Raw genomic sequence first — 72,089 nt, 5'->3', positions numbered from 1 at the left:
CTGGTATAGTAGACTTTTGCAGGTATGCTATGGGTATATATGACTTTCAGTTGACGAAGGACAAGCTAGGTGAGCTTGGGTGCACATGTGAGGAGGTTGAGGTTGTGCATAGATATTTGAAGACACAGTATCAATCTGATACATGGGTGGATGAGAGTCAGGGAGTAAACTTCCTAACCCTCCTTTCTCTATAGACAACCTTTGAGATGGGTTGGTGCAGGGACCTTGATAGGAAGGGGCTGCACCACCTTAGCAAGGGGCCTTGGAGGAGGCTTCTTTATGACAGATTTGCAGACTTGGATGCGAATGGTCAGATGTTGGGATGAGACCACTTGGTTGGGTATCATGGACAACTAGAGTCATGGACATCAGGTTGGAGACATGGAGCATGAGTATGCAGGGACATGATGCAAGAGCATGTATAGAGGTGTCACTCATGGACATTCTATGGGAGTGCCGAGGCAGAGATGTTGTGCAGATGTTGATGTGACATGGAGATGTTTGTATGATCCGATGGAGAGGTTGTACACTCCTTGTACAACAAGACCATGGACTAAACATGTTGCAGATGGGATGGAGTTTCCATGGACCTGAGCATGGGATTTTGAGCAGACTTGATGAGTCCGAGATGTAGCAGAAGTCAGGGAAAGACTGATGATGGCATAAGGATGTGCATTCTTGTGGTTTGGGCATATGGTTGGATTAGCTACCCAACTAGTTCGAGTCATGAGGGGTACCAGTGTACAGACAAGTGACAGGATCAGAGGAGTATCTTGACAGGCAGCCTACGAGGGACGACACATGATGGAGATGGTGGTTCTACATATGTTGCAGGGATGTTTGTAGTATATGGAGGAATTGGTACCATGCATAAGACTATTCGGATATGAAAATCTTGGTGACAAGTTGGTTACCTGGATGGTAGATATTGTCGAGGACGACAACAACTTCAGGTGGAGGAGGATGTAAGGACCTGTGGTTCTTAACATCACTGCAGTGTGAAGTGCGACTTGGTTAAGTGCATGAGCTAACGAAATGACCGAGTGGAGTGCTTGAGCGTGCATGCGAAAGTGATGAAAGCAGTCATGTATTTATATTGGACGAGCTGGGGGTTCGTTCAAACGAGCCGACGATGGAAGGATTGAAAATTCGAGCATTGGTCAATGGGCCGACCAAACGAATTAGCAAACCAAGGCATCGGATGGACATCAAAGTACAGGTCGGCCAAGGGTGGCACGATCACCATGAAACATATATATAACGAAGGCGTTGGAGCATTCGGAGCATTCATTCGAACGCATATCACTCAAACATCAAGTAGGAGGTGCAAAGAAGCATAAGAGGGTCGAGTGAAGGTGCAGGTTTATGTGCCCGCTCACGGGTAGCGTTACACGGCAGACACAAGAAAGACTTGGGTGTTGGTGAAGGCACGGGTGACTCGGGTGACTCTAGTAGGTCGCCTGCCTGTCATGCAAGAGGAAATGCGGTGGTGGTCTCAGGTGACTCGGGTAGGTCGCCCGCCCGTCGTGCAAGAGGAAACGCGGTGTTGACTCGGGTGACTTGGGTGAGGTCGCCCACCTGTTGTGCAAGGTGAAAGAAGTTCGGTTGAGGAGTGTGGTTGGAGGTCTGTGTGAGGTCGCGCCCGCCCAACTCCGGTAAGGAACTCGGTTGGCACACGAAGGTGTGACATGTTGTAAAATTGGCTAAGTATGAAACTTGGTGTTTCCCAAGTATACTTGTAAATATTGAAAAGTTGAATAATATATTGAATTCGGGCAGACTCATTGTTCAGGGAGTTGCCCCTCCCTTTATACTGTGTAATTGTCTTGTTAATTATAATTGTTGTGGATAATGAATGTGTATGGGTGTTCATTGGTATAAAGGACTAATAATAATACTTGGTTGAGAAAAACAAACTAAGTAGGACAAGTGGTTAGGCGTAGTCCATGAACATAAGTATTGGTGAAAAGAAAGTGTTCGGTGGTGCCGCACCTTGCTATAAGCAATTGAAAGACTACCGCAGGTGTAGGGGCGTGACAATCGGGGCCTAGAGGTGAGAGTATTTCCTCTGACAAATAACTGAAGTCGCATTAGAAGCTCGGGGGCAAGTGAGCTCCTACACATCGGTGTTTCGATGTTTTACCAATGGTTATCCCAATCTACGTGTGTGATTTTTGGATCAACAACATAACTACTTAATGTTATTACATGATCCCAGTAGCTCACAACTCTTAATAGCTCACAACTCTCCAGGCCTTGGGTCTAATGCCCTATGGCACCTCACTCCATGCTTTCAACACACGCTCGAAAACTTATCCCCCTAGCCTTGTATGAGGAGTGGAACTTATTAAAAAGGTGTAATGTATGTGTCTTTTTCTATATATTTTTCGTGCGAATGTGTATTTCTATCTATTATGTGCAAGTGTCTATATATATATATATATATATATATATGAATACAAATACCGTGTATTATTGTTTCTATTTATTTAGTTAATATGATTGTGTTGATTTAATCATAATTGGGAGTATAAGTCTCCAAACAGATTTTCCAAAGAGAATATTAAGACATAAAAAAACCAGAACCAATATTGATCAACATTTACTTCCATTGTTATTTTAGAGAGATTGTTGCTTATGGAATGTAGAGTTAATATAAGCTAATAGTAATATGTGTACTCTAGGACCACAAAAGTCAAAATACTAGTAGCAGAAAAAATATGACAGAGAGAGTGATCATTTGTTGTCATCTCGTTGCACTGAGAACCATCCAAAAACATTGAGAGGTAAAACCACCAGCGTTATCTCTTTGCATCAAAGAAACAACCAGATGTATCCGTCGAAGACCACTACATGTTGTAGGAAAAGTGGCAAAAAGATCTTTGCAGACAACACTACCACTGCTTGTGAAGTAGTGACACATAGATACCAATGTTGGCAACTCAATCTGAGATAATCACCAGAGGGAGGGGATATGTATTAGATGGTGGAGAAGTATTAGTTGGTTGAGCATTGATAATAGTAGGGGGCTCAATGAGGTCCTCCAAGTCATAATTAGAAATAACATATTTTTCAACCCTTTGCAAATGTGAAAGTATACCATCCAAGCATAAGTGAACATTCCCGAGAAGGAGCTTGATATCCTCTTAACCTGCAATTTTTTTGTAATTGTCTACCTGCTTATCTCTGAGAACCAGACGAAAGAGAGTGTCCAACTGTTGATGTACCGCTATAGAGTGTAGAAAATGTAGTCTCCTCCTTCTAAATTTCCTAGGCTTGGGAATCCATTTATGGTCTTCAGTGCCCACCTCCAAATCAAAGAAGTAAGGCCTGTCGCCAAACTCTCTTGATTCTAGATTTTGAATTTCATTTTTAATCTTTAGAGGAACCGAATCAAACAGGGTTGCAACCGAATTCCACCCAAATAACCATCTTCTTTGAGAAGTAGAAATATTGGCACCCCCTCGTCGACTCGACATTCTCTATCAAGGCGATATAGTCACAAAGAGGGGCGTATGAATCACACTGACCTGACTCACCCAAAGACAACGAACTTCACTAACACAAAGAGGATTTGGACAATACCGCAAGTGTTGAATCCTTGACCCAACAAATATTTTATCATCAGAGAAGCCCAATAATTGGATTTTGTGAACAACAGAGTACAAACTATAAACCCTAATGACCCTCGATAGAACACTATTAAAGCTATTAGAAACAAAACCCAAACAATAACAATACCCAAAATCTTGAAACCTTTGCCAGAACAAAGACTCCACAATTTTATAGAGAGGACAAGTTAAAACAGGGTGCTCTTGGATACTCCTCAGAAAAGACATAACATGTTTGTATGAAAGCTGCAAAGAATTATGGACTATAGACCAGGGTTGGTCACAACACACATACCTTGACCAATATAAATAAAGACCAAAACCATTAAACTACACAACTCTTATTTTCCCAATTAAATTGTGAGAGTAGTAGACATTGCTAAAACCATATGAAGAAGTTACCACGATACCATACCCCACAAACCAATATAGGACATGTTGTAGCGGCTGCAGCACCCTCCAAAATTTTGGCCTACACTTAAATTTTGGAGCCTACTATGGATACTATGATCGGTCATTCCTTAGTCACTTATTGGTCAGCTGATGATTTCAAGCTCCCTTCTTGGATCTCAAGTGTCATTCACACTTTTATCTTTATATAGCAAGTGTCGTCTTCGGGCATGGGAATTATCTCTTATCATGCAAAGGGGAGTTATAGTTTGCTTCAAGGGGAAATATTTGTGTAAATGAGTTTTTCTCATCATGTAGACATGTTTCACACTTATTTCCAAAGTTTCACACACTATTACACAAGTGTCCTCATTATCATCACAAAGTCTATCTTCCGTGTCGCACTTATCGTAAGTTGCCACACAGCTTGTTGCATTAAGGGAAGTATGTTTTCATATGTTCTGGATGATCTACATTTTATCACTAAGTGTCCAAGTCTGTGGTCACAGTCAATTTCTATCATTGTCCACATCAACCTAGAAACCTAGCCTCATCTAGTCTTCCTAAACTGCGCACTCCGCAGTCTCAACCCTCAAGCAACAATTTTGTTCCTTGGCACTGTGCAATGCTCAGTCTATGCCTCCCAAAACTACACATTTCACAACCTCAATGCTAGAGCCCAAGCCCTGACTCCCAGAACTATGCAATCCTTCTCCCAAGCCAGACAAAACTACGTAGTTACACAATCACTCAACCTCATTTGTCTTCTAGAACTACATAGTTGGCTGAATGAGTGCCTAATCTCTCAACTCAGCTCACTTAACCCCAAAACTGTGCAATCTTATCCCTCATTCTAAGCCAGTAACTCAAACTTCCCCCTTGAACTACTACCAGTTCTGGCTCAATCAATGTATTATCACGCAACATGTTAGACTAAGGGTTTATCAGACCAATGTCATCTTGTCATGAGTGGATTTCATATACAAGAATTATACCATGCTATGACAAGATGATGAAGAAGGAGATGAAGAAGGAGGAAATTCTAGATGACACTTAAGGAGATGAGGAGAAAAGATAATCATCAGATAAGAAGACCAAGGAACCTTGGGGTATCATAAAATATTAGAGCTCAGGACTCCATGATGACTCCATCTGATTCACAGCCCTTTGGAGGGTAGGTATGAAGAAAAAAGCACATCTTTCATGAAGTTGAAATGCACCTCTTAGTGTAGTATGAAGGACAACTTATCACTGTCATATCATTATGTCTTCAATGACATGTATGGTCGCAAACACTGAAAGTCATTCCATGTGTTTTCTCTAAGTGTTTTTCTCCCTTTCTTCGCATGATAGTTGTTGCATTTTATGCATAACCTCATTTTGGTGGTTTCAAGATCTCATATTTGTGTTTATGAGTTTTCCTAACCATACAAACACTTGTCGTTCGAATTCACAAAGTTTTGAGTGTTGTCACACAAGTGTCATCACGGTCATCATGAAGCATATCTTAGATTTCGTGCTTGTCGTAGCTAGTCATGGAGTGGTCACACGCATGCAATTGTATTGTTTACGTGTCATGGGTGATCTCAGTTCTTGAGTCGTCAAGTATTCTAAGTGTTATATCATTGTCAAAGCCTCATCACTTCACACATTAGTCCCATTGGTCAAACACTTAGTCATTTTCGAAGAGGCTCCCTGACCCTTCAACTTGACTTCACCTGACATGTATAGATTGTGCACTATAGAACCCTAGTCCTCTAGCAATGACCTTGGCCCTTGAATTTTTGCATTGTGTAGTTCTTGCCTCCCCGGGTTGCTGCACTACACAATTCCTAAGCCCAAACCCAACCTTCACCTCCCGAATTGTGCAAAGTTCTTAGACATCCTCGCTTAAACTGCACATTGTGCAAGCACATGCATAAAGATACCTTCTTGTGTTCCTGAAATACGCAATCTCGCAGAAGACTAACCTCACTTCACCTCTAGAACTATGCATAAGCTTCTCCCAGGGGTCATTCCCCTTAGCCTAACCCACTGTCTCTCAAAACTGCGCAGAGAGATTCACTCAGCCCAACCTGAACTTCACATTGTGTAGTTCCAGGCCTCAAGCCTAAACCCTAGCTTTTGGGACTTCATAATGTGCAATCACTAAGCCTCCCTCCCCAACTTGTAACTCAGTTTCAACTCAGTCCCTAGACCAGAATGCACCATCTTAGGCTACGAAGTTTTCAAGCTGATGTCGTCTCGTCATGAGTGAATTGCAGATATAGGAACCCGGTGGGATGATGAAGAAGGAGATGAAGGAGGAAGACATGCAAAAGACATACTTGTAGCTGAGCATGCAAGTTAATCTACCAAGGCAAAGCAAAGGGACACCAACTCGCAACCAAAACCCAAGACTTGAGATCATTGAATATTCTTGTCACTAAGAAATGAGGAGGTGGAAGACAAGAGTATTCCCAAGCAGACATCATTCACAACAACAACAATGTCTTGACATAGCCACATCACTCAAGTAATTCATATCAGCAGTTCCATGTCATGTCTTGTCATTAGTTGTCATATGACACGTCATCATTGCGAACCATGTATATTGTATTCATTATAAAGTGGAAGTCCAAAGGACACATACATAATATGGAGAGTCATGTAAGCTGAAAATTCATAGGAATTCAAACAATCATGAGGGTATTCAAAGAGTCACAAGGAGGGGAGGAATCACCCCTTTGGTTATATATACTCCCTCATTGTATGAGCAAGGTAATTTTCACCTTGGCTCCTCCTGCAAGGCATTAGATAGATCAACTAGTTCTTTGACGAGCAAGGAGTGGCTCCAATGTCCCACTATTGGGGCTAGTGATGTACATTGTAAACATGTGCCTTGGAATTTTTTCTTAATAACAAAATCCTTTTAAGGCCAACAAGTTTTTCACACATGGACTATGAATGTTTGTAAGACTATTCTGTGGACATTTGTATTTCATGTTTGCTTTCACATGTACTAGGATAATTGAACTATTTTGGTTATTTTAGTGCCTATCTTATTGAGAATTGTTGTAATGTTTGTTATTTTTATCCGATCCTTGTGGACTATTCCACGGGATACTAGACATATCTTTCCTTGTTTTCTGGTTGTAATGATCGTCGCACCCGTTGTGGACTATTTTGCTGGATGTTAGATGGATCCTTCTGGTTCATGTGTGTCTCTTCATGGGTGGTACTATTACCTCTGACTTAGAGGCTAAATTTTCTTCCCCTTTACAATAGAAGAACCTTGACAAAGTCGTAACTTCACACTCACCAGGAACACCTCCCTTGCTTTTCGAAGACACCATTCCATCCCTCTCTCATGTTGATAGCTAGAGCCAAGGGATATCTTTGAGATATATCACAACTAGGTTGATAATCATGATGCGGCTTCTACACGAAACAATGTGAGGTCTAATTGGGACTTCACATTGGGGAGACCCCCTTGCTTAATGAATTCCCAACATCGTCAACAAAATGGCGCAAGGAAGGCTAGATGACAATATGAGCCCATTGCGTTTGGTTTGAATCTCTCATCTAAAATTTCTCATACAAAAATCACATTCCCGGGGTGTTTCTCCAATTTTTCCCTTTATCAATTTTTAGTCCCCGGTGAGCCTCTCAATCACTTGTCCCAGTTAAAGTTTGATGTTAAGGATCGAACATCCATAACCGAGCACATTTCCGATTTTCTTAAATTTTGCGAATCTTACTAAATCAATGACAAAGAGTTGGCTTGTGCGCTTTTATTCTTCACCCTTGAAGGTAGTGCTAATTAATGGTGATATACCTTGCCACCCACTTTAATTCATTCCCTTTGTCACTTCCTTGGGGAGCTTCTTCAAGCCTTTAGTGGGTATAATTACCAAAATGTTTGTAAAAGAACCACACTGTTATGAATGGAGCCTAATGAATCTGTCGAGAATTTTTCTTATCGATTCCTTCACCTTTTCTATGAAATTCCAAAAGAAGATTTGAATTGGGAATTCTTGAAACAAGAATTTGAGCGCTTGGTTCTTATCATTGTTGGGTTGTGTTATATTATTTCCATGACTAGCCCACGTAGTTAACCGGGGGATTAGAAGGGGGCGGAGCCCCACCTTCGTTGCATCGATTGCGTAGTGGGGGGAGTCATAGGGGGTTTGAGGGGTGCAGGTAACCCCACTCTATGGGGTCTGGGGCAGCGCCTCGGAAAATTTTTGTTTTGGACCCTATGTTAGGTTGGGTGGACCCACCTATGGTTTTGTGCATGATTTTCGCACATGATTTTGGACGCGATGGTTTTCGGTCCATGGTTTTGAATACGATGGTTTTCGATCCATGGTATTGGATGCTTTAGCATGTATAAATATGTATTATAACATTGAAAGGAACATAATGAAAAATCAAGCTGGTAGTCCCAGTTTTGGGATCCAAGGGAAAATCTTTGTGTATATGTCTTTTATGTGTTATGTTCTCGCATTGTTTATTTTCTGTACGAGGTTAAAACCTACATTTGGTATCAGAGCTGTTTTGGCTTCAAGGGTATGCCTTTTTTGCTGAGGGGTTTCGCTCGGGCCTGTGGTAGACCTTGTTCAATGGGAGATCTGCGAGATCGATTCTGGTGGTGAAAGAAGATAGCGAGTAGTGGAAAGATAGAGATCGAGAAATTTAATGGTTAGAGTTTTGAGTTGTGGAAACTCAAGATGGAGGATCTGTTGGTGGATAAAGATCAGTGGATCGTAATAGATCTGGGTATTAAACCAACAGGAGTGTCTGATGAAGAATGGAAGAAGTTGGATCGGAAGGCAAAGAGCACAATACGATTGTGTCTCAGATTAACTTTTGCTGAATGTATCAGGGGAAGCTACGATGAAGGCTTTGTGGGATAAGTTAGGGACTTTGTACCAATCTAAGTCTTTGGTGAATAAACTGATCCTGCGGAAAAAGTTGTATAACATGAGGATGAGAGATGGAGACTCAGTGACAGAACATCTGAATGCATTTAATACTATGGTAAGTCAGTTAGCATCTGTTGATATTAAAATTTTAGATGAAGATAAGTGCATCAGTTTATTGTGTTCTCTACCAGATTCGTGGGATAGTCTGGTTATTGCAATAGGTAGCAATGCAACTGCCTTGCAGTTTGATGAAATAGTCTCATCCTTGCTGATGGAGGAGATGAGATGGAAAAATATGGAGAGCCAAAATGGTGATGCCTTGTCTGTACGAGGACAGTCTCATAACAGAAATAAAAATAAGTCATCGAGTTGGAGATCTAAATCTAGACGGGGATCTAAATCTCCAAAAAACCCTGTAAAGGTGGTGTGCTGGAAATGCGGAAAGGAAGGGCACTACAAAAGGGACTGTAAATCTAAAGCTCCTAATAAAGGAAAGGGATCTGATGATGCTCCTTCTGCAAAGACGAAAACCACCTCAGATGAAGGTGGGGGTGTGTACTTGGCTTCTTCAAGTACACATGTAGATCATGAGGCATGGTTGATTGACTCAGGTTCATCCTTTCACTTCACTCCCCATTGAGAGTGGTTCTGCAAGTATGAGAAATACGATGGTGGTGATGTCTTCTTAGGGGATGATAGGAAGGCTAGAATCGTTGGTCGTGGAAAAGTAAAGTTGAAGTTACAAGGTGGAAGGGTTAGGACACTTCCGGGTGTTTTGCATATTCCTGCATTAGCCAGAAATCTTATTTCTGTAAGAAAGTTGGATGATGCAGGTGTAAAAACAATGTTCAAGAAGGATACCTGCAAGATGGTTCAGGGAGCACTGTTGTACAAGTTGCGGGGAGTTCGGATTGGAACTTTGTACAAGCTACAAGGTAGCATTGTTGTTGATGGGTGCAACAGTTCTGTGGTTCCTGAAAGTGGAGCAGAAAATCTAGTGGTCTCTGGAGAGAAGACCATGATGTGGCATCAAAGGCTTGGACATATTGGAGAGAAGGGCCTTCGAATACTTCATGGTAAAGGTATGGTAGAAGGTATCAGTAATAGCTCTCTGGATTTTGATTTCTGTGAAAATTGTGTATATGGGAAGCAGAATCAGGTGAGTTTCCCCTCTAGTGGTAAGAGGATGAAACAGATATTAGAGCTTGTGTACAATGACTTGTTTGGACCTGTGAAGGTTCCATCACTGGGTAAGTCTGTGTAATATGTATCATTTATAGATGACTTCTCAAGGAATACATGGATATATTTCCTTAAGAAGAAATATGAAGTCTTTGACAGGTTTAAAGAATTAAAGGCTTTGGTGGAAAACCAGACAGAGAAGAAGATAAAGGTGCTAAGGACAGATAACGGTGGAGAGTTTTGCAGTAAGGAATTTGAAGAATTCTGTAAGAAGTGCAGTATAGCACAGAAAAAGACTACTCCATATACACCTCAGCAAAATGGAGTTGCAGAAAGAATGAACAAGACGTTGATGGAAAGGGAAAGAAGCATGCTTAGTGGTGTTGGGTTAGGACAGGAATTTTGGGCAGAGGCGGTGGAGACTGCATGTTACCTAGTCAACAGGTCACCTTCATCAGCATTGGAGGAGAAGACTCCACAAGAGGTATGGACTGGTAAGAAACCCTCTCTTTCACATCTGAGGGTATTTGGATGTGATGCATATGTACATCCAAATGAGAAAAGAACAAAGTTGGATAGTAAATCTAAAAAGTGCATCTTTATTGGGTATAAAGATGGTTTAAAGGGTTATAAGCTTTAGAACCTAGTAACAAGGTAGGTTGTGTATAGCTGAGATGTGGTGTTCAGAGAGGTGAAAGATGTTATTAAGCATGAAGTCCAACCAAAGGAACTTGAGAAGATAGAGTTTGAGCTAAAGGAGGAAGAATCAGACTCTACAACAGAGGAGGAATTAGAAGATGAAGAGCCACAAACTTTGGGTGTGAGAATATCAGTTCAAGAAAGAAGGCAGCCAAAAAGGTATAGTCCATCTGCTTTTTGTTCAAATTTTGCTTTATCTATTACTAATGATGATCCCAGAACTATGAAGGAAGCAGTGGATTAAAATGATGGAAAACTCTAGAAAGAGGCCATGGTTGATGAAATGGCATCTTTGCACAAAAATGAGGCTTGGGATCTGGTGGAGTTGTCGGCTAGAAGGAAACCCATTGGCAGCAAATGGGTGTTCCAGAAGAAGACAGAATCAGAAGGAAAGGTGGAGAAATACAAAGCTCGGTTAATAGCAAAAGGTTATTCCTAGGTGTCAGGAATTGATTTTGGTGATATTTTTTCTCCTGTTGCCAAGGTAACTTCTATTAGATTACCGTTATTTGTTGTTGTTGCTTTTGAGTTTGAGGTAGAACAGATGGATGTAAAGACAACATTTCTTCATGGGGATCTGGGAGATGAAATCTACATGAAGCAACCTTAAGGTTTTGCGATGAAGGGTAAGAAAGAACTGGTATGCAAGTTAAAGAAGTCTCTATATGGGTTAAAACAGTCACCAAGGATGTGGTATCTAAAATTTGATACATTTATATGGGGACTTAGCTTCACTAAAATCAAAGCAGATCATTGTGTGTATTTTAAATTAATTGGTGACCATGTTATTTATCTGGTCTTGTATGTTGATGATATGTTGCTGGTTGGAAATGACAAAGAAATTATCCAAGATTTGAAGACCCAATTGTCCTCCAAATTCGACATGAAAAATCTTGGTGTTGCAAACTATCTTTTGGGCATGGAAATTAAAAGAGACCGAGAAAAGAGGAAGCTCTAGTTAAACCAGAGGAAGTATGTCGAGACAATATTACAGAGGTTTAATATGTAGGATAGTAAACCGGTGAAGGTTCCTATTCCTGTAGGTGTAAAGTTATCCGCTGAACAGTGTCCCAAGACACAAGAAGAGGAAGAGGACATGTCCCGTGTTCCATATGCAAGTGTAGTCAGTAGCTTGATGTATGCAATGGTCTGTACTAGACTAGAAATTGCACATGCAGTGGGAGTATTGAGTAGGTTTATGTCAACACCAGGAAAGGAGCATTGGACAGCAGTGAAGCAAGTTTTCAGGTATTTGCGTGGCACTAGTGATTATGGTTTGTTATACCAAGGAAGACCAGGATTGGACAGAGTGTTGGATATTCGTGGCTTTGTTGATGCAGACTGGGCTAGAGATCTGGATCAAAGAAGATCTACAAGTGGGTATGTGTTTAACCTATTTGGAGGTGCAGTCAGTTGGATGGGTAAGAAACAATCTGTAGTGGCACTATCAACTATAGAGGCAGAATACATGGCAACCACGCATGCAAGCAAGGAAGCAGTTTGGTTGCAGATATTGTGTTCAAGTATGGGGTTAGTACAGGGAGCTATAAGGATAGACTGTGACAGCCAAAGTGCAATTTTCTTGGCAAAGAACCCTGCATATCATTCAAAGACAAAGCACATTGATGTTCAGTATCACTTTGTGAGGGATATGCTAGAAGACAAAAAGGTGTTGCTGGTAAAGGTGGACACTTTGAAGACTACTGCAGATGCATTGACAAAATCCATGAGCTCTGAGAATTTCTCTTGGTGTAGAGAAACAATGGGCGTTGCAGGGCTAGATAAATGACTAGGCTTTCTTGTGGCCCCTTGTGGAAAGAAAGCAACAAGTGGGAGAATGTCAGGTTGTGTTATATTCTTTCCACAACTAGCCCACATAGTTAATTGGGGGGTTAGAAGGGGGGTGGAGCCCCACCTTAGTTGCACTGATTGCGTAGTGGGGGGAGTCACAGGGGGTTTGAGGGGTTCAGGTAACCCCACTCTATGGGGTCTGGGGCAGCGCCCCAAAAATTTCTGGTTTTGGACCCTATGTTAGGTTGGGCGGACCCACCTATGGTTTTGTGAATGATTTTCACACATGGTTTTGGATGCGATGGCTTTTGGTCCATGGTTTTGGACGTGATGGTTTTTGGTCCATGGTATTGGATTCTTCGGCATGTATAAACATGTATTATAACATTGAAAGGAACATAATGAAAAATCAAGCTGGTAGTCCCGGTTTTTGGATCCAGGGTGTGTTTTAGAATTTGTATGCAGGTAATTTCTTTATGGGGTTAAAACCTACAATCGCTTCATGCGATGAACCCGAACCCTCTGATTTTTCTGCTTCCCCAACTCTTGCGAATCATAAGACACCTCTAATTCCAGAGGAGGAACTTAATGTTCCTTTTATTCTTTGTCCTCCTCCTTTTCTAATTCTGATAGGGGTGCCTCTCTTCGAAGTTAACAAAGTTGAAAAAGTCCACAAATAAAATTCCTAATCCATTTTCTCATTCTTCTCCTACTTTTCATCACTCAGATTCAATGGAGGAAATTTTAGAATGGCTTATGAGGCCTATGGTGAAGACTAACTCCTCCACTCTACAAGATGATGTCACCATTCGTAACTCTAGTCTCGAATATGATCTGGATTTTTTATATCCTCTATCATCTATAGGCCATGATTTTTTGTACCATGGTCCACTTGAGCAATTTATTCCACCATCTAGTCTTCCACACTCTCTTGATTTTCGCGTTGCTGGTTCAAATTGTGATCAGGTACAAGGAAGTCACTCTACATGGGTAGAGGAGCAGGAAGGTGAAGGTGTTTTCAATATTTCTTATGTTTTCCAAGATCTTTCATGTCGAGATGACACGGTTCCATTCTTGGATGATTTTAAATCTGCCAATCTCGGTAGTGATTCAAATGTAATCAATTATTTCGATCAATCCGTAACCTTGGGCAGCAATCATTCTGATGAAGATAATTTTGCTAGTGTACGTGATAACAAATTCCAAATGCATCATCTGATCTTTCAGTTTCTCATGAAGATCTTACCTTTGATCCAAAATCTGATTCGGTTAAAGTATATGTGTTTATCGAAAATTCCTCTTCACCTCACTGTCCCTTATGTTCTTCCAGTTGCAATGCATCTACCTGTGACAGAGATACTCCATGCTCTTCAGTTTCTTCATCCGATGAGTTATCACAAGGCAGTGATGTTGTCCATGATGAGATTGAAAACAATCAAAACATAGATTACCTTTCCCATCCCTCATCATCTCTTTTCTTACACGAAGACAACTCTTCAAATCAGCTTTCTCACGAAATTTCCCCAATTTATTTATCTTTGAATTTTCTATCAGAAGAGCCTTTCCATTTAAGTAATCTGATTGTTGAAGTTGAAAAATCCGGTGAAACCTGTGACAGTGTTGGCAGCCATCCGATGAGCAGTATTGAAACCAGCAACAACGGTTATCCTCAAACCATGCATGATCTGGTTCAAGCTTCAAAATGTGATTCTACAATCCTGGGAAGTTCTGGGACCTGCCAGGGAGTTGAGTCACTTCAATTTCCGTTGATGGTTATGTTAGGATCTCACGACTCTGGTAAGCCCTCCGAACTAAGTCAGATATGGTTTCTCTCACACAATCTTCTTTTTGCATGGTTTCATCAATGTAAATCTCTTTCTCAAAGATGTTTGGTATTTTGGATGCAATCTTTCAAACTCTTGATATTTTACTTTTGACCACAATAAATAATCTTTTTTGGTTCATTCGTCTTCATGAAATTCTCTTGCAGCAAACTCGGGTTTGGAATGTGTACCTCTCGTGGAATTTGATCATTCTAAAGATCACATTTGGCTAAAGGAATCATATCTATCATATGTATTTCATGATGAGAAACTCATATCTTTCCTTATGAATATCATATCTTGAATCTTATCCTTCGTTGCACCTGAAACCCTCTTCAGTGCGAATGTATGCACGAGTTATTATGCAAATCAATTTCCTTTCTATTCATTCCATCCTGACTGGTGTGATGTATCTGCTGTACTAGCCTCCCTTCCCACTTCTCCCAATGATTATGATGCCAGCACAGTGTGTCACCAATTACTAAGAAATGTACTGTCACATTCATGATGTGAACAAGATGATTCTATTATTCAAAATGTTCGCGAAACTATTCAAATTTATATATATTTGTTGATCACAAACTAGGAATTTGTTGCTTCAATTAGCTCATCATCATTCTTCTGTCTTTGATGATTGTCATTTAGCTTATCATTTTCCCATTAACACATCCAAGTACATTGGTTTTACATCTCTTAACCTTCATTGTTCAATATCACACTGTTCAGATTTGCGCCAAGTAGTTGAAAAACTTCAACCTTCGTTGATAGTTATGTCGGGCCCTCACTATCTCGATGTGACTATTGAAAATGATTATATCTATTTTCCCCTACAATATTCTCATCATAATCCCATGCTTCTAATTGAAAACTCATCTTTTCAAATATTTCAAGAGGGTTGTCACGAATTGTATGATCCAATCATTGAATGGTTGGAGCAATCTTACCTAGCAAGTTCTGTCACAAACAACAAGTTTTGATATTCCTTTGTGTTTGCTAAAGAGTTCAGTGTAGATGGGGACACATTAGCGAGAAGCTTCCAAGGTTTGTTGAAAGATGGTTTTCATTGGAAAGGTAAGAATGCAAATTGGATGAAAGTAGTGGTTGTGACACATCCTTTTTCCCACAGGCAAGACCTTCCTTTGCTTGTGCAAGCTATTCAAGTTCTTATCTTTTATGTTGCACATTTATTTATATCTATTTTAACTGTTCATACCTGTGTGAATGAAGGTAGGGAACAATTGTGGTGGCTTCATTGTAAATTTCATTATACATGACGCCGACCTTCTAGTTGTTAGGTTAGGATTAGGATTAGCTACATCCTAGTTTTCCCTCTCTTGCACTCATTCTGCACTTGTTCCTTGTAGTATGTCCTCCTTTCGTTATTCTAGTTCTACATCATGTTTGCTTTAGCCATTTTGTTTTCTTGTCTTCTGATTTTGTTTCCTTGTTGTGTGTTTTGTTTCTTTTCGTCTTGTTTTCTTTCTTTTTAAGTTTCTCCTTTAATTTTCATGATGCGAATAAGTGTTGTGATTGGACCTATTTAGGCTTCTCAGTATGTGTGTGGCTGAAGTCTCAAGAGTCTTGTGACACTGCAACATTTGGTTGAACCTCTAGCTAGTCTTATTTGTGTTGGCTTTGTATTTTTGTCGATGAAGTTCTGACAGAAAATATGATCTGTCCATAAGGAGAGTTTTGGTCCAAATATGAACCATGTGTCTATCCAGGAAACCTTATACCTACAGTCGTTTCTTATGTCTGTTCCTCATGCTTATCCAACTAGTAGATAAGGGGAAGGGAAAATCTAAATGAGCAAACATAAATCAGAGGTCTTTATATGTTTCTTTGAAGGAACAACCTATACTACTCTCAATAAGTTAGGATCCCTCTTCCACCAAAATTGAATGAGTGTCAATGCACAATCATCTTTCAAAAATAAATAAATAAAGGTGAAAGAAGAGAAAGGCTTCCTGCGCAGAGAGGTGAAGCAAGAAACTTCGCCAGGGTACTATCCAAGTTCGCTGGAAATAGAGCAATGTTTGTGTTCTTGCGTGACTCTGTCAGGGTACTCTCGAGGCCTGCTAGTAGTGGAGAAACACTAGAGATGAAAAATTTTACTTTGAAAATCTTAAGCTCGCGAGCTATACTACCTTTCCCAACTCGAAACACTGCGATATTCTAAATCACATGTTGTGTTCAACCGATAATGTACAAGGGGGACCATGTCTAGTCATGGGGTAAATGGAAAAGGCCAAAGTCATATACATGATGAATCAATACTCCCCAAACAACCAAGGTCCTGCACGAAGGAGTTAACCAAAACAAAGAAGATATATTATACCAGTGTGTCACCAAGTGTTGTAACAGTTGCAACACCCTCCAAAATTTTGGCCTACACAAAAATTTTGGAGCCTACTATGGATCCTGTGATCGTTATTTCCTTAGTCACTTATTGGTCAACTGATGATTTCAAGCTTCCTTTTTGGATCTCAAGTGCCATTCACACTTTTATCTTTATATAGCAAGTGTCATCTTCGGGCATGGGAATTATCACTTATCATGCAAACGGGAGCGCTGGTTTGCTTCAAGAGGAAATATTTGTGAAAATGAGTTGTTCTAATCATATAGACATGTTTCACACTTATTTCCAAAGTTTCACGCACTATTACACAAGTATCGTCATTACCATCACAAAGTCTATCTTCGGTGCGCACTTGTCGTAAGTTTCCACAAAGGTTGTTGCATTTAGGGAAGTATGTTTTCATATGTTTTGGATGATCTACATTGTGTCATCAAGTGTCCAAGTGTGTGGTCACATTCAAGTTCTATCATTGCTCACATCGGTGACACTAATCCCACACTTACCCAAAATACGGAGGATTCCTAGCAACCTAGCCTCATCTAGCCTTCCTAAACTACACAATCCAAAATCTCAGCCCTTAATAAGCAATCTTGTTCCTTGGCACTGTGCAATGCTCAGTCTCTGCCTCCCAAAATTGTGCATTTCAAAACCTTAGTGATCAAGCCCAAGCCCTGACTCCTATAACTGCGCAATCCTTCTCCCAGCCTAGACATAACTATGCAGTTACACAATCACTCAACCTCATCTATCCTTTGGAACTACGCAGTTGGATGAACGGTGCCTAATCTCTCAGCTCATCTCACTCAACCCCAAAACTGTGCAATATTATCCCTCAGTCCAATCCAATCATTGAGCCTTCCCCCTAGACCTACTACCAATTCTGGCTCAGTTAATGGATTATAACGCAACATCTTAGACTAGGGGTTTATCATACTAATGTTGTCTTGTCATGATTGGATTGCATATACAAGAATTCTACCATGCTATGAAAAGATGATGAAGAAGGAGTACATACTAGATGATGCTTAAAGAGATGAGGAGAAAATATAATCATCATATAACAAGACCAAGGAACCTTGGGGTATGACAAAAGATCGGATATTAGGACCACATGAAGACTCCATCTGATTCACAAGCCTTTAGGTGGAAAGTACAAAGAACAAAGCACATCTTTCATGAATTTGAAATGCACATCTTAGTGTAGTATGAAGGACAACTTATCACTGTCATATCATTATGTATTCAATGACATGTATGGTCACAAACACTGAAAGTCATTCCATGTGTTTTCTCTAAGTGTTTTTCTCCCTTCCATAAGATAGGAAAGATGTCGTATTTTTGCAAGTTGGTTGTCGCACTTTATGCGTAACCTCATTATGGTGGTTTCAAGGGCCCATATTTGTGTTTATGACTTTTCCTAACCATATAAACACTTGTCACACTCATTCACAAAGTTTTGAGCATTGTCGAACACTTGTCATCATAGTCGTTGTGAAGCGTATCTTAGATGTCACACTTGTTGTAACTAATCATGGAGCGGTCACATACAAGAAATTGTATTGTTTATGTGTCATGGGTGATCTATGTTGTTGATTCTTCAAGTATGTTAAGTGTTAGATTGTTGTCGAAGCCTCATCACTTCACACATCAGTCCCATTGGTCAAACACTTAGTCATTTTCGGAGAGGCTTCCCGACCCTTCAACTTGACTTCACCCTGCCTGTCTAGACTACGCACTACACAACCCTAGTTCTCTAGCAGTGACCTTATCCCTTGAATCCACACAGTTCGCAGTTCCTACCTCTCAAGGCTGTTGCACTGCGCAATTCCTGAACCTAAGACCCAACCTTCACCACCAAAATTGTGCAATCTTCTCAGACATCCTGACCTAAACTATGAATTGCACAAGAACAAGCATCAAGCCACCCTCATGTGCTCCTGAAAAACACAATCGTGTAGAAGAGCAACCTCCATTCACCTCCAAAACTATGTAGAAGATTCTCCTAGGGGTCATTCCCCTCATCTTGACACACTCTCTCAAAACTACGTAGAGACTATCACTCAAACTAGCCTGAACTACGAATTGCGTAGTTCCAAGCCTCAAGCCTCATCTCTGGCTGTGGGGACTGTGCAATCTGCAGTCATTGATCCTCCCTTCCCAACTTGTAACTCATTTCTGGCTTAGTCCCTAAACCAGAATGCACCATCTTAGGTTAGGAGTTTTTCGGGCTGATGTCGTCTCGTCATGATTGAATTGCAGATACTAGATCTTGGTGGGATGGTGAAGAAGGAGATGAAGGAGGAAGAAATGTAAAATAAATTCTTGTAGCTAAGCATGCAAGTTGATCTATCAAGGAAAAGCAAAGGGACACCAACTTGCGACCACAACACAAGACTTGAGATCATTGAATATTCCTGTCACCAAGCCATATAAATCAAGAAGTTCATATCAGTAGTGCCATGTCATGTCTTGTCATGTGTTTTCATATGACACATCATCATTATGTACCATGTATATTGTATTCATTATAAGGTGGAATGCGCAGTCACTGATCCTCCCTTCCCAACTTGTAACTCAGTTCCGGCGTAGTCCCTGGACCAGAATGCACCATCTTAGGCTAGGATTTTTTCGGGCTGATGTCGTCTCGTCATGATTGAATTGCAGATATTGGATCCTGGTGGGATGGCGAAGAAGGAGATGAAGGAGGAAGAAATGTAAAATACATTCTTTTAGCTAAGCATGCCAGTTGATCTATCAAGGAAAATAAAAGTGACACCAACTCACGACCACAACCCAAGACTTAATATCATTGAATATTCCTGTCACCAAGCCATGAGGAGGTGGAAGACAAGAGTATTCTCAAGTAGACATCATTCACAACAACAATAATGTCTTGACATGGCCATATAAATCAAGAAGTTCATATCAGCAGTGTCATGTCATGTCTTGTCATGAGTTGTCATATGACACATCATCATTATGGACCATGTATATTGTATTCATTATAAGTTGGAATGCGCAGTCATTGATCCTCCCTTCTCAACTTGTAACTTAGTTCTGGCTTAGTCCCTGGACCAAAATGCACCATATTAGGCTAGGAGTTTTTTGGGTTGATGTCGTCTCCTCATGGTTGAATTGCAGATACTAGATCATGGTTGGATGGTGAAGAAGGAGATGAAGGAGGAAGAAATGTAAAATACATTCTTGTAGCTAAGCATGCAAGTTGATCTATCAAGGAAAAGCAAAGGGACACCAACTTGCGACCACAACCCAAGACTTGAGATCATTGAATATTCCTGTCACCAAGCCATGAGGAGGTGGAAGACAAGAGTATTCTCAAGTAGACATCATTCACAACAACAACAATGTCTTGACATGGCCATATAAATCAAGAAGTTCATATTAGCAGTGCCATGTCATGTCTTGGCATGAGTTTTCATATGACATATCATCATTATGGACCATGTATATTGTATTCATTATAAGGTGGAAGTCCCAAGGACACATACATAATATGGAGAGTCATGTAAGCTGAAAATTCATAGGAAGTCAAACAATCATGAGGGTAGTCAAAGAGTCACAAGGAGGGGAAGCATCACCCCTTTGGTTATATATACTCCCTCATTGTATGAGAAAGGGACTTTTCACCTTGGCTCCTCCTGCAAGACATTAGAAAGATCAGATAGTTCTTTGAGGAGAAAGGAGTGGATCCAATGTCCCACTATTGGGGCTAGTGATGTACATTGTAAACATGTGTCTTGGAACTTTTTCTTAATAACAGAAGCCTTTTAAGTCCAACATGTTTTTCACGCATGGACTATGAATGTTTGTAAGACTATTTTGTGGGCATTTTTATTTCATGTTTGGTGTCACATGTACTATGATAGTTGAACTATTTCAGTTATTTTAGTGCTTATCTTATTGAGAATGTTTGGTAATGTTTGTTATTGTTGTCCCATCCTTGTGGACTATTCCACGGGATACTAGAAATATATTTCCTTATTTTTTGGTTGTAACGATCGTTGCACCCACTGTGGACTATTCCATTGGATGTTAGACGGATCCTTTTGGTTCATGGGTGGTACTATTGCCTCTCACTTAGAGGCTCACTTTTCTTTCCCCTTTAGCAGTAGAAGAACCTTGACACAGTCGCAACTGCACATTCACCAGGAACACCTCCCTTCTTTTTGGAAGACACCATTCCATCCCTCTCTCGTGCTGACAGTCAGAGCCAAGGAATATCTTTGAGGTATATGGCAATCGAGCTGATATTCTAGATGGAGCTCCTACACCAAACGGTGTGAGGTCTAATTGGGACTTCACATCAGGGAAACCCCCCTGGTTGACGAATTTCCAGCACTGTCAATAAGACAATTGAAAGATATACCCAGAGAATTAGTTCCTTGGATTGCCAAGGAAGGTAGAACCACAACCAACTCGAAAACCGATCTAAAGGCATTGTTGTGTGGGAATAGGATAAAGCACATTGAACTTTGATGAAAATCCAAAGCATTGTGAAAATATTGTGAACAATAACCAATATTCCCTCATAAGGATGGCAACTACTCAACTTACCTCCAGATGGATTCAAACAAATCCAACACGCAATTTCTACCGTGAAAAACGAATATAACTGGTAAAAAGGGTAGTAGATCACGTTGTACCTTTGTCACACTGTGGTTTATCCCTTACATTTATAATGATAATACAAAGGGGGATGACTTGAGGTGGGAATATCGTTTACTTTCCAAAGTAGAACATGGAAATGACAAGTGTTGGTGCTAGCATGCCTATTAAGAAAAACATTCCTCGCCTGTTGTAGCCTGCCATTAATGAGCTCAAAGCATGCATCACCCAAACCCATGAATAATTGAGGCAACCTAAACATGTGTACACCACTCGCTATTATAGTAAAAACTAGGGATACAATCAAGGAATTAGATGCAAACTTCCACCCTCCTCTACCAGACCCCGCCCATTTATGAGGGAGCGACTTTGGTTGGTAGCATCTGTCCCAACAAGCATTGTCTTAACACATATTAAAAAACGATGGACATATGTCGATGATGGCACACATTTCGAAATAAGTTTTTTTTGGTCATCATTTCCACCCCCATTGGGGAATTCAAATTGGAAACTTATATAAGAGAAAAAACTAAAAACATCATGTAACATGCAATTTCCAATATCATTTATCATTAGAGAAATTTTGAGGTAAAAAATGGGCCTTAAAAAAAATGTACAACCAAAATCCACTTTTTAAGAACCAATGGGATTCAAGATGATGATTTCAACCATGGGGATGATTCACTATTTTTGGAGCAATAAAGTAAAAAGATTAAAATAAATTAAAAAACTACTTTTTCAATTCATATTTTCAACTTATCTCCTTACGGTTTACTTAAATTTCAAGTGGGAGCACTCGTTGGATGCATAATTTAATTCCTCATCGAAGGAGTGCTCATGTTGCATACTTTCGATGGACCGCACTACACAAAAATGAGAAGTACATGAAAAAAATTATTGGAATCATGTTTTTCATATAGTTCTCATTTTTTGTGTAGCAAAGTCCATCGAAAGTATGCAACATGGACACTCCTTAGATGAGGAATTAAATTATTCATCCAACAAGTGCTCTCACTAGAAATTTGAGTAAAACCGTAGGGAGATAAGTTGAAAATACAATTTGAAAAAATAAGTTTTTTCTTTTTTCCCTCTAAAATTTGATGGTGTAATCTAATATTATTTTATTATTTTATAATATTCCTTAGGGGGCCCATTTTAGACCTCAAAAATTCTCTAATGAAAATAGTTTCCATCTATTTTATTTATCTATTTATAAATTGAAAGGATCTTAGTTGGGAATGAAATTTCCTCCATTTATTCCATAAATCTGCATCACCCTCTCTTGGATGGGTGATTGAAGTTGGTTTCCAAATTTAATTCCAATGTGAATGTTCACTTGTGAATTTCAGGAATGTGTGTGCACTATAGAAACATGCACACATTTTTGTTGGAAAGTTAGATTCACATTGAATGTGCATACATTAAAAATGAGCATAAGAAAATTCAATTTAAAACATGTGTGCATTTCTATGTTTATAAAAATAAAGAACAAAATCACTCATCCTTTTCTCCATTCTTCTGCTCAACTCACAATGTGCTCTACTTGTTTTTTCCAATTGTGAACATGTTTCTATATTGATTTGGCCCAATATTGGCTAGGTCAAGTAGAATGGATGTTGGCATTTTTAGCACTTAATTGGTTTTTATTCCATTAATATGGAGCAAAATCTTGATCCAAATCCAAACCTTGACCCCCTAACCAACCCCTCAAAACCCATACATATAAATTAATCGGTATTTAGATGAATTGAGAAACCTAATTGGTTGGCTTAGAAACATTATAGAGGGCATCTTATCTTTCACTGGCCACTTCACTTCACAACATTGTTTCTTCCATTTCTCATGTCTATGCCCAAGTATTCAATACATTTAAATTTAAGGCTAGGATAAGAAAGTACTACTCATTAGATACATTAATACCTAGAAAGGTCTCATATTAAACCTAAAACCTCTTATTATGCCCTAGATATTGAATTATTACATTTTTATTGCTATGTTGTTATGTAGCCTAGAAAATTTCATTATAATTTTACCCTTTGTCTCTTATATATGTATACATACATATATACTTATACATATACATATAAGTATACATATAGAAAGGAGACCTGGTCTTAGGATCATCATATCTTGTCTTGCCTTGTATTCATTGTAAAGAAGTTTCCACCCTCGAAGTGGATTTTATTCATTGACTTCTTATCATTTTTAAGACATGTGGTTCATAACAAGATATGAGTAATGAAGAAGTAAGGAATCTACATACAACTAAAGAGATGAATATTCAATTGTTTATTGAACCTAAAAGAGACCAACCACCTTATCTCAAAAACTAACATCTTTACACGGGATAGTGTAAAAGACCATTGGATGGATAAGTAGTTTGTGATATTTGATAATCTTCCTCACCATAACCATGGGGCCTCCATTTAATGAACCTATAACATATCATGTGCATATGTCAGATACTTTACAATAACTCTAATATCATCAAATATTTGTAACTACCTCCCACAATATTTTTGTTGAACCCTCCATCTAAATCCATCTTTCTAATTAAGAAATCCATTTTTACTGGATATCCCCTATTTTTATTAAATGTCCCTTTTTATTACCTCCAATACCTATAAACACCTAGATACCCCATACCTCACCCCAATATCTACAATATATCAATTCTAATTTTGACAATTAAAAAAGCCCCTTTATGAATGAATGTTATGAGATATTGCTCAATAAGGCAAAGCCCCAAAGAAAATATCAAGGAATTTCAATGGTATTTTTCATAATTATGGGATGAGTTTATTTTGGGTCCTCATGTTATTTATTTTGGTATTGGAGAATTCCAGGGAGTTTGTCTTTGATCTACTCAATATTGAGCAAGGGCCAAGCATAACCCATTGAGAGGGTGAACCAATACTAGGCATATGCCCAACCCCCAAAATTTCCTTAATCTTCTCAACATGGTGATAGGATTCATTCCATTAATACTAGGATATTGTCCCAAATATGTAATTTACTTCAACATACTATATTTATGGTACCATCGCATTGGGATCCATCCTAAGCTGATGTTCGATCACCAGGTGTAGGGATCTTGAAACACGTCATTAATTTTAGAATGGGAATGATGTATGGCTATTTTGGTTCCATTCCAAATAATCCTCGTAAATTTTCTCATTGTGTACTTAGTTGATATTGGCCAACAAAGTTTCCTTGTATGAAAATTTCTTGAATGTGCTTTCAAGAATATATTTTTATATTTTTATTGTTTATGTATATAATTTTACAATTGACAAACATTCAATAAACATGGTTGTAAAGTATTTGTAAGTATTTTATTTTTTGACATGTAAAACTCCTACATGATGATACTCCTACATCTATGTGGTAGGGTAGATATTCTACCATAGTTGATGTGGCAATTATGGTATTGTGCTCCACTCGGGCACTTGAAATATAAAATATTAGATGATTTTATGCTTTTTATTAGAAAGTTGAACTCAAGTTATAAGTTAGATGTATGTATTAATGGTAACCATAAATAACTTATAATAACTACATGTATCATTTATTAGACCATAATTAAGAGTAATGCCAATGTAACTTGGGGGATGAGAGTTGTGATCCTTTCCCTATGTGATATGAATATGAATCATATAATTGTTACGTCGACAAGCATGCATATTTTGGAGGTGGAAAGGAGGTTTCAGATTGATTGATTGCATGAGGTTTAAAACAAAAAACACAAAAAACGGAAAACCCTCAACAACACTGGACAATAAGCAATGGGTGATCGAGGAGCAAGCATTTCATTGCATAAATCTTGGTCTTCCTTTAATATTTCGTGGGTGTAATTTATAATTTTTTTTTTTTTTTTTTTTTTGAAGAAGGCGTCAAAATTGATGAGAAATATGAGCGCCTACTTGTTAAATCGTTCTCCAATTGCTCATGGCATCACCAACTTGATTGACATGGTCACACTATATCTGCCAATCTAGTCAGTGACTCATGACTTGAGGAATTCACCATTTCTTGATGGAAGGGAGGTGTCAATAGTATGTTGTAAATAATTTTAGTGAGAGAGATGGTATTGGTCAACAATTGAAGATCAATTTATGGCTCCAACATGTAGTTCCAGAGAGTGGGAATTTGATGCTCAGTGCAAAATGTTATTCCTATTGTTGGTTGGTTTTCGTTCGCTCTATTGCTAATACCTATTGGCATTCACCAACTATAAATTAGACAATTATGCTAGTTATATTGAATCTCAATTTTAGAGGGAATGACCAACTTATCTCTTGAATATTTGATTCCAACACACACATGACAATTATAAACACTTAAAAATCCCTAAATGCCTCACACTTGATAAGGTAAATTTACTAACTTATTTGTTAAATTTTTTAAGATTCACATTAAAACTATTTTAAAAACCCTTCCTAAAATACTCTCAATTTATGATAATGCACCCAATTTTTAAATTATAAATAATTGCTTTTCCAAAATAACTTGTTTTAAGCATTACCATCTATTTGCTTTATTTGCACGGATCATAACATAACATACGTTTAAAAAAAAGAAGTGCACAAGTTTAAGATCATCAATACGTATCTACAAATTGTGTCATTTCTTTCTTGAGGGAGAAAAGTGAAACAAATAACATTCTTAAAGATACGCTTTCCTTCTAGTTGTTCATCTTCCTAAATGGCAAAAAAATGAAATATTAGACAAGGGACATAAGAGAAAGGGAATTGATCGGTGCTAATAATAGTTCCCGTTCTTTTCATATCCATCCTTATAATTCGGATTGCCACTTCATCATTACAAATCATTATAGGCTCAAGAAAATAATATCCATTATCTCTTATCTCTTTATTTTACTATAGTAATAGAAAATTAATTGTTTGTCTAAAGTTTGCTAAATCATGCGAGAGTGGGTGTAAGAATTTGGTATTTCTAATAGATCTTTTAAAATTATGCATTCTTCATGGGTTTAATGTTAAAATCGAAGAAATAATGGCTTGGGAGTAAGTTTTCTAAATTTGTTTTTTTCAAATTTCCACAATATTTATGAAAAATCAATTATAATGTCCAATTATACTTAAATGAACCATTGTTGGAGATTGAATCTTATCTCCAACTTCCAATTTTAAAAATAATTTTGGCATTCTTAAGACAAGTGTTAATGTTATTTCTTGTATACTCAATTTCAAAATTGAAATAGGTTTCTTATTAGGTTTTATTTCATTTTAGCCTTTTACTTTGAGAATCTGGAATTTCTTCAAGTATCCAGTGAATGTGATGCTTTTTGTAATAAGAACATGGTTGAATATTGTAAAATCAAAAGAATATAAAATATTGAATTTATTTTTATATTAAAATAATAACTATATTTATTATATAAATTGTATTTTTATCATAATTATTTAATCCAATTGGAAATAATTTTAATAACGATTAATTTTAATTTTAATAATAATTTTATAACTTATTTTAAAATAATTGTCTTGTAAAAATCAAAATTCAAAACTTTAAATTATATATATATATATATATATATATATATATATATATATATACAGCTTGAGTGGGCCTAATGGTTAAGAGCATGTGTTTCTTCCTGAGAGGTCACAGGTTCAAAACGAGAGGGGAGTAGAGTATGTATGCCTTCGTAGTAGACTTAGCAGTCAAATCACTGCACGGAGGTGGGTCCCTTGTCTCACAAACAAGGGGGTCTCATACACCAAACATCATAATAAAAAGTAAATAATAATAATTTAATTTTAAAGTCATAGGTAAGCCAAATATCAAATTGGTGTCTAAAAGTCTTTCAATTAGGGACAAGAGATTGACTTCTTCTTAATAATTTCACTATTTAAATTTATAGAAATGTATATATTCTATTTATTTAAATTTGAACACATGGTTTTTTAAGAAGAAACACATATTTTTAACCATTAAACAAATATCCAACTTAAATTCCAAGGATACGAGAATTGTTTAATTGCTTCCCTACTTGATTCTCCAACATGGTATCAGAGCTACGGTGAGAAAAAGACAACTTGAAGATCATCATTGTTGGCATAAGTGGAAGACATCCATTGAAGGACATCATTCTCTAAAGGACATAAGGAAAGGTTTAAGTAAGAAGACCTATTGACCTTTAAGGAAGAAGACTATAAGCTCTCATTGAAGGTTGTTTAATGTACTCTATCATCTTGAAGAAAATCATCTTTCTATCTCTCTCTTGGAGGTTCTTTGCTATTGAAGTACATCTTTGAAGTCTCTTGATGGTTCTTGAAAACGTTAAGATAGCTGAAGAAATCATCAAGATGGACACTTGTTTGACAAGTAAGAACCATATTGTCCCCCATGTATCAATCTACAAATCAAATGAATTAGTTTTGCGAGGAAAGGAAAGCAATAAGCTCTGTGGATCAACAAAATTTCTAGCATGAAGAAAAAGGATTGATTTGGTGCTCATAGAAAATGAAGTCATGGAATATGTTCTTGGTGAAATCAATCAACCAAACAAAGAGAAGACTCAAGAATTAGCAAGATACAAGAAGGGAGAAGTGAGGGAACAAAGGATTATTATTGAATCTATAAAGGATCATATCATTCCCTTTGTTTATGATTTGAGTACATCTAAAGCAATCTATAATAAGTTGGTAAAATTATACTCTATAAGTACCTCAGGTCAGGAAATATCCTTGAGGAATCAACTATATAAAACAAGGATATGGCCACATATCTTATGAAGATATCACAATTAAGGAACCAACTGAAAGGGCTTGGGGAAGTCATCTCTGATTCAGAAATGACTACTTGTGTACTAAATGTTTTGCCAACTGAATGGAGCAGTTTTTCAACTAGTGTCTACTCAATAAAGGATACTCCTCCCTTTTATGAACTATGGGTTGAATGCATCTTGGAAGAAACAAGATTGAAGGCAAAGGATGAAAAAACAATAAAATGGAAAGTCTTGATGTGATAAATCCAAGAAAAAGAAAGGGAAGTTTGGAAATTCCAAAGGAAAGCAATATATGTCTAAGATACAATGTTATGGATGCAATGAATATATAAATTTTAAGAGGGGTTTTCTAAACAATAAAAACAACAAAAGGAAGGAAAGGAGTGGAGCTCACATAGCTGAAGAAAAAGAAGAGCCTGAGAAGAAGCCGAAAGATGAAGATCCTAAAGATCTATACTCTTGATAAAAACTTCATCTTTATCAGGTTTATTTACAATTTGTCTTTCTTTTACTAGAAAGTAGCAGTTAGAGTAGCATGCACCATTGTGTTCTCTAGAAGAGTCTTAGTTTTTGGGAAGCATGAAATCATAAAAGGAATCATATGATAGTAGAAGATTTAGAGTCTACATGATCAATTTGATTTTAAAGAAGTCACCTAGCTTACAAGAATGAAAAGAATTGGACCATCTTGCACATTACAATTCATCTAAGTATTTTCTAACATAATGTTAGAGTAGTCATCTTGCAAAAAGGATCACTAGGATCCTCCAATAAGAACCACCATTGAGGAAGGTTATTTAATATTTGGAAGAAGAATTATGACATGAATTCTATTTAGTATGGAAACAATAATCTTGAAGGATGAAAGGATGATGATGGTCAAATTTCTGTTTGAAAGTAGGAATTGAATTCTTTCTCCTCTTAGGAAGGGAATCTTATCTTCAATAAGGATAGAAGAAAGATCATTCAAAGAAAGGATGACTAGATGGTTGTTTTTAGTAACTCTTCTCTAGAAGGTAGAATTCATGTCTATAGGAATCTTGCAGAAAGAGTTGGTTGTAAGAATGTGCTTGGTAGCATGAGCATGAGAGGTCTTCCATGTGGCTACTCAATGCTTGGAATAAGGATTTTGGTATGCTATGTAATGGATAAAGATAAAGAATCTTCCATAGGATAACATTACTTAGGCGTGATGATATTGATCAAATCAAATATGGTCTCATTAAGAAAGAAAGAGAGTTGGCAATGCCAACTCCAAGAAATAATATATTGTAGCTCATTGATTAATTTATTCCATGGGAATTTTGATTGAAATCATGGTGAAATATTTTTGTACAATATGGAGATAGACCATGCAGAAAGATGTTGATCTCAAAGGAAACAAGTAATAATAATATGATAACTTGACAAAATGCCATCATGATGAGGTAATTATGATATTGATGCTTTTGTATTGGTCATCTAGTTGGTATATGGTTTTGCTACCTAGAAGAATGTTGTAGAAATGCTAATGGTAGTTGAGGTTATAAGTGTATCTACAACTATTTGTTTTTTTAACTCAATTCAAAGTATACATGGATTAAGTGGATGGCTTTGGTAATCCTTGAAGGAGTATATAGCCAAGAGGTCTACATCACCATAGGATTGAAAGGTAACATTACAAAAATATAACCTGGCATTTATGTTTTCATAACATTGAAGATCACTTTCATGATTATATGGAGCTATGACTAGCTCAAAATTGATTGGATCAATATAATGCCTTTGTTGATGATGATTAGAGGAAAGTGATATGAAAGGTTGATGGCCTGAACCTTGTCATAACATGAAGAAATAGTTTGGATCCTTTACATCTAGAAAGAAAAAGATCAATATGATGAGATGTAAAGAACTAGTAGCTACTTGAATATCTCCATGAAAGAACTAGTAGCTAATGTACTGATAAAGTTTGAGACAAGCTAAAAGAGTAGGCGGTTATGTCTTCCTAGTTAAAAGGAAGTAAGGAATATCCTATTCTTGAGAGGGAGTAAGAAGTCTCCTTAAATGTTTGATAAGGAGTAAGGATCTATTCCCTGATCAAAAGGGAATGGAGATTTTCTCTTTGGTTGAGAGTGAGTGATGATGGACATTTTGTTCTCTTCTTCATGTGCCATGCACTAGGTGAGGACTAAAAATCATACATCTAGTGAAGACCATGAAGGGATAATGGAAAATGGAGGATTGGATAAACATCTAGGAGTGATATGCCTTGAGGATTAAGAAATCCATGAAAGGAAGTAATCTTGTGGATCGACACTCTTTGAGAATTGAACAAGATTTCCAAGATGAGTGTGGTCAAAGAGGACCAATATTATTTGAGATTAGGAATCCAAGATAAGAATAGTCTGATAAGAACATACCTAGTGAACATTTAGATGGTGTATGTGCCTTGATAAGTAGTGTGGTGTCTCATGTAAAACATCCCAACATTGTGCTCTGATTTAGTAGAGAGATAGAGCTTGTTAATCAAGGCCTTGTTATCTTGACAATATTGGTTATGATGTTGATGCTTAAAGATGGCTTATCAATTCGACTCGTCTTATGAGAATATTTTAGTTTGAGAGAATCCTTATACTAGTTATGTAATTACAAATACCTCCCTCGTTAAGAGGGAGTGTTGGAGAATCTAACTAGATTCGATCTTCATAATTACCTTTTTACTTATGATTTGTCAATTTTTATAAAATTAAGAAAAACGAATTATTATTTTAAGCGTGGGTTTCATGCTCAAGTTGATTTGTTTACTAGGTCAAGCATTTTCTTCATGCTTCTAGGGTTTTTCAAGTCAAAAGAGCATTTGTCATAAGTCTTGAAGTCAAGTACCATTTGGACTTTGAAAAGAAAATGTAAAGAAAATTGATTTTTGAGTCTAAATTTCATTTTTGTCCCTACAAGACCAAGTCAGCCCTGCCTCTTCAAGTTAGCGTGTTTGGGGCAATTCAGCCTCCTTAGATGTGTATATATAAGAGAAACTTGACCTCGTTGGCATACACATTCAAGAAAGTTCAATCTCTTGGAAAAGAAGGAAGAAAATCAACGAGAAAGACAAGAAAGGAAGTCTAAGTTAAGGAGAGAGAAAGCTAGGTCAAAGAAGAAGAAAATATGCCCTTAAACTCCCACACGTGTGAAAATTTCAGATTTGTAGGGGGATGAAATTGCATACCTAGTTGCAGGTCTTAAATTCTACTGTAGGGAGGCCAAAACTTTTGTTGCAGGGGCCAAAGTCTGAAGTTTGACCAACTTTGGAAGGGTATAACTATCATTGAATTGAGGAGACTTTGAATTGCTAGAAAAGCTTGGAATGAGGGTTGACTTAGGGCTTGTGAGTGGACTCAGTCTTGGCATTTGGGTCTTGGGTTTCTCATTTGATATAATTCTATAAGAAGAGAAGAGATTCTTTCTGGGTTTTCCCCTTTGGAGGAGTTTTTCCTTGGCTTGGAGCTTATATTTTGTGTCCATTGTCTTTTATGATCTTCATGGTTTATGATCTTGATAATTGTTTTATAAAAATAATCTAACAAAGAACAAGAAGAAGCTAACATAAATTCACAAGCAATTATTAAGGATAGGAGAATTGTTTAATTGTCGCCCTACTTGGTTCTCCAACAGGTTTCTCCCTCGAAGTGGATTTTATTCATTAACTTCTTATCGTTTTTAAGACATGTGGTTCATAACAAGATATGAGTAACAAAGAATTACAAAGTTTACCTACAACTCAAGAGATGAATATTCAATTTTTTATTGAGCCTAAAAGAAACCAACCACCTTACCTTAGAAATTAGCATGTTTACATGAACTAGTGTAAAAAACCATTGGATGGATAAGTAGTTTATGATATTTGATAAACTTCCTCACAATAACCATGGGGTATCCACTTAATGAAACTATAACATATCATGTTCATTTGTGGGATACTAAAGAATAACTCTAATTTCATCAGATATTGGTAGCTCCCTCTCAAAATCCTTTTGTTTAACCCTCCCTCTAAATCTATCTTTCCAATTAAAAAATCTTTTTTTTTTTAACTAGATATCCCCTATTTTTATTAAATGTAGCTTTTTATTACCTCCAATACCTATAAAGCCCTCGATACCCAATATCCCACCCCAATATCTACAATATATTGATTTTATTTTTGACAATTAAAAACTCCCCTTTATGAATGAATGCGATGAGATATTGCTCAACAAGGAAAAGCCCCAGAGGTGATAACAGGGAAGTTTGATGGTATTTTTTCATAAATTATGGGATGATTTTATTTTGGGTTCTCATGTTAATTATTTTGATATTGGAGAATTCCAAGGAGTTGGTCTTTGGTCTACTCAATATTGAACAAGGGCCAAGCATAACCCATTGAGAGGGTGACCCAATATTAGGCATATTCCTAACCCCCAAACTCCCCTTAGCCTTCTCAACATGGTGATAGGATTCATGCCATTAGTACTAGGATATTGTCTCAAATATGCAATTTACTTCAACATATTATATTTATGGTACCATCCCATTGGGAGCCATCCTAAGATGATGTTTGATCACTAGATGTATGGCCCTTAGGACACATAATTAATTTTGGAATGGGCATGATGTATGACCATTTGATTTCCATTACAATTGATCCTCATATATCTTCTCATTATGTACTTACTTGATATTGGCCAACAAAGTTTTCCTTGTATGGGAATTTCTCGAATGTTCTTTCTAGAATATAATTTTTACATTTTTATTGTTAAAGAGATAAAATTTTACAATTAACAAATATTTGGTAAACTTGATTGTAAAGTATTTGTAAGTATTTTAATTTTTGACATGTAAAACTCCTACAAGATGATACTACTACGTCTAGATGGTAGGGAAGATATTATGCCATAGTTGATGTGACAATTCTGGTATTGTCCTCCATTGGGGCACTTGCAATATAAGTATTTAGATGATTTTATGGTTTTTCTTAGAAATTTGAACTCAATTTATAAGTTAGAGATATGAATTAATGGTAACTATAAATAACTTATAATAATTACATGTATCATTTGATTATACCATAATTAAGAGTAAAGCCAATATAACTTGGGGGATGAGACTTGTGATCCTTTCCCTATGTGATATGAATATGAATCACATAATTATTACATCGATAGGCATGCATATTTTGGAATTGGAAAGAAGGTTTTAGATTGATTGATTGCATGAGGTTTAAAACAAAAACCACAAAAAATGGAAAACCATTAACAACATTGGAAGGTAAGAAATGGGAGATCGAGGAGAAAGCATTTCGCTACATAAATCGTGGTCTTCTTTTAATTTTTCTTGGGTGTATTTTAGAACTGTTTTCTATGTGTTTCCATTTAAGGATGCATCAAATTTTATGGGAAATAGAAGGGCCAATTTGTTAAATCTTTGGCCAAATATTCATGGCCTCACTGGCTTGATTGACATCGTCAACATTATATCTACCAATCTAAGCAGTGGCTCATGACTTGAGGAATTCACCATTTCTTGATGGAAGAGAGGTGTCGATGAAATGCAGTAAATAATGCTAGTGAGAGAGATGGTATTGGTTGATAATTGAAGATCAATTTATCACTCCGACATGTAGTTCCAGAGAGTGGGAATTTGATACTCAATGCAAATGTTGGTTGATTTTCGTTGACTCCATTGTTGATACCTATTAGCATTTGACAATTGTGAATTAGATAATTGTGCTAGTTATATTCAATCTCAATTTGAGTGCGAATGACCAACTTACCTCTCAAATATTTGATTCCAACACACTTATGACAATTATAAACACTCTAAAATCCCTAAATAAATAACACTCAATAAAATAATTTTGCTAACATTTCTATTAAATTTCTTAGAATCTACATTGAAACTAGTATGAAAACACTCTTTCTAAAATACTCTCAATTTATAATAATAATTGTAATTTCCCCAATTTTTATACTATAAATACTTTCTTTTCCAAAATAACTTGTTTTGAGCATGACCACTTATTTTCTTTTCGTCTCAAAAAAAACATAACACACCTTTAAAAAAAGAAATGCAAAAGATCATCATTAAATTAAATCAATTTTTCATTAAACTAACGTTAGGGCGTTGGTGACTTTATGAATAATCTTTATCTACAAAGTGTCATTCTTTTCTTTATCTAGAAAAGTGAAACTAATAACATTCTTAAAGATACATTTTCCTTCCATTCGTTCATCTTCCTGCATGGTAGAAAAGGTGAAATATTGGATAAGATATAGAAACAAAAGGGAATTGGTAACTGCTAATAAGATGAAATCTTAACTAAGAATATGTTATACTTCAATGAAGATTTAAAAAGGACCCAACTTGTACTTTTATTAATCTTTTCGGTGTAAGGACATTTGTTTGAATGTTTTATAAGAATACACATTGCTCACAATTTTGTGAATGATGTTTTGAATAATATTTTATAAAAAATAATATTTTTTTATATGAATAATAGTTTTCCTTATTTTCATATCCATTTTTATAATTGGGATTGCCACTTTATCATTCCAAATCACAATAGGGTAAGAAAAAATTATTCATTATCTCCTTTCACTTTATATTTTATTATAGACGATTAAATGTTTGCGTAAGTATTTTCATTATCTAAATCATGTCAGAGTGATGTAAGAATTTGGTATTTATGATAGCTAATTTAAAAATTATGCTTTATAAAATGGAAGAAATAAGTTTTAAAAGTTTTTATTGTCGTGAATGTTTCAAATATTTATCAGAAATAAATTATAATTTCTATTTATATTTAAATGAATAAATAGTGAAGATTGAATTTTATCTTTAATTTCCAATTTTAAAAATAATTTTGACATTTTTAAGACAAGTGTGTGAACATCTTTAATCTCAAATTGAAATAAATTTTTGTGTAAGTATTTTGTTATCGAAATCATGTCAGAGTGATGTAATAATTTGGTATTTCTGATATTTAAAATTATGCTTTATAAAATGGAAGAAATAAGTTTTAAAAGTTTTTTTATTATTGTAAATGTTTCAAATATTTATCAGAAATAAATTATAATCTCTATTTATTTTTAAATGAATAATTAGTGAAGAGTAAATCTTATTTTTAACTTCCAATTTTAAAAATAATTTTGACATTTTTAAGACAAGTGTTTGAACAGCTTTAATCGCAAAATTGAAATAAATTTCATATTAGCTTTTATTTTCATTTTGGTTGAGAAACTTGAATTTCTATATATATATATATATATATATAATTTTGTATAATAACATTAGTTAGAAATTATAAATATTAATATTAATATTGTAAATTAATTTAATATTAAATATTAAAAAATATTAAATTTATTTTTTATATTAAAAATAATAAACTATATTCATCATATAAATTTTATTTTATTATAGTTGTTTAATTAATTTAAAAATAATTTAAATAAACTATAAATTTAATTTTAATAATAATTTTTTAATCTATTTCAAAATTAGAGTCTCTAAAATCAAAATTGCAAAATTTAAACTATAAAATAAACTCTTATCTTTTTTATTATAAAAATTAAATAATATATTTTTATTATAAAAATAAACAATAATAGTTTATTTTTAAGGTTATGGCAAGCTAAGCATTCCTCAAATTATACTTAAACATATTTAATTATAAGTAAAACTTATATTTAATTCAAAAACAACTTAACGTCCATCAAATTATGGAAATTCATTGAGAATCGTGTTGAGTAGTCTTTGGTAACGTCCACGACTCGCTACTGCTATTGATTCATTTCAATCCTAAATAAATAGTATATATTGGGTACATGACTTCGTTACTCACTAAATAGTTATATTGCGTAGACTTTATTATATATTTTATTTTATTTTACGATCATTTGGAGGGAGGGAGCCAGCAGCATCATTGTCAATGCGTTAGATCTTCTGTGTACTGATTTTATGGCATATTATTCAAACATTATCGGCCTATTAGCTCAGTTGGTTAGAGCGTCGTGCTAATAACGCGAAGGTCGCAGGTTCGAGACCTGCATAGGCCACTTAAAAGATGAAGAAGATATTCAGATAAACACTATTTACAAAAACCCTTTTTCAGAAGACTTCATTGCATCTTTTTATTTTACTGTTAGATATTTGGATTTATTAAACATTAAAAAGGAAAACAAAAAAAGACAGAAGAGAGTAATGATAAAGAGTTATATTGAGTAATGACTCGTTACCTGTACATAGTTATATTGGTTATATTTTATTATTTTAAGCTGATTGGTATTTGGATATTTAGATTTATTAAATATTAAAAAAGAAAAAAAAAGAGAGTAAGGATAAATAATTATATTATATATATAGATATATAATTCAATATTATATATATTAAATAAAATTAAAAACTAAATAAATATATATGTGTTTTTTCTATTGACTTTTGATTTTTAATGGGTAGAATCATATAGAACAATTTTTTATTATAAAAGCTATAAATACAATATTATAAAAAATTAATGTAAATCTTATTTTTTTATTTAATAGTTTTTTTCAATTTTTTTTATATAACTATAAATGGAAAGGATTTTAGTTGGAAATGAGATTTCTCCATTTTTTTTCATCACTATAGATCATCTTTTTTTTGTAAACTTGGTAGTACTTTCGCTATTTATATTAACTAACCAAAATCAGGTTTTTCCATTTGTCACAGGTGGCCTCAACCTGCCCGTAGGAAGCCAGGTTAGCCACCTGTCAGTGTTAAAAACTGTCCAAAATTTGTATAAGTCTTTTTTATCAACCTAATAGCATTATCTATATTATCTATACTGCAAATCAACTTTGAAAAGTAAAATCTATTCGTCATGAAACATAAACAAAATTTATCTGGATCACAGTTTTACTCCTCGTTTGAGGAAATCACGAGGGTTGGGGCTTTGGCACTGGAACCCAACATCTCGCTTCTCTTCATATCCTGTAGAGTTTGTTCAATTCTTCCTAGTGCTAGGTTGTTTCGATAAGTTTGTATCTGGATTGTCGCGATCTCCCTAAGTAGTTCTTCTCTGATGGGATCTTTCTCTTTGGTGTCCTCCAGTGCCTCTAGACCTTTGCTTGCTGCCTGTTCTTTGTTGAGAGTCATGGCCTAGGCCACAACATTCTTCATGACCCAGTATTACTAGATCGTTTGTGTGAAGAGTGTGTGTCATCCACAAGTGTTGCCCGGGTCTTGAACCATGTCTTCCGATTCTTCCATGGGAATGTCTTGGTTGGTAATAATATCATTTAATTCTCGCTCCCAACCAACTATTTGGGCTCTGACCTCGTGTGGATTCCCTGCCATGTACGCGTCAATGAGGGTATTCATATGCTCACGTCCTATCTTTATCCCTCTCTTACGTTGTTATCTACTGGAGCTTCCCACCCCCCAATTTTTCTTTTTATCTGTATCTCTATTGCCCTTCTTGGTCGCTTCTTTTCCATCTCTTCCCATTCTACCATTGTCACTGTTGTTGTTGGCTTCTCCCCGTTTTCTTGCCTTCACACTGTACTGGACGTAGATTATGATTAAACCTATAACATAACCATGAAAAGTATCAGTATTCTGTTGGTATAACACCCAATCAATTTTACAATTAATTGAGCCATGTTTGGTATCCCACTCAAGACTAGACAACCTGAGATTTCTTAGAATTCCCTTCAGCTTTCCCCCTGCCATCTCTTGGTTTTTCTCTTTGCTAGCCCTCACTTCTTCTTTTCTTTGGTTAGTCTCACTCCATCAGCCATCGCCCAGAAGGTTCGACAAAGACATCCTCACAGGGACGCCACTAGGGGGAACTGTATTTCTGTTTTGGACACCGCGGGGAAGTTTAACCATAGAAAGCCTATCGGGGGAACTAAATGGAAGGACCATGGCCCTATTCTTCACTGCACCAGGTAATTTCATTCCCTTCTCGCTCTTCTCTACATTCTTTGTTCTAATTGAAACTCTGGTTTTCCTCTCGTTTTTGCTCAAGAAATTCTAGGTAGGTTTCTTAGGGGCTGCGGTATCTCGTGTCTCATCTCCTGAGGTCTCCATGGTGGATTCCTCTCTATTCCAGATACTTATGACATCTCCTCCGAGCCTCAGGCACCACCTGGCCAAAGCAAGATTCCTCAGACCAACTTCCTTACCAGGTTTTCTCCTCTCCTCGACTTTCTCCTTTCTCTTTGTGCACCTTCTTCAGAGCCAGAGTTTTGATTCTTTCTTCTCTCATTCTTTCATCTACATTCTCGACCCAGCCATTGTTCCAGGAGTTCCTGGTTTCGACTCTTATAGAGTCCATACCTTTCCTAGTCTCCTTCCCTAAGACTATAGAATTTGTCACCTCTATACTTTTGAGGTTTAGGGACAGGAGAAGAACATACTATCTACCAAAGTTGGTGCCACTGCTTTCCCCGGGCTGCGTTGTCATCCTTCTACCACCTTTATCTACTTCCGCTCTCGTTCTCGCCTTCTGCATGTAACTACCAATTGGATATCTGCCCATTTGTTTTATCCCCCTTTCCCTTCTGTCCTTCAGTGTATCTACCACCTGTCCTTTAGTGTATCTACCACCTGTCCTTCACATTTACCCGTTGCCCTTTTCCCTATGCCGTCCCCTCCGGATGATGGCCCTCTGTCCCTTCCCGCTCTGGCTCTCATGAACTCACACATGCCTCCGGTTGCTCTTGCCATGAGTCCTCCTTCATTGTCTTGCAACTTGTTGGCATCATTCTGCCCGCTCTCCCTTTGGCTCCCCTACCTTCCTCATTGTATTCCCATTTTGGCTCCACCTGCCTTCTCTCGGGGCTTGCTCCTTCCCTGCCCTGTCCTTCCACCTGCCCTTCCCATTGTCCTCTCCCTCCACTTCCCGAATTTATCCTTGTCCTTGCACTCGTGTGGACGATGTCTGACATCTCCACTTCCCATCTCTGCTGGCCTACCTCCTCTTCTTTGCTACACCCCAATCAGGGGTTCTCCTTGTGCTCCTTGTCTTTTTCTAGTATTTCCACTAGTTTCTTCATTTCCTCCATTTGTGATAGCTCTTCTGCTTCTATATCTAGGTTTCTACCTACCTGGCTGCATCCCCAGTTTGCTAGATTGTCTGTTGCCCATCCTTCAAACATGTGTTGGGATGATGTATCCTATCTTTCGAATTAGCTTGATGATCTCTTGGCCTAGCCAAGCAATTCTCGAGCTTTGGCTGATTTTTTGCCACTATGTTTCTTGTTGTAGCTTCTTCACCATTTCAATCGCCATTTTCGAGTCTCCTTCTGCTTGCAGTCTTTGGAATCATTCTCTTACCACAATTTCTAGTCCTCTTTTCAAAGCATGAAGCTCTACTTCATTTTTGGTCGCATTGCCATAGTCCATGGCATAGACTCTGAGTGTTTTCCCCTTGTCATCTCTGAATAATCCTCCTATCCCCGCCGCTCCAGGGTTCCCTTTTGTAGCCCCATCAAAATTAAGTTTGATAAATTCTTTCTGAGGCCATTTATAGTTGTTTGCCTCCTCTCCGTTGAGGGTATGGTGCTTCCATGAGGATGCATTCTACATACTAGGTTTCATGTTCAGGCTTTTCATTATTCTTTCTTCTTGTGGGTTGCTTTTCCAATCTTCCTCACACCATTTCTCTGCAAGTATTGTCTCTCTTATATTCTGGATTATCTGATTCCATTTTTCTGCTTCCATTCTTCTTTCTTCTTTGAAGATCAGGTTATTTCGTTCCTTCCATATTGCCCACAGGACGAACCCTAGCAAAATTCTCCAGGCTCGGTTCAGGATTGTATTTTGGTAAGGATTTTTCCGCCAATGATCTATTGTTGTCTTCATGTTGTTTAGATTCCTATCACTAACTCTGAAGAGTTGATTATGATGTTTCCACAGGTTATCACTGTATCTGCATGTATTGGTCATGTGCTCCATTGTTTCTGCTTGTTCTCAACATAAGTAGCATATTGAGGGTCCTTGCAACCCTTTTTTTTGCATTTGATCCCATGTAAGTGCACGCCCGTGGTGTAGGATCCACATGAAGAAAGCGACCTTCGGCCATGTCTTTTCTTGCCATATGCTTTCCCAGATATTTGTCTCTTGATGCCTGAGATGTTCTGCTTGTAGTTGGTAACCCTCTTTAATTGTGAACATCCCTTTGATCCTGTAACCCCATATTAGTATGTCCGGCCCTTCTGTTTTTGCTATTTTCCTGGTTGCCATTTCATTTTCGTATAGCTTCCACTAGGGTGTTTCTGGTGCATCTGGCCAGTCCTGTTTTTGTTTCCACTTTCTCCAATATTCTCCAGGATCTATGCACCAGAAGTTTTTAACTGTTTTTTCCCCATGGATGTTGGTATATTGGTGGACTTCTTCTAGCTAAGGCTTATTGTTTAGTTTTTCTCTCTGTTTCCACGCTTCTTCCCAGAAATTAGTTTTGTCACCTCCTTTGATTTCCCAGAAGTTATGGTTGTTGATCATATTTCTGTTATCTGCAGCTAGGTTCCATATTGTTGAACCTTTCTTGTCATCTTGGAGTCTCAACTTTCCTTCTAGTGATCTAGGCATGTCATACTTCCTTTCCCATAGCTATTTCCATAGGTCTACCCTTCCCTGGATCGATCTCCACCATAAATTTGCCCCCATGACTTGATTCAGTATATAGGGATCTCGGAGTCCTAGGCCTCCTTCTTTTAGGGGTTTGCTAAGGCAGTTCCATGATAGAAGCACCTTTTTTTTTTTTTTGGTTCTAGGCCCTTGCCATAAAAACTTTTTGAAGATGTCTATCATCTTTTGGCATATTGTTTTGGGAGTCGCTTGACTGGTGAGTTGGTATATCGGGATAGATTGTAATACTGATCTTAGTAATATTACGCGACTTGGCATATTCAATGTCCTGAATGTCCAGTTCTACATATTTCTTTGGATTTTTCCCAACAGGGGTTTCGAGTTTGCCACTCTGTTTCACTGATCATTTAGCTGGACTCCTAAGTATTTCATGGGGAAATTTCCTATTCTAAACCCCATTACTCTTGCTAAGAAGGCTTGTGAGGGTGTTGTTGTATTGAAGAAAAATATATCAGAATTATCTTTGTTTATCTTCGTCCCTGAAGCACTAGTGAACTCTGAGAGAATTTCCATAATTTTCTTGGCTTCCTTGAGTGACGTCTGTCCATACATCATTATGTCGTCTACAAATTGCTAGTGAGTTAATGGTAGATCGTTCCCCCATAGTCTAAGGCTAGTATACTATTCACTTCGAACTTTCTCCTTTATATAGCTTCCAAGGCCTTCCGTTGCCAGGATAAACAAGAAAGGGGAAAGCAAGCCACCTTGCCTGAGCCCTTGAGTTGCATTAAACGCCTCTATGGGAGATCCCTTGAGAAGAATTGAAAAAACTTGCGTTGTTACCATCGACATTATCTAACTTATCCATCTTGCATCAAAGCTGGATGCCTTCAATATTCCTTGTAAATAGTCCCAATTCAATCGATCATAGGCTTTTGCTAAGTCTAGTTTAACCAGCATTCCTTTGGTTTTTGTTTTTTTAATGAATGAATTGCCTCTTGTGCCACCACTATGTCATCTGTTATTTGTCTTCCTTTGAAAAATCGTGTCTATTCTTGAGATATCAACCCAGGTAGTATAGGTTTTAAATGATTTACCATAATTGTAGCCATAATTTTGTATATGACATTACAGAGTGCTATTGGTTGGAACCCTTGTGGTTCTTCCGAATGCTCTGTCTTCGGGATTAGGGCCAGAAATGTGGAGTTCAGGGTCGGGTGCATTCATTTGGTGCACCTGGACTCCACTAATTTCACTATGAGAAGAATTCAACTGTGAATCCATCTGGCCCTGGTGCTTTGTTTCTCGCCATATTCCTAATGAATTCTTCTACCTCTGTTTTGGATATTACTCTTAATAGGGCCATGTTCTGGTCTCTGCTCACCAGGTTAGGGATGTGCTGTATGATTTTTTTTATGTTATCCTCCCTTCTTATGTTTGGTTCTATCAGCAGCCCTTTGAAGTGTTGTACTAGTAGATTCTCCACGTCTTCCTTTTCGGTAAGATGATTGCCTTGTTGATCTACTAAGGAGAAGATCCTGTTCTATTGCCTATGATAGATAATTGCTTTGTGGAAAAACCTTATGTTTCTTTCTCCTTCCTTTAACCATTGGATTCTTGATTTCTGTTTCCATAGTATTTCTTCTTGTTGTTTTCATTCCTCCATTTTATTAATTAGCTGCCCGTCCTCCTCTGTTAGCCCTTCACCTCTACCTTCGTTGATTATTTGTTGTTGTACTTCCTTCATCTTTGTTTGGATTAACTCCAGTTCCTTCTGTATGTTGCCAAATTCTTCCTTATTCCATTTCTTTATTTTAGATTTTAGATCTTTTAGTCTGAGTTGAAAGGTGTGCATAAGTTTCTCCCTATTATCTCACTCTCATTCCACCATTCCTTCATTTTATCTAGAAGGGTCGGTTCTCTTAGCCAAAATGCCTCAAACCTAAAGGGTCTGTTTTGGTTTCCTTGATTCATTTCTACTTCGATTTTAATAGGCTAGTGGTCCAACCCTAGACACAGAAGAATTGATGCTTCATAGAATATATCTTTGTTAATGAAGTGTTATGTTGCCAAGAATCTGTCCAATCGAGAGGCTATTTGTCTACTCCCTCCCCTTCTATTATTCCACGTATAATTTCTGTTTATAGTTGGGATGTCCACCAATTTTAGTTCTTCTTGTAAATCTCTGAATTTATCCATTTCCAGCTCTTCTCTTCGCAATCCCCCTTTTTTCTCCTCTATTGTTGTTATTAAATTGAAGTCCCCTGCTACCAACCAAAGTTTTTCTTTCTAGCTGGCTAAGCTTCCTTATTTTCTGGAGGAAATTTTCCTTTTCCATTGGAATGTGAGGGCCATATACTGCAGAGACTAGGAACCATTCTCTATTTCCTATTAGGTGAAACCACCCCATGAGGATTCTCTTCATACCTATCCAGTAGTCCACTGTGATCTCTGTTGGGTTCCACAATATTGCTATTCCACCCACGCTACCTCTCACATCTATGGCCATGCATTCAAACGTTTGTTTTATTTTACTTAATGTATTTTCCATTTTCCCTCATGTAATTTTTGTTTCTTATAGCAGCATATAGATCATCCCCTTTTAAATGGGTGGATGGAATTGATTTCTAACTCCATTTTAATGCAAATATCAAGTTGTGAATGTTAAAAAAGTGTGCACAAGCATTTATAATATTTAATTCAAATATCAAGTTGTGAATGTTAAAAAAGTGTGCATAAGCATTTATAATATTTAGTTTGAGACCTTGCCAAATTTATCTTCAAATAGCTTGAGACTTTTTTGAAGTTTTATGTAGTAAATTTCCCATGGATAGTTGGATTCACCTTGACCATACACAAATAAAGAATGCAGACATAATTTAAAATGTGACCATACACAAATCAAGAATGCAGACATAATTTAAAATGTGTGTCCATTTTTATAAACATGTTTATAGAAATAAAGAATATAACCATATATTCTTTTCTCCATTCCTTTTCTCTATCCCATGATGTGTTCTTATTCATTTTTTCGCTAATAGAGAGCATGTTTAGTTGCTGATTTGGCCTAAACTTGCCTAACACAAAGGGGATGATGTCATCATTTGCAATTAGACTTGTTTTTATTGCATAACATGTTTTTATTCCACCAATATGGGGCAAAACCTTGATCCCAATACAAATCCTATAAATTAATCAATATCTAAATGAACTTGGAAATCTAATTGGTGAGCTTAGGAACATTAGAGGTACATCACATCTTTCATTATCCACCTCACTTCACAACATTGTTGCTTCCATTGGTCATGTTTGTGCCCAATGATTTTATATATTTAACTATTGGACTAGAATGAAAGAGTACTACTCAACATATATGAGTAAGGAAGAAGTAAAAATTTAACATATAACATAAGAGATGATTATTTCATTATTTATTGAACCTAAAACCAACCATCTACCTTATCTGAAATGGCATATTTATATGGACTAGTGAAAAATATCATTTGATAAGTAGTTTAGGGTATTTGATAGACCTCCCTAGAACAATAGGGGGGTCTATTGGTATTTTCTTTTTAAATTATTGACAAAGTTTATTTTGGGTCTACATGTCATTATCTTGACATTGGGGAATTCCAAAATGTTGGTCTTAGCTCTAGTCAATATTGATCAAGGCCCCAGCATAACCAAATAAGAGGGTCACCCACTACTAGGCATATGCTTAAGCCACCCAACTACCCTTAGCCTCCTTAGAGTGGAGATAGGATTTATGCCAATAGTAATAGAACATTATCCCTAACATGTAGTGTAATTCAACATAGTGTGTTTTGTTGCAACATCCCATTTGAGCCATCATAAAATGATTTTCAATCACTAGGTGTATTAGGCCATGCCATTGATTTTAGACTAAACATGACATCTACTAAAGCTATCCATTTTGGTTCTAGTCAAATTAATCCTTATTAATGCTCTCATTGTGTAAATATTTGTTATGTTTCAACGAAACTTCCTATGAAGGATAATTTCTTAAATGGGGTTAATACAAAATAATTTTTGTGTTTTTATTATTTATGTGGATAATTTTACTACTAGAAAATATTTTGTAAACGTAATTGTAAAGTATTTGTATATTTTATATTTTGGAATGTAATCTCTTACAAAATGATACTCCTATATCTACGTGATAGGGTACATATTCTTTGTAACGTACCCCCTACTCTACATAGCCTAAACTAAGGGTAAAAGGAGGCAATTACTATGATAGACTCAACCTCCAAGGTCATGTTATGGAAATGGGGTCTAAATTTTTGAAATTTTTTGAACTCCTCAAAATCCCAAATAACCATCACCATTGCATTCATCTCATAAAGACCTTTCCTACGATATCAATTTTGCCTCAATCCGATTTCGGGATCAGAAGATATGGCCATTTATAGATTGACCAATGACCTCCTTCCACTTCATAGGAATCAACCATGTGGCACCAACGAGGTCCCACGTGTTTCCCATGCGACATTCCATATCATGCCATGTCACCCTCTAACCATGACAGTCATCGCGGTTGAGCCACATCACCATACACGCTGTCATTCCATGGTGTGCGATATATATATATATATATATATATATATATTAAACCACACAAAACCTCCCTAGGGATATATGAAGCTTTTAACTAAACATGTCATATATCACGGGCCTCACCCCCTTGGGGATTAACAACCGAAAATCAATGGTAGAAACCAATTGTAGCGATTAACTAGGGTCCACAATGCCACATAACCCCGAGAATTAAAACTTAGAGGGTTCCTCCATGTGCCTCCATTTAAAAACTTTGGGGCCCGAGAGGTGGAACAAAATTCTCTCAATGTTAACTAATAGGAAAAATTCGTGTCACGAGATAAATATTCTTGACCCTTTCTCTTATGAATTCACCTTAAAATGTTTGGGTGACATCATGGCTTGAAACCTTTGGGGTGATTTCATGCTCATGTTCCCCACCCCAACCCTTCTCCCTGGAGCTTTTACTATATGACCCCCTTTGGATATCATTGGGGTGATGTCACACACTCCGCCTGGCCTCCTCTAGGAGTGCCCCGTCTCACTCATGTTTGGCCCACTTGGCCCATCGAAATGTATGAATCCGGTTGCGACATGATATACCACTTTGGCACCATGTCAACCTCGATTCACGTCATTAACTCCATGTGGCCTAGGTCCCACCAGGGTCTCATTCGCTTGTGATCTTCGATTTTTCTTGTTATGATGAGTTATTGGATACTTTGGAATTTGGTGCTTTTTGGGTTATTACCCCAATAAAAGAGCTCTTAGCCATAAAATTAGGTGTTTAAACCATACAATGATGATGAATGACTCGATTGATTCAATAGCTAGGATTTAAATACAGACCCCCATCACGCTAATGTGTCCTTCCCTGACCGTTTTTTCTAAGGCGCGATGGGTGTCCATTTTAAAACTTTGGGTTTTGGGATATGAGATGGAGGTTTTGACTCCTAGTCACATAAGTTCCTCTTCCCTTTGACTTAGTCCTTGCCATGAGTTCTCACACTTAGATGGTTTTCTCTTGCAACTACCCCTGATGAAATGATCTCTCTCTCTCTCTCTCTCAGCATATAGATATACATTATATGAACAACACTAACCCTATAAGCTTTTGAATTAAATAAAAGGAGTTATTCCCATATGGGCATTATGAGGTGTGAAGGCCTCTCTCTCTCTCTCTCTCTCTCTCTCTCTCTCTCTCTCTCTCTCTCTCTCTCTCTCTCTATATATATATATATATATAGCTTAAAAAATAAACACCAGCCTAATACACAAGCCATTTTAATGCAAGATTCTAGTTAATAATATATATTTATCTATCTCTCTCATATCTGAGCCATTTAGACCAATTTTTGGCCTGTATTGACACAAAGACACATAAATGCTTAGTAATGGAATTTAATATGATTTAGGCTGGTAAAGAAAATGCAAGGATAAATCATTCCTCATAAAAATGCATATAAGTCAACATTTCACATTCACATAGGAAATCAACATCCCTCAACATTGTTATAAGCATTGTCATAACGCATTAAACAAAGACATGATATTTACATCCACATGAACACAAGTGAAAACTTGTCTTGTAACAGAGTATAGAAACTACGATTGATACTTAAACTCAACACCCAATATTAGATTGGCCTACATCGTAGTATTTCTTGCAACCAATCACCCTCAACCAAATTATAGAGCTCGAAGAGGAGTTCTTAAAGGAGTAAAACCAATAACCTAGATGGAACAAGGTCTCTAAAGGCCAACCCGCCTTTTTCCAGCAACTAATTGAGAGTTAATCATAGTGAACAGGGAACTAATTCCCTCAAGTTTTCTCATAGCCCCTAGCTGTTATCAAGAGAGATTATATATCAGTCAATATCATCTCAAAGATTCTTTATAATAAAAGAGAGTCATAACTCAATTTCAAGATAAGAGTTCCAAAGATAGGTTTGGAAGGTTCATTAGATGGATATGCTATTATAGGAGCATAGAGACCGTTTCTCTAGGTGGTTCTTTAGTGGGAGCAAGCACCAACATTAATAGTCCTATTGGTTAATCAACCCCAAAAACACCTGAGTGTCCCTCTCTTGTCCAACAGGTTCATAAATCCACAGGCTTCCTAGTGGGCTCATCAACCTTAAGCAAACCACTCTTTGTGCGTTCATAAGCCTTTAAGGTAAGCCACTTCTCTTAAATATTTCTTAGCCAACAAGATCTCTTGGGCTTCTTTAGCTATGCTACTACCAGAACAAACTCTATCTCTCCTGAGCTCTCTTCTCGACTCTCCACTTCATCGAACATCCCCCTTTGTTCATCATCTCCTCTTTTTTGGTCTATTTGGGATTTTCCCTCCTGATCCAGTCCTACGTTGTCATTGGTAGCCTTCTTCCCATAGTTTTAATGACTATTCTTTCTATTCCCTCAAACATTCTTCCTAGGCCAATTTTCTTTCTAGCGTGCCCATTCCAACAATTATTTTTCGTCCTATTTTTCTTGTGAGCTCATGTTCCAAGAGGAACATGGTCTTTGTCCTTGTTTTTCTAGTTGAGTTAAACTATGTGGTTAACCCATTAAGGTAGGAAAGTCAACCTCCATGATTGAAATTAATTATCTTAGCCTCCTTAAGAAATCTCCCTTCCCCAAGCAATCTCCCTCCTCAAGCAATGAAACCCATGTCCAAATTCTCAAGAATTTTAATTACAACAAACTGATTTAATATTTTTATAATAGGGGATTAGCTAGGGGTTGTCACAAACCCTACCCCCTTGGAGGAACATTGCCCTCGATGTTCTACATCTATACACATTAGAAATATATGCTTTAAACCAAGTGCCAAAAATTTGGAGCTTTATACACACAACTCTGTAGAATCATTTAGAATTTATTTACATTTACTTCAACTAACAAATGAAAATGGTTATGCTTATTGTATCTGATTAACCATCTCCCATTTGGCTTCCTCGGGCCTAAGGTTCCTCCATTGCACTTTGACTTGCTTGATTACTTGATTTCAAAGTGTGAATTTCCTCCAAATTATGATGCATAGAGGTTTCAAAGGAACTCTCCCTCTAGCTTTACCTATAGCACAAACCAATCAATCACATGGTTAGAATCCTGGACATATCCTTTAAGTAAAGAAACATGGAAAACATAATGAAATTTTACTAACACTGGCAAGGCTAATGCATAAGCCACTGACCCTATCCTTTCAAGCACGTCAGATTTCCCACAAAATAGTGGTGCCAACTTCACACATGACCCAATATTCAGAGATATTTTCTTGGGTCTAACTCACAAATAAACATGCTCCCCAACTTCAAATTCCTTATGAACTCTATGTTAGTCCGCATAGATCTTTTATCTATCTTGAGCCATCTTCAAATTTTGTTTGATGGTCATAATTTCTTTCTCCATTTCTATGAGCATATAAGTCCCAATAAGGACTACTATGATGATGTTCTTTCTTTCAGACTTGGGTAGACCTATTATAAAGTCTAATGAAACTTTTTCCCAATGTTGACATGGTAGATTTAATGGTTGTATGAGACCTAGGGTATTGATTTTCTCTCCCTTATTTTGTTGGCAAACCACACATTTAATCATAAAATTTTGAACATCAATTTTAACACCTTGCTAGAAAAAATCCTTTCTAATCTCATCGTAAGTTTTCAAGCATGGAAAATTTTAGGGGCATTCGCCCTTTGGCGAAATAAAGGGGTTTTAAATTTTTAATGGGCCATTCGCCCTAATTTTCAAGAATAGGTTTTATTTAAGTGAATCCTATGGGCCAAATACCATATTTATAAAAGAAGCATGGTAAATTAATAAAAATATAAATAAATGAGATGTATGATATATAAATAAAACATTTTTAATATTTACTCCATAAGTCACCTTATATACATGCAAGGGTGTAAAAAAATAAAAATATAAATAAAGTGGAGGTATGGTAAATAAATAAAACCTCTTTTTATACTTACTCAAAAGGCATGGTAAATAAATAAAAATATAAATCAACTAGACGTAAATAAAACCTCTTTTTTATATTTAGTCCATAACCCTCTTTCTATTTATGAAGGCTCAAAAAGAGGTTTTATTTAAGTGAATCCTATGGGCCAAATACCATATCTGTAAAAGAGGTATGGTAAATTAATAAAAATATAAATAAACAAGAGGTATGGTAAACAAATAAAATATTTTTTTATATTTACTCCATAAGTCACCTTATATTTACGAACACTCAAAAAATGCGTTATATTTATATTTAGGTGAAACCTATGGGAAAAATACCATGGGCCAAATACCATGGGCTAGATTATTATTAATACCATGCAAAAAAAATATTATTAACCCTAATATTAGTAAATATTATTAACCCTAGTATTAATAAAAATAAAAATGGCACATGGTATTGACCCATCGTATTCACGTGGAATGTAGCCTATTTACATGGCGGAATTAAACCAGCATAGATCCATCTCTACTCTGGATCTACTAAGCCCCGAGAGGGATCAAATATTGTGATATGAAAACTAGGATAGAGTGAAAAATATTTGATCCGTCTCAGGGCTTGGTGGATCAAGAGTAAAAATTGATGTTGTAATTTAATGTATGTTAAACATTTTAACTTGGTTAAAATAAAAAAATAAAATAAAAATCAATTATTAATTTTATTAATTTTTATAAATTACTAATAATAATTTTTAAGCTCCAGGTTTATGATAACCCATGGTATTGACCCATGGTAATACCATGGTATTCATGTGAGCATAGACTATTTAAAGGGGAAATTCTATCATCTTAGATCCATCTTAATTCAGTGCTCAGAGGGATAAATAGATTTCATCCACCTAAGAGTGGTAGATGTGGAGTTAAGATGGATATATAGGCTTAGGAAATTATATTATAAAAACATCTTAAGGTGAATGGTTAAAGCTACATTTAGTCACTTCACAAAATTTAGTAAAAATACCAATATCTCCATTAATATTGGTTTTTAACTTTTTTCTGATTTAACAAAAAAAATTCAAAACGATGAAACCTTATCACTCTTTCCGCATCACCCTCCTCGCAGAAGACTCTTTCCGCATCACCCTCCTCGCAGAAGATTTCTCACCATTTTTCAAACATTCTCAATATGATATCTTCATGAAAATGTTTAGGTATTGATGTTGGATTAGTTGTTTGAAAAATAAGCTGGTTTGTACAACCTTTCATCTTCGGTGCTATTCTTAGTTTGTCCTAATGATCTGTAGGGGTTGGAGCCATTGCACCATATTTTCCTAAAAGGTGGAGATTGTTCACCAAAAGGAAATTAATCTACATGTTACAATGTTGTTAAAAAATGCGAGACCTATGAGGGTAGTGAATTATGCTAATAAACAATTTAGATTGGGAGAGACGTAATTAAATTTTATTATTTAATTAAAGATTTCCAATTAAAATAATAATAAATTTACATTTATATATTCATATATTGATTGGAAGGATTCTACAATGGTCACTTCTTTCAATTAGATCCCCTTCAAGCCTTTGCGATACCTAATACTTTCTTATATAATATAGTTGGGGCTTGCTACTCGTTGGCGTGTTGGGGTAAACAAATGTGTTTTTTTTTTTTTTATCTCGCAGTTGGAGTCTATGGAATAAGAAAGAAATTTGATAGCTTGAAAAAAGTGGTAGCTTGACAAAAGTTGTAGAGAAAATATTGATCTCTCCTACCTTGACAGAACCCATTGTCAATATCAACACCTACAAGAACTTTGTTGTGGAATATTATGAAAACTAATAGAAGGATATGAAAGAGTGTATTGTAAGAACCTTGACAAACACGGCCACTGGTACTTGGAACATTGTTTGTAAGAAGAGAAAATTATGTTTCTTTTTTCCAAACATGCATGTTAGTATATTACAGTTTAATGAATATGTTTTCTTATTATCATATATGGTTTCATACTTTAACAAAACATTCGCCAAGACTTCACAATGTTTTATTATTCAGTAAAAGATTTGCCAAGATCTTACAAGATTTTATAATTCAATGAAAGATTCTCCATCACTGTACAAGATAATATAATCCGGTGAGAGATTTGCCAAAAAAATTATATATACATATTATATTATTGATAAAATTGCCTCCCATTTTTCCTATGTATCATAGGGATTAGCCCATTTATTATACATATAAATTTAGGGTGGTTCTTAAAATTTTCCCTGTTTTCAAGAATCCTAAATATCCTTCTATAGGAGAGGTGTGCAATGCCAAAAGGACTTTCTATTTGAGTCAGGATTCTTATATAAATATAAGTGATCTTAATACCACAATAAATAATTCCTCTATACAAATTTTATCTAAGCAATTGGGTCCTCTTGAGTTATTAAATTATCTTGCATACCTTTTGCTCTTGCTAGCATTTTATCCTTACTTTTGCTACCTAATTAGATTGCAAAATAGAAACAACACATAGTAAAACCTTTCTTTCTTCTTCTTTCCTTGAAAGTGCATATTCCACCATATTATGTTTTCCTTTTTTGTATATACTATCAATGTCATAACATAGCATCTTGGTAAGCCATTTTTTTCTCATTTAAATATAATAATTGTTCCAAGAAATACTTCAAACTAGAGTGATCTATTTTTATCTTGAAATGTTTTCTTATTAGGTAAGGATATCATTTCTTAATTGCATGTAACAAGGCCAACATTTCCTTTTTATAAATGGGTTTGAGTAAGTTATTTCCTTTATGTTGACTTATTTTAAAGGAAAAGAGCCTTCATTCATGCTTTACAAGTGCACCAATCCATGTCTTTAGGTGTCATACTCCATAATAAAGGTCTTTCTAAAGTCAAGTATCGCCAAGATAGGAGTTGTATAGATAACCTCCTTAAATTTTTCAAGAATTTTGGTTGCTCCTTGAGTTTAGTAAAATGCCTCTCTCTTTAATAAAGTTGTGAGAGGTACTATTGCTTGATCGTAATTATTGGAAAACTTGTAGTAATAACCTATTGACCTTGAGAATCCTCTAATATTATTCAAGATTTTCATAATTGAACTTACCATCAAATCCTTTACTTTGTTAAGCTCAACTTCGAAACCTTCATGAAACAAAATATGCCACAAATATTCCACTTCTTAAACCCTGGAGGTGAATTTAGAAGGGTTTCCATATAGTTTTTACTCTTCCAATAATTTTAAGATCATGTTTATATGTTGTACATGCTTTTCATAAGATTTGTTGTAGATTAGTATATAATTGAAAAAATAATAAGATATTTTTTTAGGAAGGGTTTGAAAATATAGCACATCATGCTTTGAAAGTTTGAAGGTGCATTAACAACACGGAATGGCATTACCTGAAACTCATATTGGTCATATTGGAGATATCTTCTTGCTTAGTTTTGATTTGATGATATCCAAAATGGAGATCCAATGTAGTAAAGAAAAATTCTCCTTGCATTTCATTTAATAAATCATTAATGATAGGAATAGGAGACTTATCGTTAATGATGAATTTGTTGAATTGTTTATAATATAGGTAGTTTCCATGAAACTTCCTTTGTCTTAGTCATCACTACTAGTGAATAGAAAGCACTTTGTCTAGGTTGATGATGTTTACCTCTAACATTTCTTGAATCATATGATCGATCTTATTCTTTTGTTCATATGATACCTTTGATGCTTAAAGTTAGGTGGTACATTTCCTAGTTGAAAATGAATAAGATGGTCATGATCTCGAGTAGGTGAAATTCCCTTATGCATTTCTCCAAACACCTTGGAGTAAATGTCAACAACGTTTTGGGGATCCATTGGAGTAAAGGGTTATATGTTTGAACATCTAGTGAGCACAATTGTGTAATTACACCATGGTGTCCCTTTTTGAGTAATTACACCAAGTTTATAGGAAAATTCCTATATTGACTAATTCCTCCATGCCGAATTGCATCATCATCTAGCCCAAAAATATGTTGTTTTAAAAGTTTTCGTTACTTGAGCCATTTGAAGCTTTGATTTAGAATTCGTGTAAAAAGAAAAATATCACTTGAAAAGGGTTGTAGCTGATGGTTACTCTACCTCATAAGTCAAGAAATATTCCCCCTGGCTTGAATGTCCCTCCTCTCAACCTCAAGCTTTCATATATCTATCTTATATCTAGGGAACCACCAATCTTATTCTCAAAAATTTTTGTTAAAAATAATATCAAAATACTCTTAAAACAATGTAAAACCCTTAAATAATTATTGAGAACTACGAAGGATAAGTTGGACCTTATACTTGGCCTAGGAGTTTACCAAAATCCTTGCTCCTGTGGCAAACCATATATTAGCCAAACTAGAAGATCATTTAAAGCCTATTTCAAAGAACATAATCTTAAGACAACTCAACTCCCAAGGGCATTTCTAGACCCACTATTGTTGAGCACTCTTTAAAATCTAAACACCACATTTTCTTCAATCAAAATCAAAATAAAATCCTTTATTTAGCATGCTATTACAACTCACTCTTCATTTAGGAAGTCTCAGAATTGAAAAACCCTTAAATTTTAATTGAAAGGATAGTTATAAACTAAATCATTTTTAAAAACCTATTATTCATTACCTTAATTACTGAGCCTTTCTCATTCTTTTATTAAATTTTATTAGATTTAGCCCTTTTCTCAGTCTTTAACCTCTAGTGATTTTAATAGATTTTCATTATTAATTTTTCATTTCATAATTTCTTTTTTTTTTTCTTCATTAAAATTCTCATAATGTGGATGAAGTCGGACAAAATATGTAACAACTTTTGCTCTGATAATGATAGCTAGTTTGCTTTTTCTTTTTCTTCCTGAAAAAAAAACTCGGATGAGACGAACAAATTCACTCTATCCCATGTAAGTTAGAGAATTTTATGGAGAATAGTCTTTAGTAACTGTCCATTACCAACCGGATATCGTATGCCCACTACTCTGTCAGTCATTTCAACCAGAAATAGATATTTGGTAGAATTAGGTATTAGTAACTGGTCCTCAAAAATGAGTAAGTCATGGGATTTGAATTTAATCTCGGTATATTCATTTTTATTAATTAATTTTAATATCAATGAATTTAAGGAAAACATTTTCAAATTAAAAATAGAATGCTTTTCCAAGGTTATTTTCCCCTTCTTAAAATTTATTAAACTTGCATGAGAGTTAAAACCTCTTCAAATCTACTATCTCAACATTCAAACTTACTCTAATAAATTAAAATATTAAAATGTGAATGGTAGAAATATAATCGAACACACTGAGGAGCCAGTCAGAAAATAGTTAATTGTAAACCGTCATGATGGGGACTTCCCGACTGCGCAGCCCGAGATAGGCCTCCAACTTGGATGCTCCATCAAGCTGGATGCGTGGAGGTTGAAAACGTTCAGATGAGCGCTAAAAGTTCTCTCCCGACTTGTCGTAAAACACCCAAAAGGAAACGTTGTGTACTGACCGTCAGTTGAGCATGGACGGCTAAAAACTGTCGCAGTTATTTGTTTTTTTTTAATAAATATGATAGTAGTAGTATTTAAATTTTGTTTTAATGTGAAACTTTTTTTAATAAATATGATAGTAGTAGTATTTAAATTTTGTTTTAATGTGAAAATAGATTCAGTATCATTAAAAATTTCTGTAGTACTTAAAATTTTAAAGTTTAATAATTATAACTCAGATTTAAATAAAATTGAAATTTTTATTATTTTGAAGGAATAATAACCCTGCCAAAAGGAAGCTTGAGTTTTAATGAAATCTAGTAGAATTGTAAAATAAAGAGAGTGTTATTCAGTTGATATCATATAAAAGTAAATTTGGTAAGGAAATCTCTCATTGAACACGATCTATGCATCGGTGAACTTGCAACACCACTTTGCCAAAGCAATTGAAAACTGTGTTTGCATTAGTGAATTTGCAAAACACACACATACACACATATATATCATGGATTTAGTATATGCCTCTAGGTGTAAACTTTTTTCAAGTTGTATTCTAAAAAGAGAGGTTTACACCTTAAAAGATTTGATCCTCTAAGCACTTGCTCTATCATTAATATGAATCTATATTAACTAATTAAAAAAATGTCATATAAATAAGTGTCATATAAACATTAATTATGTTTTTTTAGACATAAGATATCAGTAAGCCATAATATTGTATCAAAAATTTATTTACATATTAAAATTTTCCATAATAAAATAGAACTAATAAAAGATTATTATATATTTATATATATATTTAATCTACATATTAATTTTTTTTTATAATTATTATTATTATTAATCTAAAATAAATTTTAATTTAGCAAAATTATATATATATAATTTTCCGAAATAACTGTAAGACATGTTTAGCATGGTACACTTTCATGTCCACTGAGACGTGGAAAAGTTTAATATGAGGCGTGGTTCAACAACTACCATAAACGCTAAATACGTCTATCTCACAACTATCATCACATTCGCAATTCAGTTGGGTCAGACAATAAGCCTGAGAGCCTGCAATTAGAAATTAAATTATAATTATATTGCATCATCGTCACCAATTGTTGGGCACGGAATACAATGCCAAAATGACAACGATGCAACAAAGTTGACCGACCCATCTTTTAAGTGGTTTGGTTCATGAAGGCAGGTTTACCCAATTCAATATCACTACTACTTACCAAATTCATACCTATCGTCGCTGTCTGCATTTGCGTGGGCTATATTTATACATGGAATGTACCACATACTGCAATATATCAATTGCTTATAATCTTTTCTCGTTACTGGACTACTTGAAGGTGAAGTGGGTTGAATACTGACTTGTACTCCGTACTGATTGTTTGCCATTTTGAATTTGAAGAATGGAGCATATTATCTACAAGTGCAGGAGAGATAATCATGCGCTACTTCTTCTAATGGCAGTCCTACTTTTTGTGGCGATGAGCTGCAATTTTAATGTTGCTGCTGCCACCAGAAAAATGAAGATGGAAGATGTAGGTGTTAATAATGATGATTCTTCTCCTGCTCCTGTAGCTCCTCCATCTGAGCGTCAGCCTGCGGCTGAGCCCGAGCCTCTGCCTGAGCCTGCGACGACGACCGTGACCTTCTTCATGCACGACGTAGTGGGAGGAACAAATCCCACAGCAAAGCCCCTCTCCATCTCAGGAGGGAGCAGCAACTTAATTAATCCCAGTGGATTAATACCTCCCATTACTTCTGCAGGAGGCCTTCTTAATGGTGGTCCTCTCCCACTAACCTTTCCAAGCGGTGCAATTCCCCAGAGTCCTCTGTTCAATGGCCAGTTTCCTGCTACTTCCATTAATCCAAACGGATTTATCTCCCCTACTAATCCTTCTTTTGTCAATGGAGTCGGCCCCATTATTCCCGCAGCTACTAGTGCAGGCTTGCTTAATCCCTTACTTCAGAACGGCCCGGTTCTCCCATTAACCTTTCCAAACGGCTTTGTACCATCTTCTTCCGCTAATCCTTTCCTCAATGGAATCGGCATTAATGGGCAGAACCTTCAGTTTAATCAATTCCCAGCCGGTCTTAATTTTCCTTTCACCTCTCAGCAGGGTATCCCCTTAATCAATTCTCCTAATTTACTTAACCCATTGCCAAATTCGCCGTTTCCCGGAGCTGGAACACTGGGTGCAGCCCCACTCCCATTGAATCAACAGGGCTTGGGCATTAGCAGCAGTGAGGTTATAGTGATTGAGGACCCGTTGACGGAAGGGCTGGATGAGTCTTCTGCTCGGATGGGTAAAGGGGTGGGATATTACATGGCGTCTCCCAAGGATCCCAATATCCTTCTCATGACTTTCACCGCGAAATTCGAAGAAGAATCGGAATACGAGGGCAGCACCATCGAGTTGTCTGGCGAAGACAATACTGCTTTGGCTGAGCGGGAGATGGCAGTGGTCGGGGGAAGTGGTAAGTTCGAAGGGGCGAAAGGCCACGCCGTTATCGAGACTGTTTCCAACACAGACGATGAAACGGTGCTCAAGTTCAGCGTCAACCTCACGTATTAGCTGCATATCGCAATTTGGCTCATCATCTCGTGTGTCTTTTTCTTAGTGTAGACGATGTAAATGTGGTTAGCAATTGTGTGCATAAATGTTAGGAAGATGTTGGACATGCTCTTCTGCGTGTGACACTGTTTATAACCGTTGTTTGATGAGGATGGTCATTCAGTTTGCACCATGAGAGGGGAGTCGAAATTCAACTTCATTGTAAATGGTCGTTATCCATCCATATGAATGAATACCCATCATAATTGTGATCGTGGGGGAGTTTAACTGATTTTCTATTTTACCGGTTTATTATCTTTTGAATTTATTGTGGAAAAATTGTTAAAATGTTTTGAAGGTTAAAAGTGGTTGGTTTTAACATAAAATGAATTTAATAATTTTTATAATTTAAATATTAATATTTATAATTTAATTAAATTTATTTTAAATAATTTTTTCACATTTTTAATTTAATTATTAATAATTATTAAGTAGATAGTAGAGCATAAAATATCTTAGAATACTTATAGTTATATTCAGGAATCAAAGGTTCAGATTTATCTTCAAATTAATTATGTTTTTTAATTAATTTATCTCAAATTAATTAATTAAAGAAAATATCATATCAACATATGTCATATTAACATACCATATTGATAAGTTGTAATATTGTATGAAGAGCTATTTACAAGTTAAGAATCTCCAAAATAAAGTGGAAGTGAGTCTATATATATATATATATAAAAGTTAAATTTAGTTAATCCTATGATTTGTATAATGAATAAGTTTGTTGATGTACAACATAAATTAATGTCTATCTATTTTTACAATTATTTAATTTATATGACTGCCCTCATTTTTACAAAATTTTAAGTAACACATTCCTTTGTTATATATATATATATATATATATATATAAAACCACATGTGGCTAGGTGTAAACCTCATTTCAATTAGAAATAAATAATTCTATTGCATAGAATTGCTTTTTTATTTTATTTGTAGAGGTGTATAAGTTCTTGAGAGATTATTGCAGGCTTGACCTTTGGCTTGAGAAACCATGACCCAAGGACATCTAAGCCGTCAAAATCACTCAGGGATTGCACCCCACCTTGGCCACGCTTAACATGGCTAGATTTTTTCCCACAAAGTTTTGAACCAGTGACCTTCACGTCATATAGTGACTTAACGATACACCCCATCAATGTCTATTCTATGCCATGTGTGCATATTGCATAGAATTAGTTAATTACTTTAATTTAATGGTAATTTTAGACTTATTCAATAACTAAAGAGGATAAAAAAATAAAATGTAAATTAAGAGAGAAATTAAGTTTATATATATATATATATATATATATATATGAACAATTAAGTTGATAGATTCCTAAATGTGAATTCCATAACATGATACTTTCCTGGGAGAACCTCTCTAGGAGAGATTTGCAGAAGGGCATCTGAAGATGTTGACCACCTCTTTCTCACATCTTCCTTTGCAATCTCGGTTTGGAAGAAGGTTCAAAAAGCTCTCAAAATTTATACAGTAGTGGATTATTCCTCTGTTAGACAATGCCTATCCCAATGGTCTATTGAACAATGTGAATATAGGGCTCTACCTATGTACATTATCTAGGGCATTTGGAGGACTAAGAACACTAGAATGTTTGACAACATTGGTCTCGATGTGTAGTTTACTACTTCGAAGATTGTGGCTTACTTTTTGGAAATAGGTCCCTGGAAACCTAAGCCATCTTAGAGAGCTTGCGTCCATAAGGACATAGGGAGGTCATTGCCAGTGGGTTATTTTAATGCGGCCTTCGGAAGGGGAGTGAGGATGCGGGGCTCAGATTGAGTTGGGATCTGGATAGTCATATCATTTCTATTGGTCATGCACTAAAGGTACCAATGGTAGAGCTGTAACGTTGGCCTTGTGGGTTCTGTTACTATGTGCATTTTGGTTGGCTATTGAGGAGATTGTTATTGTTGGCAATTCCAAATCAGTGATTGAATGGGTTCAAGGGAGGCATTCCTTTGGGGGGGCATCTTTACATCCTTGGGTGCAGCAGATCGATGCTCTATTACAAGCTTTCAATAACATCTCTTTCATCCACATCTACAGAGAGCATAATTTCATGGCAAATTCTCTATCCAAAAGGGATAGATTTGTGGTCCCTGGTGAGATTTGTTTTCATTTTTTTGTTAATGGCACAAAGCGTGGCTAAGGGCCTTTCTCCTTCTAAAGGTTGGGTCGTACTTAGTTACCTCTAGATGTATTTTCATGCTCTGTTTTTGTTTTTTGTATCTCCCTTTCAATGGGTTTTTGAAGTGACTATGCTTTGGTACTGGTTAAGGTTACAAACTTTTTGCTTATGTTATCAGTTTTCTCATGGATGCCCTCTTTTTTATGAGCAATTTGTTTTTTTGGGATCCTCTTTGTTGATCTTCTCCTTTGTTGTAAGAGCTTTCATGCTTATTTCTAGAAATGCAACACTAGTGTTTTGTTTTGATGAATGTATTCTCTTTTATTTCATTAATGAAAATATTGTTTTTATCCAGGAAAATAATAAAATAAAATAAAATCGCTTAAAAATGTATATTTTAGAATTAGAAGAAAAATCAAACTTCCAATTAACAACATCACTCCAAACCATAGCTACCAAATACGCCCGTATCGGAGAAATAAATACGGAAATTCGGCGATTCGAACATCGAATAATTCGATGAAAATTCGATTAGGTTCATGGTAGCTTCGTTTGGATGACTGAAAATTCACCATTTGTAATTTATTATAGTTTATTGCGGGGCTTTGTTAATTTGTGTCTCATATAATAGTAAGTTCAGTGATCCCTAAGTACCTTTTATAGTTTATTGCAGGGATTTGTTAATTTGTGTTTCTGAGAATAGTAAAAGCATAAAATAGATAGCTGCCTTATGGCAGGTAGGAATTGGAAAGGCCACCGGATTGTAGGTAGGAAATGGAAATAAATTCTGAGGGGAGAAAATTTGTTATTTTTAATTTGAGTATTGTTTTAAAGAGTTTAAAAAGTTGAGATAATAAAAAAAAGTAAAATCTTGAGAGGAAATTTTATAATAATTAATTGATTTTTTAAATATAATATATTTATATTTAGAGAAATCTTATAAACATATTTTTGAATGTTTAATTTTTAAATATGTATTAATTATAAAAGGTTTTAGATAAAATTTGAGATTAAAGAAAAGTAGTTCTGAGTTTAGAATATTTAATTTTTAAATAAATATTAATCATAAAATATTTTTAAATAATATTTGAAAGTAAGAGGGAAGTTTTGAATTTTGAAAAAGAAGAGAGATCTTGGAGCTAAGACAAATGTGGTTATAATTTTGATAAAGCATTGATAATTTCAGAATGGATGGGAAGAAATTGATAAGGCATTGTTGTTACAAGAAAAAAGAGTATATATATTTAAATGTTTAAGATACATACTTTCGAATTTTTTCCCAATTAAAATTTTTCTAGTCGAATTTTTATCGTATCGTATCAATCCGAATTCAAACTTGGTAACTATGCTCCAAACATGAATTCGCCACATTGCCTCCCACGAAAACTGATACACAGCCACCAAAACTGATACACAGCCGTCGACAGGAACCAGGAAGGATTTTTCTTCGTAGGCATTTTGGTCGAAAGACCTTTCCTGACGGTGAATCAAGTCGATTACCATCTTGCCTAACTCTCTTCTTGGGTCGAATGGTTCAACCATCGGCATGCGGGTCGATTACATGGCAAGGGTGTCGAATCCAAGCAGAGGTAGCATCGACGTCATAGCACCGATGGGTATACTATCGGGACCTAGAGCTGAGAGTATTTCCTCCGACAAATAACTAAAGCCGCGTTAGTGGTTCGGAGCCAAGTGAGTTCTTACACATCGGTGTTTCAGTCAAAAGAACATAATTGTTATAATTGTTTCCTATTTATTTAATTGATAGGGTTGTGTTAGTTTAATCATAATTATATATGTATATATTAAAAAATTTAAATAAAAATAAAAATATATATTTATTGTGTTTTTTAATATTTTTAAATTTATGATTTTATTTCATTAAAATACTTCATAGATTTCATTGGCTTTTTTGATACTTTTTAAATTGGAAACTTTTTTTTTAAGTCAATCTAAAAAGTTTTATATTACAAGTTTTACATTTAGAATATATGATTGTAAAAAAAATTGAGATGGGAGTATAAGTCTCTAACTAGATTTTCCAAAGAGAGCATGAATACATCAAAAACCAAAACCAATATTGATAAACATTTACTTCCATTGTTTTTTTAGAGAGATTGTTGCCTATGGCAAGTAGAGTTAATATAAGCTAACAATTATATGCGTACTTTAGAACCACAAAAGTCAAAACACCAATAGCATAAAAACTATGACAGAGGGAGTGATCCTTTATTGTCATCTCGTTGCATTGAGAGACATCCAAAAACATTGAGAGGGAAAACCATCAACGCTATCCGTTCGCATCAAAGAAACAACCAAAATGTACCCGTTGAAGTTCACTACATGTTGTAGGAAAAGTGGCAAAAAGATTTTTGCAGAAAACGCTACCACTACTTGTGAAGTAGCGAGACATAGATACCAATGTTGGCAACTCAATATAAGATAATCAATGGAGATAGGGGAGATGTATTAGAGGGTGGAGAAGTATTGGTTGGTTCAACATTGATAACAGTAGGAGGCTTAGTGAGGTCCTCCAAGTCATAATTAGAAATAACATATTTTTCAACCCTTTGCAACCGTGAAAGTATACCATCCAAGCATAAGTGAACATTCCCGAGAAGGCACTTGATATCCTCTTGACCTGCAAAAAATTTGTAATTGTCTACATGCTTATCTCTGAGAACCAGATGAAAGAGAGTGTCCAACTGCTGATGTACCACTATAGAGTGTAGAAAATGCAGTCTCCTCCTTCTGAATTTCCTAGGCGTGGGAATCCATTTATGGTCTTCGTTGCCCACCTCCAAATCAGAGAAGTAAGGCATGTAACCAAACTCTCTTGATTCTAGATGTTGACTTAATCTCTAGAGAAATTGAATCAAACAGGGTTGCAACTGAATTCCACCCAAATAACCATCTTCTTTGAGAAGTAGAACTGCTGGCACCCCCTCGTCGACTCGACATTCTCTATTGAGGCGATATAGTCACAAATAGGGGCGTATGAATCACATTGACTTTACTTACCTAAAGACAACGAACTTCGCTAACACAAAGAGGATTTGGACAATACCCCAAGTGTTGAATCCTTGACCCAAGCAAAAAAAATTCATCACAGAAGCACAATAATTGGATTTCGTGAACAATAGAGTACAAATTATAAACCATAATGACCCTTGACAGAACATTATTAAATCTATTAGAAACAAAAGCCAAACAATAACGATACCCAAAATCATGAAACCTTTGCTAGAACAAAGAATCGTCAATTTTATAGAGAGGACAAGTTAAAACAGGGCGCTCTTGGATACTCCTCACAAAATACATAACATGTTTGTATGAAAGCTGCCAAGAATTATGGGCTATAAACCATGGTTGGTCACAACACACACACCTTGACCAATATAAATAAAGACCAAAACCATTAAACCACAAAACTCGTAATTTCCCTATTAAACTGTAAGAGTAGTAGACATTGCTAAAACCATATGAAGAAGTTATTTGGATACCATACCCCAAAACCAGAACAGGACATGTTGTAGCAGCTGCAACACCCTCCAAAATTTTGGCCTACACTCAAATTTTGGAGCCTATTGTGGATCTCGTGATTATTCTTTCCTTAGTCACTTATTGGTCAGCTGCTGATTTCAAGCTCCCTTCTTGGATCTCAAGTGTCGTTCACGCTTTTATCTTTATATAGAAAGTGTCTTCTTTAGGCATGGGAATTATCACTTATCATGAAAAGGGGAGTTCTGGTTTTCTTCAAGGGGAAATGTTTGTGAAAATGAGTTGTTCTCATCATATAGACATGTTTTGCACTTATTTCCAAATTTTCACGCACTATTGCACAGGTGTTTCCATTATCATCATAAAGTCTATTTTCGGTATTGCACTTGTCGTAAGTTGCCCCAAAGCTTGTTGCATTAAGGGAAGTATGTTTTCATATGTTCTAGATGGTCTACATTGTGCCACATAATGTCCAAGTGTGTGTTCATAGTCAAGTTCTATCACTGTTCACATCAACCTAGCGACCTAGCCTCGTCCAACCTTCTTAAACTGCGCACTACGCAGTCTCAACCCTCAAGCAACAATTTTGTTCCTTGGCACTATGCAATACTTAGTCTCTACTTCACAGAACTGCGCATTTCACAACCTTAGTGCTAGAGCCCAAGCCCTGACTCCCAGAACTGTGCAATCCTTCTCCCAACCCAGACAGAACTATGCAGTTACACAATCACTCAACCTCATTTTTCTTCCAGAACTACATAGTTGGCTGAACGAGTGCCTAATCTGTCAACTCAGCGAACTCAACCCCAAAATTACGCAATCTTATCCTTCAGTCTAACCTAGTTACTCAGCCTTCCCCCTTGAACTACTACCAGTTCTGGCTCAGTCAATGGATTATCACACAACATCTTAGACTAAGGGTTTATCAAACTGATGTCATATTATCATGGGTGGATTGCAGATACAATAATTATACCATGCTATGGCAAGATGATGAAGAAGGAGATGAAGAAGGAGGAAATTCTAGATGACACTTCAGGAGATGAGGAGACAAGATAATCATGAGATAAGAAGACCAAGGAACCTTGGGGTATCATAGAAAATCAAAGCTCAGGACTTCATGAAGACTCCATCTGATTCACAATCCTTTGGAGAGTAGGTATGAAGAACAAAGCACATCTTTCATGAAGTTGAAATGCACCTCTTAGTGTAGTATGAAGGACACCTCATCATTGTCATATCATTATGTATTCAATGACATGTATGGTCGCAAACACTGAAAGTCATTCCATGTGTTTTCTCTAATTGTTTTTCTCCCTTTCTCAAGATAGGCAAGATGTCATCTTTTCGCATGCTAGTTGTTGCACTTTATGCATAACCTCATTCTGGTGGTTTTAAGGTCCTGTATTTGTGTTTACGAGTTTTCCTAACCATATAAACACCTACCGAACTCATTCACAAAGTTTTGAGCGTTGTCACACAAATGTCATCACGGTCATCGTGAAGCATATCTTAGATTTCACACTTGTCGTAACTAGTCATGGAGCGGTCACACACAAGAAATTGTATTGTTTATTAGTCATGGGTGATCTATGTTGTTGAGTTGTCAAGTATTTTAAGTGTTATATATTTTTCAAAGCGTCATCACTTCAAACATCAGTCCCATTAGTCAAACACTTAGTCATTTCCGAAGAGGCTTCGTAACCCTTCAACTTGAATTCACCCGACCTATCTAGATTGCACACTATGCAACCTCAATCCTCAAGCAGTGATCTTGCCCCTTGAATCTATGTAGTGCACAGTTCCTACCTCCCAGGAATGTTGCACTGCATAATTCTAAGCCCAAAACCCAACCTTCACCTCCAGAATTGCGCAATTTTCTCAAACATCCTGGCCTAAACTACAATTTGCATAAGAACAAGCATAAAGGCCTCCCTATGCTCCTAAAATATGCAATCCTGCAGAATTCCATCCTCCCTTCACCTCTAGAACTGCGCATAAGCTTCTCCCAGGGATCATTCCCCTCAGCTTAACCCACTGTCTCTCCAAACTGCATAGAGATTGTCACTCAGCCCAGCCTGAACTGCACATTGCATAGTTCCAGGCCTCAAGCCTCAACCCTGGCATCTGGGACTGCGTAACACACAATCACTTAGCATCCCTTCCCAACTTGTAACTCAGTTCCAGCTCAGTCCCTGGACCAGAATGCACCATCTTAGGCTAGGAGGCTTTCAGGCTGACGTCGTCTCGTCATGAGTGAATTATAGATATAGGAACCTGGTGGGATGATGAACAAGGTGATGAAGGATGAAGACATGCAAAAGAAGTTCTTGTACCTGAGCATGCAAGCTAATCTATCAAGGCAAAGCAAAGGGACACCAAATCGCAACCACAACCCAAGACTTAAGATCATTGAAGATTCCTGTCATCGAGCCATGAGAAGGTGGAAGACAAGAGTATTCTCAAGCAGACATCATTCAAAGCAACAACAGTGTCTTGACATGGCCATATCACTCAAGTAGTTCATATCAACAGTGCCATGTCATGTCTTGCCATGAGTTATCATATGACACATCATCATTGCGGACCATGTATATTTTATTCATTATAAAGTGGAAGTCCAAAGGACACATACATAATATGGAGAGACATGTGAGCTTAAAATTCATAGGAAGTCAAACAATCATGATGGTAGTCAAAGAATCACAAGAAGGGGAAGCATCACCACTTTAGTTATATATACTCCCTCATTGTAGAAGCAAGGGAATTTTCACCTTGGCCCCTCCTGCAATGCATTATAGAGATCAACTAGTTCTTTGAGGAGCAAGGAGTGGCTCCATTGTACCACTATTGGGGCTAGTGATGTACATTGTAAACATGTGCCTTGGAAATTTTTCTCAATAACAAAATCCTTTTAAGGCCAACTCATTTTCAAAGCATAGACTAAGAATGTTTGTAAGACTATTTTGTGGACATTTGTATTTCATGTTTTCTTTCACATGTACTAAGATAATTGAACTATTTCGGTTATTTTAGTACTTGTCTTCTTGAGAATTTGTTGTAATTTTTGTTATTTTTGTCCCATCCTTGTGGACTATTTCGCAGGATACTAGACAAATATTTCCTTGTTTGTTGGTTATAATGACCATCGCACCCGCTGTGGAATATTCCGCTGGATTTTAGATGGATCCTTCTGGTTCATGTGTGTCTCTTCCTCGGTGTACTATTACCTCTCATTTAGAGGCTCACTTTTCTCCCCCCTTTGTAGTAGAAGAACCTTAACACAGTCATAACTGCACACTCACCAAGCACACCTCCCTTTCTTTTCGGAGACACTATTTGTTATGAATATAATTCATAACAAGTAAATAAATAAAATAAATGTAAATATTAAATAATCAAAAATTGATTATGTTAAATAGTCATTAAGTTAAGTGAAAAGGCATGTCTAAAAGACATGCCTAATCATGAAAGGTCACCTGCTTAGGTATAAAAGAAGGGCATCATTGTAACATTCATATCACTTATACATTTTTATATATAATAAATTATTATTACAAATACCTCTTGTGTATTTTTACATTCAAGCCTCCAAGCTATCAGTTTTGATGCTTCAGTAACAGTTTTTATGCTTCAGTGGTATTAGAGGCATGGCACACAATATAATCATGCAAGTCTTTGAACATTGTTCACTGCACAATGTGCCAATACATTCACGTCCTGAATGCGTTGAGCAGTTTAGTAAAATTCAAGAAGTATATCAACGATTATAAAAATCATGTGCAAAAGTTAAAGCTTGTCGAAAGGAAATCAATAAAAAGGAAAATGATCTAGATGATGCTTTCGATGAAGCTTATATAGATCAAGATGAGGATTTAGATAAATTTGATCTTGATGTGAATGATCTAGATCAAGATAATGATTCTGATGTAGCTGATATAGATCAAGAAGATTATAATGTTGAAAATCCAGATGAAGTTGATCTTGATGTGGATGAGAATGATATAGATCAAGATGATGATCCAGATGAAGATGATGTGGATGAGGACTATCTTGAGGAACAAGAAAGAGGTGAGGCTGAATTTCTATGGGAATCTGAGATGATCAAAATAAAGGCAGCTGAGTTAAAATCTAAGGAGGTTAGGGTGAACACTCGTCTTCTATATCATCAAACAAAGTTTAACCTTCTTCGAGAGGAGAGTGAAGGCTATGCAAAATTGGTGACTCTCTTATGTCAATGTGGTTCGAGTGGATTGACACATAGGACTGCATCTACAGTGACTAAAAAAATTAAGTCATTGATTGGCAACTTTGATTTGGATCCAAACCATGTTTTTGACATTGTTTTGGAATGTTTTGAGCTGCAACCTGAAAATGATGCTTTTCTTGAACTAATACCTATCTTCCCAAAGTCTCATGCTGCACATATTCTTGGATTTAAATTCCAGTACTACCAACGTCAAGATGTAAATGAGCCTGTACCTGATGGACTGTACATACTTACAACAAAACTAGTGAAGGCATATTTTATTGACCTTGATAACATATATGCACATTTACTTCCCAAGGATGAAGAAGCATTTGAGCATTATAAAGAGATCTCAAAAAAGCAATGGGATGGATGGGAAAAATATCTTAAGGATTTGATGATAACACTGTTAGAGGCATGTGTGGAGATGCAGAATGCATGGAAAGCGAGGCGGGCATTGACTCGGTATCGTTGCATTTGTGTGGCAGGAAACGTCTCTGTGGATCTTGTGGTCGAATATTTTCTCGAGGAATGTCGTATCAAGGCCGACAGGGACCTGAAGAGCTTGAAACACCAAGGGCTTGAGTTAAATCTGGAGAATTTGGGGGCCAAATTTGACCAATTTACGCGCCAAGATCATTTTGCTTTGTTCGAGGGTCACCAACGCAACCCTGCAACCAAGAGTTGGGCTACGAGTTGGTTTGTTTTTGCATGGGAAGTTCATCGGCTGCTCTTGGATGTATTCAAAAACCATTCTGCTTTTGAATCTGCTTATAATATCATTGTACAACGTGTACTCAATTTATGCTTGACAAATAGGCGGGTGGATGAATTTTATGACATTTGCAGTATAGTTTGTTATCATCTGAAAATTCTCGTTAATACCTCACCGCATAGGCTAAGAATTATTTCCTTGAAAGATGTCCAGACTGCTCATAATTATCTAACGACCAGATTGGTGCAATTGTATATTGCAGTGGAACTCGAGCAATGGCAGGAGGCTTTTTGCACAATAGAGGACATTCATTTCTTGGCCCGAGCTGCCCAACTTCCTCTCTGTTTAGGCATGATGCGTAATTACTATGCTCTGTTATCCAAGATCTTCAAGGTAGTGGATTGCGATTTGTATCATGCCATTTTGTTGTACCTAAGATTCCTCTTAGAAAAAAAGAGTATGTCGAGTTCGGAGTTGGATCTAAGGGCTTCGGCTGTGTTATTAGCAGCTCTATTTCTGCCTCCTTATGTTGACAATAGGGAAATAAAGTATGAGTATACATTAAAAAAGGACTCGATTCTTATGGGGGCTATTAGGAAAATGTTATCACACGAGGACCTATTGTCTGCTCTGCTCTCACAGGATATTCTGCCACATGTTCCACCACAACAAGTAAGGAAGTTGTTCCATCTGCTTGAAGAAGTTGATGCCATTGAGTGCTATCCAGCGGATCTTGCAACAGAACCACGATCACTCTTGTTGACTCTCCACCCGCAGCTGATCAATGACTACGGTTTCAAATTGTGGAAGATCATTGTTTTAAGAGTGTTGAAAAAGGCTTCTGCAACATATCACATCTTGAAATTTGAAGATCTTCACATCATGCTACCTTTTCTGACTCTTTTAGAAGTGAAGCACCTTCTGATTAAAGCTAACCAGCATGGATTTTTGGACAACGAGGTGGAGTGGATCAGTAGGAGAGGTGTTATTCACTTCAAGGGGCATGGCATCGAGAGCTACAACCACGCCCTGCATAACCGTTTGTTGCGCCAGGCCAGGGCTCGTGAGTTAATACATTCTACAACACAAGCCACTAAAATTCGCAGAGTGGTGGGTTTTCCTAGTTACTCTAAAAAAACCGTTGTCGAAGACCTCGCTACCTTCGGTCCATTCCACTGCATTCCTAACCTCATTCCGAACTCCGCCTCCACTTTCGTCGACATCATATCGCCCAATTCCACATTTAATCGACGTTGGTCAAGCAGCGTGACCCAAAGCATCCATTCGATCACGTTCCTTTGATATTTTTTATATTTGTTAGAAACTATATTATAATAAACTTAATATAGTTTTAATAAATTCATTATATATATATATATATATATATATATATATATATATATATATATATATATATATATATATATATATTAAAACAAAAAACAAAAAATCAGTATTAAAAAAAAACAGTATTTAAAAAAAAAATCAGTAAAAAGAAAAAAAAAATAAAAAAAGAAAAAAATTGGACTTATTAAAAAATAAATAAATAAATTCCAAGGGAATATTATTGATGAGCTATAAGACGAGAGGATGGCCAGATTATACACATCGAGATGACAGACACTAAGTGAAGAAAATCCACAACATTAAAGCTTTGAGGACAAAGCTTCTGAAGGAAGGGGCTATGTTATGAATATAATTCATAACAAGTAAATAAATAAAATAAATGTAAATATTAAATAATCAAAATTTGATTATGTTAAATAGTCATTAAGTTAAGTGAAAGGGCATGTCTAAAAGACATGCCTAATCATGAAAGGTCACCTACTTAGGTATAAAAGCAGGGCATCATTGTAACATTCATATCACTTATACATTTTTATATATAATAAATTATTATTACAAATACCTCTTGTGTATTTTTACATTCAAGCCTCCAAGCTATCAGTTTTGATGCTTTAGTAATGGTTTGTATGCTTCACCATTCCATCTCTCTCTTGTGCTGATAATTAGAGCCAAGGTATATCTTTGAGATATATGACAACTGAGCCGATATTCCGGATGCGGCTTCTACACCAAACGGTGAGAGGTCTAATTGGGACTTCACATTGGGCATACCCCCTTGGTTAACAAATTTCCAGCACCGTCAACAAAACGGCCCAAGAAAGAGGTCCAGATGACAAGATGAGCCCATTGCATCTGGTGTTGGGTTGTGTTATATTCTTTCCACAACTAGCCCACGTAGTTAACTAGGGGGTTAGAGGGGGTGCGGAGCCCCCCCTTCGTTGCGTCGATTGCACAACAAGGGGTTTGAGGGGGTTGGGTATCCCCCCTCTACGGGGTCTGGGGAAGTGCCCCAGGGAAAAAAAAAAATTGGACCCTATATTAGGTGGGGCAAACCTACCTATGGTTTTGTGCATGGTTTTCGTACATGGTTTTGGGCACGATGGTTTTCGGTCCATGGTATTGGATGCTTCGGCATGTATATATATGTATTGTAACATTAAAAGGAACATAATGAAAAATCAAGCTGGTAGTCCTGGTTTTGGGATCTAGGGGAAAATCTCTATGTATATGTGTTTTATGTGTTATGCTCTCGCATTGTTTATTTTCTGTGTTTTAGACTTCGTATGTAGGTAATTTCTATACATGTTTAAAACCTACATATGGTTTGAATCTCTTACCTAAAATGTTTCATACACAAATCACAATCCCGAGGTGTTTCTCCAATTTTTTTCCTTTATCAATTTTCAGTCCCCGATGAGCCTCTCAATCACTTGTCCCAGTTAAATTTTGATGGTGAGGATGGAACATCCATAACCGAGCACATTTCTGATTTTCTTAAATTTTGTGAATCTTACAAAATCAATGATGAAGAGTTAGCTTGTGTGCTTTTATTCATCACCCTTGAAGGTTGTGCTAATAAGTGGTGCTATACCTTGCCACCCACTTCTATTCATTCCCTTCATCACTTCCTCGGGGAGCTTCTTCAAGCCTTCAATGGGTATAATTACCGAAATGTTTGTAAAAGAATCAATCTCTTAAGAATGGAGCCTAATGAATCAGTTGATAATTTTTCTGATAGATTCCTTCACCTTTTCTATGAAATTTCGGAAGATGATTTGAATTTGGAATTCTTGAAACAAGAGTTTGAATGCTTGGTTCTTATCGCTTCACGTAGTGAACCTGAACCCCCTGATTTTTCTAATTCCCCAACTCTTGTGAATCATATGACACCTCTAATTTCAGAGGAGGAATTTATTGTTCCTTTTATTCTTTGTCCTCCTCCTTTTCCAGTTCTGATAGTGGTGCCTCTCTACGAAGGTAACAAAGTTGAAAAGTTTGCAAATAAAATTCCCAATCCATCTTCTCATTCTTCTCCTACTTTTCATCACTCAGATTCAATGGAGGAAATTCCAGAATGGCTTATGAGGCCTATGGTGAAGACTAAATCCTCCACTCTACAAGATGATGTCACTGTTTGTAACTCTAGTCTCGAATATGATCTAGATTTTTTCTATCCTCTATCATCTACAAGCCATGATTCTTTGTACCATGATCCACTTGAGAAATCTATTCCATTAGCTAGTCTTCCACACACACTTGATTTTCACGTTACTGGTTCAAATGTGATTAGGTACAAGGAAGTCACTCTACATGGGTACATCAGTAGGAAGGTGAAGGTGCTTTCAATATTTCTTACGTTTTTAAAGATCCTTCATGTCAAGATGACAGGCTTCCATTCTTGGATGATTATCAATTTTCCAATCTCGGTAGTGAATCAAATGTAATCAATTCTTTCGATCAATCTGTAACCTTGGGCAACAATGATTTTGATGAATATAATTTTGTTGGTGTACGTGATAACGAATGCCCAAGTGTATCATCTGATCTTTCAGTTTCTCATGAAGATCTTACCTTTGATCCAAAATATGATTCGATTAAAGAATATATGTTTATCGAAGCTTCCTCTTCACCTCACTATCCCTTGTGTTCTGCTGATTGCAATGAATCTACCTGTGACAAAGATACTCCATGCTCTTCAGTTTCTTCATCCGATGAGTTATCACAAGGTGGTGAGGTTTTCCATGATGAGATTGAAAACAATCAAAACATAGAGTACCCTTCCCATCCCTCATCATC

The 72,089-nt window shown here is 36.3% G+C and overlaps 2 protein-coding genes and 1 non-coding gene across 3 annotated transcripts; all 3 read left to right on the top strand.

The window, feature by feature from the left end:
- The first annotated feature begins 36,134 nt into the window (after positions 1-36,134).
- On the top strand, positions 36,135-36,208 carry TRNAI-AAU (transfer RNA isoleucine (anticodon AAU)). Its single transcript has one exon. It is a non-coding gene; the product is annotated as a tRNA-Ile (tRNA).
- Positions 36,209-56,131: 19,923 nt separating this feature from the next.
- On the top strand, positions 56,132-57,301 carry LOC149249535 (dirigent protein 18-like). The gene has a single exon (XM_089453403.1). The coding sequence runs from the start codon at positions 56,132-56,134 to the stop codon at positions 57,299-57,301; it is 1,170 nt and encodes a 389-aa protein (XP_089309529.1).
- A 10,996-nt stretch (positions 57,302-68,297) lies between these two features.
- On the top strand, positions 68,298-69,248 carry LOC149249534 (eukaryotic translation initiation factor 3 subunit A-like). Its single transcript, XM_089453402.1, has one exon. It carries the CDS (start codon positions 68,298-68,300, stop codon positions 69,246-69,248), a length of 951 nt encoding a protein of 316 aa, XP_089309528.1.
- The last annotated feature ends 2,841 nt before the right edge of the window (positions 69,249-72,089 follow it).

This window comes from Pinus tabuliformis, chromosome 7 (genome assembly GCF_031772625.1).
Source record: "Pinus tabuliformis cultivar Carrire ecotype Pingquan chromosome 7, CPIR1, whole genome shotgun sequence".
Taxonomy (NCBI): domain Eukaryota; kingdom Viridiplantae; phylum Streptophyta; class Pinopsida; order Pinales; family Pinaceae; genus Pinus; species Pinus tabuliformis.
Note: the sequence above shows the minus strand (reverse complement) of the source record. Positions and strands in the feature narration are given on the sequence as shown.

Coding starts and splice junctions, on each gene's coding strand:
- LOC149249534 (XM_089453402.1), top strand. CDS start 68,298: ATGATGCGTAATTACTATGCTCTGTTATCCAAGATCTTCAAGGTAGTG.
- LOC149249535 (XM_089453403.1), top strand. CDS start 56,132: ATGGAGCATATTATCTACAAGTGCAGGAGAGATAATCATGCGCTACTT.